Source organism: Xenopus laevis, chromosome 8L (assembly GCF_017654675.1).
Source record: "Xenopus laevis strain J_2021 chromosome 8L, Xenopus_laevis_v10.1, whole genome shotgun sequence".
Classification (NCBI taxonomy): Eukaryota; Metazoa; Chordata; class Amphibia; order Anura; family Pipidae; genus Xenopus; species Xenopus laevis.
In genome coordinates, this window is record NC_054385.1 from 95,369,168 (window position 1) to 95,440,680 (window position 71,513).

General features: G+C 37.5%; 3 protein-coding genes across 3 annotated transcripts in view; all 3 read left to right on the top strand.

Moving 5' to 3' along the window:
- The window catches only part of LOC108698887 (myosin-4), a 14,129-nt gene extending 12,713 nt beyond the window's left edge, over positions 1 to 1,416 (top strand). Inside the window, exons 35-40 of the mRNA XM_018230745.2 lie at positions 1 to 48; positions 133 to 303; positions 393 to 497; positions 586 to 681; positions 1,093 to 1,227; positions 1,319 to 1,416. The exon at positions 1 to 48 is cut by the window's left edge and continues 78 nt beyond it. Of these exons, the coding sequence (XP_018086234.1) occupies positions 1 to 48; positions 133 to 303; positions 393 to 497; positions 586 to 681; positions 1,093 to 1,227; positions 1,319 to 1,336 (573 nt within the window). The 3' untranslated portion in view covers positions 1,337 to 1,416. The remainder of the gene's footprint in view (positions 49 to 132; positions 304 to 392; positions 498 to 585; positions 682 to 1,092; positions 1,228 to 1,318) is intronic.
- Positions 1,417 to 19,495: 18,079 nt separating this feature from the next.
- Positions 19,496 to 33,404, top strand: myh8.L (myosin, heavy chain 8, skeletal muscle, perinatal L homeolog). The gene is made up of 39 exons (XM_018230747.2): positions 19,496 to 19,536; positions 20,919 to 21,131; positions 21,229 to 21,372; positions 21,844 to 22,000; positions 22,199 to 22,226; positions 22,325 to 22,439; positions 22,970 to 23,062; positions 23,144 to 23,207; positions 23,296 to 23,394; positions 23,916 to 24,019; positions 24,099 to 24,237; positions 24,345 to 24,463; positions 24,542 to 24,691; positions 24,780 to 24,950; positions 25,037 to 25,343; positions 25,426 to 25,493; positions 25,610 to 25,697; positions 25,801 to 25,918; positions 26,452 to 26,575; positions 26,755 to 26,891; positions 26,971 to 27,226; positions 27,321 to 27,563; positions 27,646 to 27,822; positions 28,044 to 28,189; positions 28,273 to 28,363; positions 28,505 to 28,894; positions 29,074 to 29,200; positions 29,684 to 29,802; positions 29,898 to 30,094; positions 30,179 to 30,362; positions 30,580 to 30,745; positions 30,868 to 30,992; positions 31,207 to 31,515; positions 31,766 to 31,969; positions 32,063 to 32,188; positions 32,273 to 32,443; positions 32,533 to 32,637; positions 32,725 to 32,820; positions 33,246 to 33,404. Exons 2-39 carry the CDS (start codon positions 20,931 to 20,933, stop codon positions 33,402 to 33,404), a joined length of 5,817 nt encoding a protein of 1,938 aa, XP_018086236.2. The 5' UTR covers positions 19,496 to 19,536; positions 20,919 to 20,930.
- Positions 33,405 to 61,816: 28,412 nt separating this feature from the next.
- The window catches only part of LOC108698976 (myosin-4), a 12,959-nt gene continuing 3,262 nt past the window's right edge, over positions 61,817 to 71,513 (top strand). Inside the window, exons 1-29 of the mRNA XM_041573118.1 lie at positions 61,817 to 62,023; positions 62,121 to 62,264; positions 62,778 to 62,934; positions 63,175 to 63,202; positions 63,301 to 63,415; positions 63,987 to 64,079; positions 64,161 to 64,224; positions 64,313 to 64,411; positions 64,909 to 65,012; positions 65,092 to 65,230; positions 65,338 to 65,456; positions 65,535 to 65,684; positions 65,773 to 65,943; positions 66,030 to 66,336; positions 66,419 to 66,486; positions 66,612 to 66,699; positions 66,803 to 66,920; positions 67,417 to 67,540; positions 67,721 to 67,857; positions 68,169 to 68,424; positions 68,519 to 68,761; positions 68,844 to 69,020; positions 69,225 to 69,370; positions 69,454 to 69,544; positions 69,686 to 70,075; positions 70,255 to 70,381; positions 70,865 to 70,983; positions 71,079 to 71,275; positions 71,363 to 71,513. The exon at positions 71,363 to 71,513 is cut by the window's right edge and continues 33 nt beyond it. Of these exons, the coding sequence (XP_041429052.1) occupies positions 61,823 to 62,023; positions 62,121 to 62,264; positions 62,778 to 62,934; positions 63,175 to 63,202; positions 63,301 to 63,415; positions 63,987 to 64,079; positions 64,161 to 64,224; positions 64,313 to 64,411; positions 64,909 to 65,012; positions 65,092 to 65,230; positions 65,338 to 65,456; positions 65,535 to 65,684; positions 65,773 to 65,943; positions 66,030 to 66,336; positions 66,419 to 66,486; positions 66,612 to 66,699; positions 66,803 to 66,920; positions 67,417 to 67,540; positions 67,721 to 67,857; positions 68,169 to 68,424; positions 68,519 to 68,761; positions 68,844 to 69,020; positions 69,225 to 69,370; positions 69,454 to 69,544; positions 69,686 to 70,075; positions 70,255 to 70,381; positions 70,865 to 70,983; positions 71,079 to 71,275; positions 71,363 to 71,513 (4,323 nt within the window). The 5' untranslated portion in view covers positions 61,817 to 61,822. The remainder of the gene's footprint in view (positions 62,024 to 62,120; positions 62,265 to 62,777; positions 62,935 to 63,174; positions 63,203 to 63,300; positions 63,416 to 63,986; positions 64,080 to 64,160; positions 64,225 to 64,312; positions 64,412 to 64,908; positions 65,013 to 65,091; positions 65,231 to 65,337; positions 65,457 to 65,534; positions 65,685 to 65,772; positions 65,944 to 66,029; positions 66,337 to 66,418; positions 66,487 to 66,611; positions 66,700 to 66,802; positions 66,921 to 67,416; positions 67,541 to 67,720; positions 67,858 to 68,168; positions 68,425 to 68,518; positions 68,762 to 68,843; positions 69,021 to 69,224; positions 69,371 to 69,453; positions 69,545 to 69,685; positions 70,076 to 70,254; positions 70,382 to 70,864; positions 70,984 to 71,078; positions 71,276 to 71,362) is intronic.

Below are 71,513 nucleotides of genomic sequence, written 5' to 3' on the forward strand. Positions count from 1 at the left end.
CAAGAATCCAGAAATGCTGAAGAGAAGGCAAAGAAGGCCATAACAGATGTATGTAATTTTTGTCTTCCAACTACTGGTAATAACAGCTGTTGGTGCACTAGACAATTCATTATTTGGCCATTTATCTGACAGGCTGCCCTGATGGCAGAAGAACTGAAGAAGGAACAGGACACCAGTGCTCACTTAGAAAGGATGAAGAAGAACCTTGAACAGACTGTGAAGGACCTGCAAAATCGCCTGGATGAAGCTGAACAATTGGCAATGAAGGGTGGCAAGAAGCAGCTCCAGAAACTGGAATCCAGGGTATGTGCCACAATCTGTAATGTACCACAATATACCAATATACATATAAAAAAAACTTTTCTGATGCATATATATTGTACTATTGGCAGGTACGGGAACTGGAGAATGAAGTGGAGAATGAACAGAAACGTGGTGTTGATGCTGTGAAAGGCGTCCGTAAATATGAGAGGAGAGTGAAGGAACTCACATACCAGGTTATATGATCTCAGGTTTCTATTAATGTGATAGTATTGCAGACCTACACAGTTTATTATATGATAAGCTTGATCCTCTTTTTTGCAGACTGAGGAAGATAAGAAGAACCTTCTGAGACTGCAGGACCTGGTGGACAAACTTCAGTCTAAAGTTAAAGCCTACAAGAGGCAGGCTGAGGAAGCTGTAAGTAATCATTCAGTAGCATTTGTTCATAGAAATATTATTAATTCATTTTTTATTAAATGTATCTGAATAAAGATGAAAATGTCCTCTTGTAACATTTACCATCAACGATAACATGTACTTTTTTTTGTAGGTTAAGCAAAGAATATTGCTTGAACTTCATTGACTCCTGATCCTTATTTTGATGTCTACATTTCTATTTACATTTTTATCTCTACGTTTGAGTAAATATGCTTGATAGATCTTTACAAAGTTCATCCAGCAAAAAGCAATATCCTATATAATTTCAATAAATATGTATAATAACTCAGCCCAAGCATTCCCTAAGAGAATGCTATTCTGAATCAGCAATGAGGAATGATTTGATTCAATAGATACCAACAGCCTCATTAATCCTGATTCTTCTTTCAGGAGGAACAAGCCAACACCCAATTGAGCCGCTTCCGTAAGGTTCAGCACGAGCTTGAAGAGGCAGAGGAAAGAGCCGATATTGCAGAGTCCCAAGTGAATAAGATCAGGACCAAGAGCCGCGATATTGGAGGCAAGGTACTGAATTCCTCAAGAAGATGAACCTCTTTTTGTGACATTAGCGATTGTCTAAATGATTTCTTAATATGTGTTTCTTATCTGTTCACAGAAAGAGTCTGAAGAGTGAAAACATAGAAGACTTAGGAATGTGAAAATTTCATTTTTTCCATTCCCAAATCAAATGAATTTTAAATAAACTAATTAAAACCTACAAAAACTGCTGCTTTGTGCCTTTTGTTTAGACTTGTGTAACAAATGTTTTGAAAAATACAGTTCTACAGTTGAACAACACATTGAAAAGAAAATCACATATATTTGCTTATTTGTTCAATGGTAATTAGTTTGTTACCTGTGTTAGGATGAACAGTTCCAAAGAATACAATTCTATAGCAAGGACACCGACATTTTGACATGTGGGGTCTAATTTCAGTCAAGTTATTACATCAGGGACTGCAAGCTATTACATTCTACTGAAAGGAAAAGTGTGGTATTTAAACAATCATTTCTCATTGTCTTTGAAATCTAAATCATTGGGAGTACCAAGAAGCATGGTATAATGGAGTTGTGAGTGGATGATGCTAGGCTACTATGATATATTAGTCACCAGCTTACAGTCTAATCCTAACCTAATTTTTTGTTAGTAATGGCAGCTAGAACAAAGGAAAAGTAATTTTATTAATTTGTTTTTCAAACACTTTAATGTATGAAATAAAAGTACAAGGAAAGCATACAATCCATAGGGGTATTCACTTGCAAGGCATCCTTCTGTGAACCCAGTAACTAACCTGTTTTACCCAGCCACCATTATTCTGCAAAAAACTGCCAGACAAATGAATATACATTGTACAGATGGAGAGATAATGTACATCTACCGAATAAAGATTATGTAGTTAGAGTATTTTTTCTCAGATGCCACAACAATGTCTCAGTGGAGGCTGGGAAACAGGTAGACACACGTGTTTGGCAAACAGAATGTGCTTTTATACAAGTGGCAAGTGGCTTTTAGAATTTCTCACTGTGAGAGGGTGTTTGGGAAACACCACTGTCTTAGAGGAAAGGGCACATAAAAGAGTGTGTTAAAACTGCATTGTATGTGCTGCAAAGGAATATTCGGCTCAGGTAGGGTTAATATTCCCCCTCAGCCAGGTAATTAAGTGGCAGCTGAGAGAGAGTGGAGGGAAGTGAGGGGCTGTGAGAGACAGAGCTGGGCAGAAGGAGCTTTGCTGCCAGTAAGAGAGTTCCAGAGCTTGGAGCCTAAATCCCTTCTGGGGAAAGAAAGAGGAAAGGACTGGCAGAGGCTGGTGTGTCTGAGTCCCAGGAGGGTAAGCCAGCAGGGCAGAGTGTGAAGCCCAAATACTTCAAAGTGCAAGAGGGTGAGAATTTCCCTTGATGGTGAGCGACCAGAGGGGGGAAAACCCTGGAATGTATTTGCTGAACTGTATCCTCCATGTTCTATAGCGAAGTTGTTGATCTGTAACCTGAACATTTTTTCTGTTGCCTTTTCATTGGGAATGCCCAGTGCTTAATAAAGCTGTGTTTTTTTTTGTCTGAAGCCTTGGTGTCCCTGTCTCTTAGCTAAAAATCCTATATTACCTGCCTACCAAATGCTAATTCCCTCGCAAAAGTGCATGTGCAGGCCAGTGGCATGTCACATCACCAAACAGACATATTGACACACCATCATATTCAGTACTCCCGGGGAGATCACTGGTATATACTGGGCATGTGCTGGTCCTTGTTGTGTCCATGCTGACATCACTGAGTTTTACTGGCTTAGCATTTTCATTGTTGAGCAAACACTTCAGCAATGACATGGTTTGCATTTTAATTACATGGACATAAATGCTGGTGTTTTGCTCTGACACAGATATTATGAAATGCATTATTGGAATATTTATATATATATATATATATATATATATATATATATATATATATATATATATATATATATATATATAGATATAGATATATTACACAAAAACCATTAATATCTTGTAAATTATATCCCTATAAATGGTGAGTTCTGATGTCATCAGTTATAAACGGTGAGTTCTGATGTTATTTCTGTCACATGACTCACTGAAACTTGTGTATTATAATAAATAAAGTACCCCCTGTTGCAAAATATGAGGATATTACAAGTTACCTCGGCCTTTGGCCTCGTGTTTTTATATGGTCATGAAACTCCTTGTTAACTTATACTATCCTTGTATTTTAAAAGAGGGGGTACTTTATTTACTATATAATCTACAGTCTGGTCATTTCCCTATGGGACCAGACTGTAAATTATATCCTTATAAACGGTGTGTTCTGACATCAGAATGCGCCGTTTATAACAGGGGCCCCAGGCCGCCGAATTTGACGCAGCACGTTCGAAGTTGACGCTGCACCTCTGAAACGGACTCGACCTCGTGCTTTTATATGGTCACATAACTCCTCAGTGACTTATAATATCTTTATAAATTACAGTAGGGGTACATTATCCACTATATAACACTATGGCAAAATTGTCAACATGACTACACCCTCAAAAGCATTGTTATGTTCAAATGAATGACTCAATCACTGATGACTCCAACAGAGATGAATGAACAAGACAGAGTTTATTAAAAAGTGTATAATGTAAAAGAAATGACATGGCAGCTATTTGAATTGGTATAGAAAATATTTTTTTTTTAAATCACATTCCTATTTTTAATTCAGCTAACAGATTCTTTTGTTCATCTGCTCTATTTATTTAGTACACAATGCAGCATCACTGTGGAACTGAGAAATCGCTCCTTATGACAAAGGTTTAGAGAAAAATCCCCAGGAGTAGCTATATCATGTATTTATCACAATAAAGTAGTTTAATGAGTGTGCCTTCCACATAGAGCAACAAACTATAGGGCTTATTAGCTACAGTATTGTAAAGTTTAATGCAACATTTAATCCCAAAATCCCAGCCCATCACAACCCACCAAGCACAAAAATTCCTGTTAGTGCCTCAATATGTAATTTTTGACCGGTTGGGGGGAAACTGACAGAAGTGTAATGTGTAACTCTGGAGTACCTTAGAGAACCAGTAACTGCCTTGCTTTTTGGGGGGAGACAAATTGCTTAACAAAACCCCTAATAAAAACCCCTACTCCCTACCCTCCATAGTCCCCCCTCCCTGCTCCCCCACGCACAGGAGTTAACACAATACCCCTAAACTGATAATTACCCCTTGTTGCAGAGTAAGCGCAGTGGAGCTCATGGGGGTCATCTTTAGCCGCTGCAGTAATCTCAGTAAGAAAGCTCCGTATCGGTGCATGCTCAGTTGGAGCATTTTCTCAGTTCACTACAACTGCGCATGCACCGAAAGTGACAAAAATTACCGAAGTGCCGGAAGAAGACCCGAAGATTACTGAAGTGGCTAAAGATGGTGTAAGGAACTTACCCTGGTGGTCTAGCGGCAGCGGGGTCCACGCCGCGTCCTCGGCGTGGACACCCGCTGTGCTGCTTTCTTCCTGTGCCGGCTCCCTAGCGCGCGCGCATGCGCACTCTGATTTAAAGGCGCAGGCGCGCTGACGTAATGACGTCAGCGCGAGAGGCGCGAAATTCAAAAGTATAAGAGGGGAATCTGGGTTTTAGCAAATTGCCCGTTGTAGGTTCAAATTAGCTTGTTCCTGGGTGCTATTACTTTATTCCTGATATCTCTGCCGTGTTTGACCCTTGCCTGCCTGATTTACTACGCTGATCTCTCTAATCCTGACCCTGCTAGCCTGTGACTATTCTGACATCTCCAATCCTGACCTCTGCCTGTCCATTGACCATTCTACGTTTTCTCCATCCTGATTTTGGCCTGTCTGACTTCTCTACTGCTTGGGCTGGCCCGGCCTGCCTGTTCCTGTGGCTTCCTATCTTCTAACATCCTTGTAAGACAGTCGTGCCCCATTGCCTGCCAGAACTTATGCTTTGCACCTCTCGTTAAGTCCAGGTGGCATCTGAGTACGCCGAGGGCTCCTCCCGAGGCCAAAGGCAGTCACTTAACTGGTGAACCAGGGTGCTTGGCATCTGTTCTGGTGTAGGGTGCCGACCGTGAAAGATGGCCTCCGTGAGGTCCGCTGCGCTGACTCTGCAACAAGGTGTAATTACCAGTTTAGGGTTATTGACTTGTGTTCTCCTTTAAAGGGGAATTGTGAAAAAATTTAATGTAAGTTTAATTATTCTACAAGAAAAAAACATTTTAAATCTAATCAATTAAAAATTCTGTATTGTTTCCGAAATAAGTGTCCCTCTCCTTGCATCTGTTTCTCTTCCTTCTCTCTGCATGCAGGAGTTGACAGTTAGAGTCAATATATCTTATAGGGGAGCTCCCTTTCCAGCAGAAGTGTTAGAGCTCACTCAAATAACTTGTCCCAGCACAAACAGTGGCAAGGAAATACTATATTTAGACAAACATCTGTCTACGTTGCAGTAAATGTATATGTTTCAACTCACATACACGTTCAACTTAAGAACAAACCTACAGTCCCTATCTAGTACATAACTTGGGGACTGCCTGTACTAAAGACTTTGTCACACAGATTTTTTTAATAGCCCACAACAGCTAAATTCATTTTTAACAGTGACAATTCCCCTTTAATAAAAGTTCTTGGGAAAGGGATTTTGTTTAAGTTGTGGTCTTACCTGGCAGCAGATGAGCATTCAAATTATATTAATGATTCAGCCTTTAGATGATTAGCCACTTCTGGTTTTATTACAGGAATGGGATCTGTTATCAGGAAATCTAATCAGAAATGACCGAATTACAGGAAGGTCATCTCCCTTAGAATCCATATCAATCAAATAATTAAAATTTTTAAAAAATATTTTCTTTCCGTGTAATAATAAAACAGTACCAACTGAGATGCAATATAATTATTCCTTATTGGAGGCAAAACAATCCCATTATAAGAAGGTCAGCTTTACTGATAGCCAGGCTAGTATTAACACATTGACACATTTATCAAAGCTAATATAGGTTTCAATTTGTCTACGGGTATTTGTGCTCATTACAGCTCAGAAGCAGCACTGTGCAGTTATACCATCCAAATACTCACTTCTTCATGTGGGTCACATGTGGGATGAAAGGACCAGGACAATCATTTTCCATGCTAGAATGATTAATAAATATGTATATATTTAACAATATACTGCAACAGCAAGGTGGTTGGTAACTGCTTTTTTAACAAATATAAAATGCAGGGCCGGAACTAGGGGTAGGCAGAGTAGGCACCCGCCTAGGGTGCAGTCATAGGGGGGGCGCATTTTTAAAGGAAAGACATTTTTTTTTTCGTTTTTTTTATTTTTTATTTGTTTAAGTTTGAAGGTTTGCTGTCCAATGCCCCAGCAGAGTTCTGCTCTGCTTCCCACCTCCTTCTTACTTGCCCTGGATCTGATTGCGCCTCAGCCTGCCCTCTCTCCCTCCTGCTCCAGTTCGTAAAGAAGAGACAGTGAGTTCTTCTCTAACGCGATGCAGAAGTGGTCCGGATGCGCATCCATGCGCTGTAGTAAGCGGTGTGCCACGTGATGACGTCACGCCGCACAGGGTGCTGTGCTGTCTGGCCTGGCGCATTGGACAGAGCCCTCAGCCAGGTAGTAGTCAGTTGGTGCGGCATTTGTTCTGAAACTGGCGGTTGGTGACTGGTGTTATTGGATAACAGTCAGTGAGCACTGAGCAGAGAGGTACAGACTGATCTGGGCTGGGGCAATTTTGGTGTTGCTGCTGACTTAGGGGGCACAGACTTAGGGGGCAATGCATTGTTTGTTGGCACTTGGCAAAACAGGTACAGATTGGGGAGGGCAATGCATTGGTGGCACAGACTTGGGAGGGCAATGCATTGGTGGCACAGATTTGGGGGGCATGTATTTGTGACACAGACTTGGGGGGCATGTATTTGTGACACAGACTTGGGGGCAATGCATTGGTGGCACAACAGGTATGGATGTGGGGGCAATATTTTGGGTGCTGCTGGCTATCATAGGTGCAGATTGGGGGCAATATTGGGTGATGCTGGCTTATTAAAAAAACTGTAAGTGATTAGGTGCGAAATGGTCCTACAGAACAGGAAGGGGGGGCGCTGATTGAAGTCCTTGCCTAGGGTGCCAAACTACCTTGGCCCGGCTCTGATAAAATGTATAAAAACCTAAGGAATAGGGTCATTACTTAGTTCCACTCTCCCTCCCAGTTTAAAAGATAACTATGGATGATGGCTTTTCATTGTCTCTGACATACATATACATGTATGGGATCCATTAACTGGAAACCCGTTATCCAAAAAGCTCAAAATTATGGGAAGGTCTACTCCCATAGACTCCATTATAAGCAAAACATTCTGATTTTTAAAAAAATTTCTCTGTAATAATAAAACAGTACCTTGTACAGGATCCAAACTAATAATCTTTATTTGGGGCTGAGCAATCCTATTGGGTTTAAATAATTCTTAAATAATGTTTTCATTTAAATATTCTCTGGGGCCTCATTTCTTTTAGCTTGTAAGGGGGCCCTGGCGCCAATGTTTTGTTTTTTTTAAATTACTCTTTGGAGCCCCAATATTTTTTTAACTTGTAAGGGGAGCCCTGGCACCAATGTTCTTTTTAAAACTTTTATGGGGGGCCCTGGTGCCAATGTTTTTTTTAACTTATAGGGGGCCCTGGTCACCAATTATTTTTTTTCACTTGTAGGGGGCCCTGACCAACAATTTTTTTTAAAAAACTTTAATGGGGGTCGCTGGCACCAATGTTTTTTTTTAAACAAAATGTACTCTTTGGGGCACCAATTTTTTTTATTACCTGTAAGGGGGGGCACTGGTGCCAATGTTTTTTTTTTTTAATTACTCTTTGGAGCCCCAATATTTTTTTAACTTGTAAGGGGAGCCCTGGCACCAATGTTCTTTTTAAAACTTTTATGGGGGGCCCTGGTGCCAATGTTTTTTTTAACTTATAGGGGGCCCTGGTCACCAATTTTTTTTTTTCACTTGTAGGGGGCCCTAACCAACAATTATTTTTAAAAAACTTTAATGGGGGGTCCCTGGCACCAATGTTTTTTTTTAAACAAAATGTACTCTTTGGGGCACCAATTTTATTTTACTTGTAAGGGGGGCCCTGGTGCCAATGTTTTTTTTTAAAATTACTCTTTGGGGCTCCAATATTTTTTTCACCTGTAAGGGGGACCCTGGCACCAATGTTTTATTTTTTTAAAACTTTTATGGGAGCCCTGGCGCCAATGTTTTTTTTTTTACTTATAAGGGGGCCCTGTGTGTGTGGGGGGTAACATTTTTTAGTGCTAATGTCTGTGTGGTCTTTTAACTGTGGCGGATCTGGGGTGGGCCTTGGGGGCTAGGGTGAACGGGACCCAGGAGACCCCAAAAATGTTTTTGTATGGTGCTCCGTGATTTCTAATGGTGGCCCTGATTTAAGAAGTGTTCATTTTGCTGTACAGTTCTTTGGAGTTTGTTTGTATTTCAATGTTGTAAAGAATGGACTAAAAGGAGAGGACACATTTAACTTTCCAAAGTGGTAATCTTAGCAAAGTTTTATTAATGGGCCATCAAAATAAATGAACATACTCTGCATGCAACTGGAAAAGACTAATGACTGTTTTAATTTGCTTCTAGTGTTGTTGAGTGAATATGACATCCCAATTTTGCTTTCCTTCAAGGCAGGGATCCCAGGGGTACTATAAAAGGAACAACTACTGTGACTATTATACCTGTTCCAAACCATTGGTTACAAAGGTAAATTTCCAGTAAATATAAGCTAGGAAGCATGTGACTAAATTAATGCTATAAATTCATAGAGTGGCAAAAATGCAGCCTCTAGAACACACCAAAATAAATATTGTATACCAATTTTCATAGCAAATATTCTCCCTTGCAAAAAGGGCGAAGTGGCTAACGCTAGTGAAAATTAGCCAGCATGAAGTCATTTCGTTACTTCGCCATTTTACTAACGGGTGCTGACATAAATTCGCTAGCAAAGTGGACCTACTCTAGTGCTACTTCGCACTCTTACGCCAGGGGAAGTTGCGCTATGGCAAAGGGATGTAACTACGCTAATTAACTAACTTGCACATTTTAATGAACGTTACCTCTTGTGCCGGACTTGCCTTCACCACCTCAGACCAGGCGAAGTGCAATAGAGTAGATAGGGCTTGCTTCAAAAAAAATTGAAATTTTTTCTAAGTCCCAAAAAACACTGGCGTCTTTTACTTTTTTAAGGGTGATTGGCTAAAAAAGATCGTAAATTTTTTTGAGGGTACCCTCCTTCCCCCCTACATTTCCTAACATATGGCGCCTAAACTATACAGTGGGCACATGTATAGGGCCAAATAACAACTCTATTTTATGAAGCTTTCCCAGGCTTGTGTAGTGTAATGTATTTGCTGCTACATATACGTCTATTGTACTTACTTGTAACTTGCCGCCGTATGCAAATTATGCATCGCTAGCGTAACTTTGCTTGCCGAACTAACGCTAGTGCAACTTCGCTACCTTTCGCCTCCCTGAGCGCAACTTCAGGTTTTAGTGAATTAGCAGCGACCTGGCGAAACTTTGCCTGGCGAAGTGCGGCAAAGCCAACACTAGTGCAACTTCGAAGGTAAGTAAATTTGCCCCATAGACTCTCCTAATTCAATTCCAGATTTGTATATGGAACCAGATGCAATTCAATAAGAAAAACTTCTCTCACTGTTTATCACTTAATAACACTACTAAAGTCTAGTGATGGGCAAATTTATTCACCAGGCGCAAATTTGTGGTGAATTTGTCCGTTTCGCCGCCGGTGAATAAAGTTGTTAATTCGCAAAGTTTTTTTGATGCCGGCACCCATTTAGACACCCATTGACAAGCAAAATGGGACAAATTTGCCCATCACTACTAAAGTCTATAGGAACTGAAACTGAATTAGAATTTTTCACATGATAAATACAATCTATTAAAAATTCTGCATTGTTTCTGAAATAATCAATTTTATATTCACTATTCCTCTCTCAGCATCTGTTTCTCTTCATTATGTTTCCATGCAGAAGTTGGGTGAGATGAAAGATCCAATATATCTTATAGGGGGGCTTCCTTTACTAGCAGATGGATTAGAGCTCACTCAAATAAATGATTCCAGTACAAAAAAAATTAACAAAATAACTTTTGCACAAATCCTGCATGTAGAGGTGATTTTAACAGATTGAGCTCTAATACATCTTCTAGGCAAAAGAAGCCCCCTATAAGATATATTGGATCATTCATCTGACCCCCAACTCCTGAATGAAGAGAGCATTTTTTGAGATTTTGATACCTTAATTAGTCTGTGACTACAACGAGTTTGGAAGCTGCTAAGCGAGTGTTGCACGTGAATTAAGTGTTAAGCAATGTTAAAAACCTTAAAAGGCATTTGGTTTAAAACCAAAAAGGTATTTGTACGGAATTGCACTTGGGAGACTGTAAGTACCTGTAGGGGCCCATAGGGGGTTAATCTGCCCCTATGGCTTTAAGGCCCCACCCTTTGCTCAGTGTTATTGGCCAAGAGGTGATATGACAACTTCCTGCCACACTGCACTATAGTGTGTGTAAGGAGTGGCCTCTTCCTCTTTGGCTGCTGGATGCTGATCCAGCTGGGTGTGCCCAGGGGAGCCTGAGTGCAACAAGGCCCAGAAAGTCATGTGTCCAAGTCGGGAACCAGGCAATCCCGTGAATGAGGAATAGAAAGTGGCAGATGAGCTCCCAGTACTAGTACGCTGTAAGATAGTCAGGGTTGAGCTAAAAAGAGCAGTTCTGAGCTCCAACATAGGAGTGACAGTTTGGAGGTATCTCTCCTAGGCCATAGTGCCTGTAGCATAGGAATCCCAGCGGAGAGGGAATCAGGAGAGATGATTGCCCTGAGGTTTGATCCAGAGACCACTAGTGGAATATGTTGCAGAGGTGTGTCTGTATAGTCTGCATCTACCTTGGAAGTTCTGTGTGAGCGGGGTTTGCATCATAAGAAGCTGCTGGCGCCCAATCATTTTTTGTATGCACAGTAGTCTGGGTGTTGTAGTTTCACTACACTTTAGACGGAATGCTTCCACTAAGCGAAGGCCCGGATCCTGCAGAGAGAGTCCAAATATAACCCATGCTCCTATCTTAGCTGGACATTAACTATCTGTGGACTAGATAGCCCAGATTAGCGTTACATACCCAATAATGATTTTAAAAACTAGGTGTAAAGTTGAGGGCAAGGACTGCCATGGTAATTTTTGAGAGATATTACCTGTGCCATGAGCAACATTAAGAAGACAGTGGGAGCTTAGAGAGATTAATGCGTGGCTGAGAGATTGGTGTAGGGAGGAGGGTTTTTGGTTTTTGGCTGATTTCTCAATAGCCTCTCTTTGCTAGGGAATGTTTTAGGATGGAAGGCAACAGTTCAGGACATAGACAAAAAGTGTAGTCAGGCAGGCCGGACCCATACAGGCGGAGTTCAGACAAGGGTCAATATCGGTAGAGTTCAGAATAGTCAGGCAGGCAAGGGTCAAAACTGGAATCAAACAGACAGAATTCGCACACAGATACTAAACAAGTTAGACCTAACAATAGGCAATCATTACCAGCCCAAAGCCCCTTTAAATATTAAAAATTTGCGCAAAAATGCAATGATGTCATGACACCAGGCCCGGACTGACCATCTGACTGTTCGGGCATTTGCCCGTGGGGCCGCTCTATATTTTGTGTAAGTGGGCTGCTCCTGATCGATCTGGCGGGCTCTAGGACCACTACTCCATCCTATCTCCCGCTGTGGCTCCGCCCTCCCACTCCTCTCTGTGCTCATGCAGCTGCTGCTGCCTCTGCCGTGCTGCGTGTGTTCCAGCAAGCTATGGGGCAAATTCACTAAGATGCAAAGCGCCGAACGCTAGCGTTAATTCGCTAGCGTTTGGCATTTTCGCTACTGCGCAAATTCACTAACGAACGCTGGCGTAGTTTCGCTAGTGTTACTTCGCAACCTTACGCCAGGCGAAGTTTCGCTAGCGACGAAACTACGCAAATTCACTAAGTTGCGCAGTGTACTGAACGCTACCTTTTACGCTAGACTTCCTTCGCCACCTCAGACCTGGCAAAGCGCAATAGAGTAGATAGGGATTGTTTAAAAAGAAGTCAATTTTTTTTCTAAGTCCCAAAAAAACGCTGGCGTGTTTTCTACATGATGTCTGATAGGCTGAAAAAGATCGAAATTTTTTTGGGGCTCCCCTTCCTCCCCCCTACATTTCCTGACTCATGGCAACTTACCTAGACAGTGGGCACATGTGTAGGGCAAAATAAAATTTTTATTTGCTGATTTGAAGGTTTTCTAGGCATTTGTAGTGCAGATACGCGTTCCTCCATTGAAATTTGGCCTGGAGGAACGCGTATCTGGCGCAACTTCGTATCTTAGTGAATTTTCCCCTATGTTCCTTAGCTGCAGGCCCGGACTGGAAATCTATGGGTTCTGGCAAATGCCAGAGGGGCTGCTATAAGGTCCCATTGAAAGTTAGTATTCAGTGGGCTGGTGGGGGCTGTTTGGGCCTTTGTGTGGGCTGATCGGGCCTCTCTGTACCTGAAACACCAGGGCCTATTTTAATTCTCAGTCCATACCTGCTTAGCTGGTATGTACTTTTAACATTTCCCCCTGCAGATGTGCCGTATATCAGCCATGTAGATAAATATGTATAAGTCAGCTTGCAGATTTGCTGGAGGTGCATAATCACAAGTGCTCTAAACCTGTTACAGATGTTTTTATGTCCCTTTCCTGCTTGCTACAAAATGAAAACCATCTCAGTTCTATTACAGAATAAGTCTATTTTTAATATAGAACTTTTTATGCTACATATAAAATTTGATAAATGAATTTTGCACATGATTTTATATTTATTGTGTGATGAAATAAAAAACCTCAATTAATTTAAATCGATTTACTCCAATAATGATTTAATTGATTTAATATTGTATTTCATTAAGAATAAATTTACAAGAGTGCGACATAAGGGACCATTTTTCGTTTCAACCTATTACAAAATTAGGTTTCCTTCTTTACACTTTTCCTTTTTTTTTTTTTACAAAATGTGATAGCATGACTTGCATCTTAGCTGCAGGGTTCAGCAGAACATGTTGGTTTTCTGTCATCTGACATGCAGACTCGTGTGGCAGGAGATATGGCCGGAAACTGCTTCATATAAGAACCAAGTGCAAGTACCAAGTGCAAGCATCAGACACAGTTTGTTCCATTTGTAAATTAGCGTTTCAACTGGAAACAGGGTACTCTGAGAATTACTCATGTATAATAAGAGATAATGTACCCCCTACTGTAAATGATAATGATATTAGAAGTCACTGAGGGGTTCTGTGACCATATAAAGGAACAAGGCTGCAGGCTGACGTATACAGGGAACTCTGAGTATCACTCATAGTTACATAGTTAACTTGGGTTGAAAAAAGACAAAGTCCATCAAGTTCAACCCCTCCAAATGAAAACCCAGCATCCATACATACACCCCTCCCTACTTTTAATTAAATTCTATATACCCATACCTATACTAACTATAGAGCTTAGTATCACAATAGCCTTTGATATTATGTCTGTCCAAAAAATCATCCAAGCCATTCTTAAAGGCGTTAACTGAATCAGCCATCACAACATCACCCGGCAGTGCATTCCACAACCTCACTGTCCTGACTGTGAAGAACCCCCTACGTTCTTCACAGTCATGTATTACAAGGGATAATGTACCCCCTACTGTAAATTATAAGGATATTAGAAGTCACTGAGGGGTTGTTCTGTGACCATATAAAGGCACAAGGCTGCAGAATCTTTAACATATTTTATATGAATTACAGTTGTGAGAAAGGCAGCACTTAATGCACATAATTTTTTGCAGTTTGACCCCAATACATGACCCCCATATCAACTTTACCATAAGCATTATGCATTCAGTCATGTAGTGTTCTCCTGGAATCTGTCAGATTCAGTGGCAGTGAAATTTATAGAATTTAAGCTGACAATGGTTTCCCCCTAAACACCCATATAAAACATAAATTTCCTACAAATAACATTTATGCTGACATTGCTTTTGGAGACAGTATCGAGTGGTTTCAACCAAGGACATGAAGATAGTGTTCTGGGTACTTGATTTCTGATTCTGCCCAACTCCAAACCTTGTTCCCTTTACTCGTTTCTCTTTTTAGCATGTACGCATTTTGAGCAGGGCCCTCCTTTCCTCTTGTATCAGTAGTATTTTTGTATAGAATCTGTATATTTAATGTATTGAATATCTATACCTTTTTATTGTACAGTGCTATAGACAGTGCTGGTGCTTTACAAATACATGTTAAAGTGATATGGACACTAAAAAGACTCTTCAAAATATTAACATACATTAAGGGGGTTATTTGCTAAAATCCAAAGTTATCTCATATTTTATTTTAAAAAAAAAAAACACGACAAACTGTCATGCCTGATTTTAGCTTATTTATTAATAAAAAAAACTTGATTTAATCGGATTGAAGAAATATTTGATAAAATGGAACAAAAGCCCGAATTGCTTAAATTTTTTGGCCTTTTTGCTCGAATTGCTTCAATTTTTCTGGTTTTCGACAGGTCTGAGATGGCAAATTTCATAGCATTGAAGTATAATAAATCTCAAAAAATTCAGGGTTTCTTTACCTCTAAAAATTTGAGGTTTTTTTAGTAAAAAAAAACTTGAATTTTTTGAATTTTTGAGATTTTAATAAATAACGGGGTGCTCCACCAATGAGGCGAGTTGAGGCTGTCGCCTCAGGCAGCAGCGCCCCACTAGGTACCAGGGGCAACAAAAATGCTGCTCCTGGTACTTTAATAGAGAATTTCCGGGGGAGGGGGGCGGAGGGGCCAGTATCGCCCCTGCTAAAAGTTACCTATAGGTCATGTTGATCATTTTAACGGATAGGTCTGGTCTGCTTTTTTTTCACTTAAAATTCCTAAATCTGAATGTTTTGCCAACCTGACCGTCCCTTCTCAACCTTAACCCAGGGCTTCCATCACCATACAACTAGGTGTTCATTACATTAACCTCTACGGAGGACCCTAGCTGAGGGACATTGATCAATATCTATATATATATGGGAAGGATTTCACACATACTTGTTAGATCAGTGCTAGTGTGTCTAAATGTAATGATCTTGTATTTTCTGTGTATATCATGCTGAAGCAGGGACCTTAGTAGGCCCAAAAGCTTGTATTTTTTAATCTACCCATTTAGCCATAAAAAGTATCACCTACTATCTTCCGGTTTTCCTTCTCAATCTGTCAGCATTTCTAATGCTAATGGAGTACTGCTGCAGAAATATAGCAGCCCTCTCGTAGAGGAACATGAGGGATCACATAGGTAATGTAAAAGCATCAGGCAAATATTTTCAAGTCAAGATTATAAATAGTATGCAATGACAATGTTATCATAGATAAAAAAAAAAATTATTTCTGGTGTCAGTGTCTCTTTAAGAAGTGTTTGGCCATAAAATGTAATTAAAAATACAAGTATTGTGAGTGAACTGATGTGTATTAAAGGCATCTATTTAGAAAATCTAAATAGCAACAAGTTGCTAAATCTTTAAAAAATGGTAGAATTGGCCATTGACCTCAATACCGTGCAAATGAGCTTAAGGACAGGACATCAACATTATAACTCATGCCTTCAAGAAGAAATCAACAGAATGGCCCCTGAACAATGGGAGATAAGACCGACAAAACTTGTCCTACACTGGCTGATATAAGCTGCCACTCAGTCTTTCCAGACTAAGTGGGAGGCCTGCCCAAATGATATCTGGCTGAATATTTACCACATATCTAATAGGCAAATGAGAAACCCCCACTGTGAGGACCTTCTAGGAATGTTGATGTGGTCCTAGTCTGACATATCTACTTAGGCCTATAGTTTGATCCAGCTGGCCAAATCAGGCTTAAATATGCTAATTATTTTACATTTGCAAATTACGTCCACCCTCGGACTGTTATAGTGACATTTCTTCTTTAAATTTGTTTTGCAGATATCCTGCCTACATTTCTAGCTGTTTGGCATGGGGCAGATCTAATGCTTATTAAGAGGTAAGTAAGTATAGGTGGATAGAGAAAAAAAACAAATTATATTAACAATAAAACAAAGAACTGAACCAGTTTATTTTCACACATAAAACAACTCCACTTAAACCTTTATCTACAGCTTTAACATCAGGGATACAAGTTGCTGCTAATGCAACACTGGAGGCCTCCATAGCAAGAAAATGCCAACCAGTTTGGTGCTTGAACAAAGCTGTGGACACTGACAATTGCATGGTACGGAGGACTCCAGCACTGAATGGATTAAGGCAGATTAAAAGAACACATCAACATTTAATCAGTTATCAGTCCAAAAGATGCAATATACTAATGATAAAGAGCGATTTTATATTTTGCATCTTCAGCACATTCCAAACACAATTATTTTCCATTAGTCTTCAAAAACACATTATCCAAAATGTGCCCGTAGTTAGGCTAAAACCTGAAGTGATTGCACTCTTTCAGAAAGGTATGAAATAATGTTTTCATGATTTATTTAGGACACAAACATACAGTACAAACTCGGGTGGAGACAGATAATTCAATGCCTGACACTCAAAAAGCAGGAAACAAAAGCTAACCCTTTAAAAGTAATGGGGAAAAAAAGAAAATACTTAATACCTTATATTTCTTTTTAAATTTTTGAATACAAAGCATTGTAGTAAAACTGTGAAGAACTGAATAGGTGAAGCCAAGTTAGCAAGTGTGCTTTATATTTGCCTGGATATATCTGGAGAATCATTATGGAGCTTTCTCTTTAAACAAGTGAACTTAATATGCATCTACTGTTATAAGGAGAGCAACTATAGTTTTGATAAGTGGACTTAAATCAAATTAAAAAGAAAACCCCCAAATGAAAAACAAAGAAAAATCCCAGACACACCCGTTTACAAAGCCTATATGGGAAAATATAAAATTCACATTTTAAAAAAATGTAGTTAACAAAAACACCCATTCTTACAATACAGTAGTAAGGCAATATCAATTCTGAAGTACTACAAAATGTAACAAATGCTGCCACAAGAATGATGGGAGTGGGTGTAAAAAAAGAATTACATTTGCGGAAAAATCTGAGACAAAAAGAGAGAATTCATGGGACACTAAAGATTTTGAGGCTAGTTCCAAAACATACAACTTTGAAACCCTGTACTGCGAGGCCCTAAGGAGTGAAACATTTTAACCACAGCGAGACAGTGGAACAAAAATGTAGCTGCAGTATTCAAAGGGCAACTTGCTCCCCACCAGATGCTGCTGAACGTCAACTCCCAGAATGCCACTAGAAGATGCAGATCAACACCATCCTGAGAGTTTTGCAGTAATACACAACCTCTACTACTGAAGTTACGTTTGCAGTTGCCAACAGTTTTCTAAGCAGGGTTATAAGAGGAAAGCTGCAGCATGTGACCCCTGTGGTGAAGTTTTGGGCATGTTTTTACAATGATTATTCACAATGCTGAGCACCAGGAATAAGGTGACAGTTTATATATAGCAGAAAACTCAGTGACACATCAGTTTCCTTTACTAACAGCATAGCTGTTAATGTGAAATGTAGTTTAGGAGGCAAAATATTTTTGCATTACTAAAACTCATCAATATCGTTAAAAAGAATGCAAATATAATATTTTAATCTTACAGAAACCCCCTTTGTAATTTGTAGTTGGAATGTTTATTTTATACATTGTTATTTCAGTTAGTACCACAGTGCAGTGTACAATGTACAGTTTTCAGACACAAGTCACTGTATATTTCACCCACATAGTTTTTACCCCTGGGTGGCAGGTTGCGGCCACCAAAAATGTGGGATGTAGAAAAAACATAAGCTATTGCCCGTGTTTTGGGAATCACATGCAAGTTGTGTCTGGCATAATAGGAGTGACGATGGCTTCACTTCTGGAGAACAAATGCTCACTCTGTCTATAACGACACAGTGTGTGATTGGCTTTGTGTACCATTCACCTGAGCATGCTGGACGGGTACATTGGCTCACAGCATTAGAGCAGGAAAGTGCAAGGAGCATTTTTATAAATGGTATCAACTGGTGCACAACTTTAAATCCATGTTTGCATGACACCTGCGGTCTTAAAGGAAGCTTATAAAATTAAAATTGAGAGCATATTTATTAATCAGCAGTTTTCACAAAGGGTGCAAAAGAAACAGTGAAGCTCCCTCCTGCGCAAAATGTAAAACACGTCTTTGCACCATTATTTTGTACCACTTTGGACGTGCCAATATCAGATGAAATTATCATGCCAATATCATTTAAATCTCCTATAAAAATGGATGTTTACATACATATACAGTGTCAATTTTCTGTTATGTGCTTTTAAACAAGCCTTTAAAAATATGGCACGTATTGTAAGATTTTATTTATTCATCCAAGAAGCATGAAGTAGTAGTAATTATACAAAAAACAGATTTAGGACTGTGATTGACATATTTTGTTTGCTAGAAAAACTTTTATAAAATAGGATATCAGAAACTAAAAAGAGAAAAACAGCAGTTGTAAATTAGCCAGCTACTGAGGCTATTTCCCATACTCACAGAGTCCTGCCTATTACACAGGATCTATTTTGACAACATTGATTTTGTTTGAATTTTAGATTCCTGAGCTCAGTGAAACCCAACCCCACAGCAAGTAGTAGGCTACACATAGGAACAGTTGCTTTGAACATCTCTGGGTATTTGTGTGTGTTATTTTTACTCAAGATGAAGAAGCAACTTTGGGTCTTGGTTCACCATTATGGAAACATGGAAACCTCTTCCTTAGGTGGAAAACTGCTGAGCTCACATTGTTTGCAACACTATATAAACCAGCCCTGGTTCCTCCAGCAGATTGCTCTGTCTCTGGTAAGTACAGCTGCCTACTAGATGTAAAGCTCTAGCTGATGGGTTTAAGGGTCTAGCAAGTCATTTCTACTGTGTGTAACTGACTTTATAGCTTAGTGTTGGATAGATAATACAGACAGTGCTTTGGCAATCCTTTAACCACTTAAATACAATTTGTGGGTAACTTTTATATCCAGCATTTCAGCCTAGCCCCTTTACCCTTTTGATTTCCTTTTGAGACCTCACATAAGTTTTTCTTCAGAACTGGATTAGCTCAGAGTATGGTAGAATACCTATAATCACATGCCTGAAGGCTATAGAAATGCTTACTGATAATCAGGTTCACTAATATGACTCTCTCTCTCTCTCTTGTATTTTTATAGGGGGACTTAACTTTTTTCTTATCTTCATCTGGACTGAAAGGTAAGTGAAAATTGAATTTAGTTAAAAGCATTGTTTTTTGTCCATCATAGAAAAGTAGAACTTTCAATTGCTTTACATTTATTTTTGTAAGCATTAATGGTAAAATAATGCAGAAAGAAGTTCACTTTTAATTCTAAGAAATTACAATTTAAAGTAGTCTTGCATTTTATGTAACATTGTATGAATCTCTTCACTTTGGAGTTTCAGCTACAGGATGCCAGTTTTAGGTCCAATTGAGCCTCCTAGTAACCAGGGAGTGGTTGGAAAGACCAACTGCAGGAGGAACAGGAGAGGGCTTGAACAGAAAGCTAGTTAGATAACAAAACAATAAAATCAATGAATGAAATAGCTAGTATCTGTATGTACCTTATACAATTTGAGATAGATAATTCATCTGCCTCTAAAAAAACAGTTCATATGTCCAGTTCAAAAGCTCACTTCCTCATTAAAACTAAAAAAATGTATATATTATATATCAGCTTTAAAAGCCCCTAAAAAGGCCACTCACTCTCAAAAAAGGGGACTCACTCTTAAGAGCAACTATAACTTTTCCATACTGATGAATGTAGAATGGTGCAGTGGGGCTGGCAGGGCAGGTCCCTCTTCATTATGATCTTCCCATACTCTGTGTTGGCAGTTATAGTACAGAGGATCTGAAGCAGTGCAAGATGGTGCTCTCCAACCCAACTGGACTACTCTGTAATGTTCATCTATCAAAGTAATAGCTGCTATTTGGTGGGATTTCTGTGGTGCAGTTCAGGAGGGGAAGGGAGGCCTGGGGAGGGGTCTGGGGTTCCATTCAGACTTTTCTTCTCATTTAAATAATATATTGAAGTAAATAAGCATAACTTCAGCATTATGTTTCTGTGTAAATAAAAGTTGTATAATTGTATGTGCAGTGAGAGAAAATAGTGTTAATATACTGATACTATATTATATATAATGCATAGTGTATAAACAGCCACATGCATATACATGTCCCTATACATTCCACAAAGTGATGTATTTGTGCATATAAATAAGCCTCTGTGTTTTATCAAGCATAGAACTTGCCTTTGCATAAATGTCTTCTTTCTCCAAGACCGAATAGTGTAAATATTATGCCGCAGTCGTAACACTGCCTTCCTGGTTTTCTTGTGTGCCTTCTAAATTATCCATCATTGCAAGCTACCACATCCCCACCCAACATTTACTCATGTGTACTAATATTTTATACAGTTATAATCCACCATGCACGACTTCCTTAGTTTTAGTTCATTATATAGCACTGCATTGCCCACTAACTGCTTTATTTTACAGTACAGAAAGAGCAGAATGTGTACTTGTAGCCACAGTAAAAATATTTATAATATTAATACTATAAACTAAATTCTATATCCTAGAAACCAGCAATCATGGGTGATGGAGAGATGTCCATCTTCGGCGAGGCCGCACAATTTCTCAGAAAAAGTGATAAGGAACGTTTGGAGGCACAGAGCAAGCCTTTTGATGCCAAGAACACTGTATTCGTAGACGATGCAAAGGAACTTTATGTCAAAGGTTTGGTTACAGCCAGGGAAGATGGCAAAGTAACTGTGAAGACTGATGATGGAAGAGTAAGTAGAACTTTACAGTTCTGTTGTTCAGCAAAGTATTGTCAATCCCACCTGTTTTCAAGATACATTTCAACCCTTTTCATTCCTTCCATTACAGACAGTAACTGTCAAAGAAAGCCAAATTTACCCCCAGAACCCTCCCAAGTATGATAAAATAGAAGACATGGCTATGATGACCCATTTGAATGAGGCTTCTGTCCTGTATAACCTCAAAGAGCGTTATGCTGCATGGATGATCTACGTAAGTCATAGAGACAGAGCATGTTGCAGTGATAGGGCTCCACCTTGAAATATATTCTATATATAACTATTAATAACTGTACAGACGAAAATGGCAGCGAACAATGTAACAATGTCTTTACTAATTTATTGGTAAAATAATTAAATTTTCTGGTTTCTAGGGAACTGAAACTTCTTTTATTCTGATCAAAAATTCCCATTCACAGCCCCCGTAGTCATTAGTGTAACAGTGGTAATCATACAATTTTTGTCACTGCATGCTGACTTAATATTTATTTGTATAACCAAAACATTTTGTAATGTACAAAGGTGCTAAATGTCCACAAGTCCTTCTGTACTAAGTTCAATGAATCATATGAAGTTACATATGAGTATTTATATTTCAAACATAACATTCAACAAATATCTATATAGTTATAGTTACTAATTGGCATAAAGAGCTAACACTTCATTTACTTGTATATCATTTCAGACCTATTCTGGCCTTTTCTGCGCCACTGTAAACCCCTACAAGTGGCTGCCAGTGTACAACCCTGAGGTTGTTGCTGGTTACAGAGGGAAAAAGCGTATGGAAACCCCCCCTCACATTTTCTCCCTTTCTGATAACGCCTATCAAGCCATGTTAACAGGTACCAACTTTATTACATTATATTTAGATATCTGCTATTGTCAACCATGGTATTCCCAGATTACTACTGATTAGGATGATGGGAGTTTTACTTAAATAGTTAAGCAAGAGCAGGAGGGCTGGAAGGTGACTGTATCTAGAGAGAGAGAGAGAGATAAACCAATAGCTAAAAACTAAAATGGCAGTAATCTATTTGCAGATCGTGAAAACCAGTCTGTCCTTATTACGTAAGTAATCACATCTTTATAATAATCATTTGTAATGCTTGCAGCTATTAAAACATATCTAGATAATTAATTAAAGTTTAATTAACTCTTGCCTCCAGTGGAGAATCCGGTGCAGGAAAGACTGTGAACACCAAGCGTGTCATCCAGTATTTTGCAACAATTGCAGCACTTGGAGACGCTGGAAAGAAGAAGGAACTCTCCAACAGCTTGCAGGTAATACTATGATACCATTTCCAGATACGGTTCTTTCAGTAAAGGGTGACATTAGGTAGCTTTAAGCACCAATTATTTCAGTTTATTGGCCCTTTTAAATATAAGGGTACAGCATTTTCGTTTATCCATTTCATCCATTTAAAACATGAAATCATATTTCTAGCCTTAGTTAAATCACTCACTAATACAGGTGATGCTATACTCTTGCTGGCAGCGTAAACATGATTTAAGCTTTGACATATATCTCTTTAAGAACCTTAATGTGTTCCTGTATTTTTCTGGAACTTTGTATCTCTTAGCAAACACGGGCAATGCTATTAGTCCTGTCCCTATCTGCCCTTACTTATTAAAAGCAATTACAATCAACCTTAAATCATATATTTAAGCACTATTTTGTTAAAAATTGCCCCAATCTTCATGTATACAATTGCTATCTAACTACAAGATTTCAAACACACAGAATAGAAAAAGTGAACAAACAGAACTGCAATTTATTTTATAACTACATATCTACCTTATTGTCACTTTAGGGAAACCTGGAAGATCAAATCATTCAGGCCAACCCTCTGCTGGAAGCCTTTGGTAATGCCAAGACTGTGAGAAATGACAACTCCTCTCGTTTTGTAAGTTGGGTGCCCGTATCTGTCTCATTGTAATTCTTTATGATTATTTATTTTTATTCTAAACTGAGCTGTAACTTCTAGGGTAAATTCATCAGAATCCATTTTGGAACAACAGGAAAACTGTCTTCAGCTGATATTGAAACATGTAAGAATGATGTGCCTGTTAGTTTGTCTTCCTTTTCTCCATTCTTGTTACACAGCAATCATTCATATCTCAATATCTCAATCTGCAGATCTGCTGGAAAAGTCCAGAGTTACATTCCAGCTTTCAGCAGAGAGAAGTTATCACATCTTCTATCAGATCTTAACAAATAAGAAGCCAGAACTTGTTGGTAAGTATATTGTGTGAAATAGATGACTTACAACTCATAAAAAAATCACAAGATTACAATTAATACAAATCAGTTACATTCAATGTTTTATTAATTAAGTAAATTAACATAATCTGCATTGTTCTTTGGCCATGGAAATCTTAGCCCTACACTGAAAAACAAGTAAAGGAAGTCACAAAATGATAGCAAAATAGCAGGAGAAATAGGAAAAAGGCAAAGGAAAGTTGATAAAAAAAAGAGTGGCTGCATAGAGCAGAAAGGGGGACGGAGGGTGAAAATGAAATAGATAACGTATGGGCTGAACAAGAAGTTCAAGATAATATACAGTATGGGATGATAACAAAAAACAAAGGGTAATAGCAGTATGAAATGAAAAAGGTGGAAGCTATTATCTGAAATAATTGTGAGTTTGCTGGATATAGGGTTTATCTTTCTGAATGACAGATTTCTTCATAATAGATCCCATAACTGCATTATGCTAGTACTGATGTGTATAGTAACAAAGGCTTTTACTTTCACAGAGATGCTTCTGGTCACCACCAACCCATATGACTTCCCATCCATCAGTCAGGGTGAGATTGTTGTGAAGAGTATTAATGATGAAGATGAATTGATGGCCACAGATGTAAGAAAATAAAAAAGTGTAAGAATAACATTAGACATTGCAACTTACTGAAATCAATCACACATTAATTTACTTGCAGAGTGCCATTGATATCTTGGGTTTCAATCAAGAAGAAAAGCTTGGCATCTACAAAATGACTGGTGCTGTCATGCATTATGGCAACTTGAAATTTAAGCAAAAGCAAAGGGAAGAGCAGGCTGAGCCTGATAGCGTTGAGGGTATGTCAACTATTTTCTGCTTATATAGTCAATAACTATTGACTTCTTTGCTGCCTTGTTTCAATGGACATATTACTAAAATAATTGATTGTATTTTAATTTTGTAGTGGCTGACAAAATTGCTTATCTGATGGGCCTCAACTCTGCTGATTTGCTCAAGGCTTTGTGTTACCCAAGAGTCAAGGTCGGCAATGAATTTGTCACCAAAGGACAGACTGTACCACAGGTAATATTCTGAAAAAATGATAGAAGCAATTGTGATCTTATGGACTTTATGCTCTAATGAGTATTTTCTTTCATTTAGGTCTATAACTCTGTAGGTGCCCTGAGCAAGTCTGTTTTTGAAAAACTGTTCTTGTGGATGGTCACTCGTATTAACCAACAGCTGGATACTAAGCAACCAAGACAATTCTTCATTGGTGTGCTGGATATTGCTGGGTTCGAAATCTTTGATGTAGGCAATATTTTTTGGTTGTATAAATTATTATATATCCTATAAGGTCATAGCATCAATTATTTTAACTGTGCTCTGCTATTTCCAGTTTAACAGCTTGGAGCAGCTCTGCATCAACTTTACCAATGAAAAACTGCAACAGTTTTTCAATCACCACATGTTCGTCCTGGAGCAGGAGGAATACAAGAAGGAAGGAATTGATTGGGAGTTTATCGACTTTGGTATGGATTTGGCTGCCTGCATTGAGCTTATTGAGAAGGTTGGTCAGATTAATCACTCACTTTAGACTGCTAGAAAATAAATCCTGTATTCTAACTTACTCTTTTTAATAACTATATTCTTTAGCCACTGGGTATCTTCTCCATCCTTGAAGAGCAGTGCATGTTCCCCAAGTCCACTGACAATTCTTTCAAGGACAAACTATATGAACAACATCTGGGCAAATGCAAGAACTTTGAGAAGCCCAAGCCTGGCAAAGGAAAGGCAGAAGCTCACTTCTCTCTTGTGCATTATGCTGGGACTGTGGATTACAACATCTCTGGCTGGCTTGAAAAGAACAAGGACCCACTGAACGAGTCAGTTATCCAACTCTTCCAGAAGTCTTCTGTTAAACTGCTGTCCATGCTCTACTCTACCTTTGCTGCAGCTGACGGTAAAGAAAAATCTTTTTCATAATAATTACAGTTTTGAGATTGTGGTTATGGTGGGCTTTAATACTGTTATTGTAATTGTAGATGCTGGTGGTAAAGGTGGAAAGAAAAAGAAGGGATCCGCTTTCCAGACTGTGTCTGGTCTCTTCAGGGTTAGTATGATTTTGTCCAAAAATTATCTGTATGTATGAGATAATCATAGCATGAGCTAAGTAAAAGTATGGATTTGTTTTAAATATCTAAGTGTTTTCATTGTTTTACACTTCAGGAAAATCTGGGCAAACTTATGTCAAACTTGAGAAGCACTCACCCTCACTTTGTGCGTTGTTTGATTCCCAATGAATCCAAGACTCCTGGTAAAGTTTAACTCTACAACATATACTTTTAGGAAATGTAAAAAAATGTACTTGCTGATCTCATTGTGCATAACCAAATTATGTAAACATTCTTTATTACTAGGTATCATGGACAACCATCTCCTTATCCACCAGCTGAGATGTAATGGTGTGCTGGAAGGTATTAGAATCTGCAGGAAAGGATTTCCAAGCAGAATCCTCTATGGTGATTTCAAACAACGGTAAATGGTTTAATATCATCATAGATAATATAATTTAAAATAAGAGAGTTTGTTTAAATACATTAATAGCACTCACAACTGCTTGCAGCATTCCTCTCCTCCTCCATTTTCAAAGTGAAATTTAAATAACTATACAAGGCAAATCACTGTAGTGAGAAAAAGTTACAAAAATAACTTCCTGCTTCCTCAGACAATTTTCAATTTTTATACCACAATATATATATATATATATATATATATATATATATATATATATATATATATATATATATATATATATATATATTTCTAATAAGTAAACTATAGAGTATATTTCAATATCAACTATAACAATCCTATGTTTTTTTTTTAGTCCAGGTTGTAAATATCAGTTGAATTCACAAACAATTCTACTTTTTAGATATTTGGTTATTGATGCATAATTATTTTTGATAAAACAGCATGGGATCTATCCTTTAAGTAATTTTTGTTTTCTAGGTTTAAACTGAATGTAATAATATAAATATTAATATATGAATTGTGTTTAATTGTAGTTACAAAGTTCTGAATGCCAGTGCCATTCCAGAAGGGCAATTTATTGACAACAAGAAGGCTTGTGAGAAGCTTCTAGGCTCAATTGATATCGACCACACTCAGTATAAACTTGGACACACCAAGGTACGACAATTTGCATAAAATGTGTGATAAAATTACATGAGGAAAATTAATAGTGTAAAATCTAATCTGTTATAAATACATAAATGAGATTGAGCTTTTTTTATGGCATAGTGACACTGAATTTAAGATTATGGCTAAACATATTCTTGAAACTATTCATATATATGTCTTTGTTAAAGGTATTTTTCAAAGCTGGTCTTTTGGGTACTCTGGAGGAAATGAGAGATGAAAAGTTAGCTCAACTTATCACTTGCACCCAAGCTCTTTGCAGAGGATTTTTGATGAGGGTTGAGTTCAAGAAAATGATGGAAAGAAGGTAAGGAGAATTTTACATTTTAGAAAATAAAAAATAAAATAAATTAAAAATTGTAACATTTTACTTATGTCACAAACAGGGAGGCCATATATGTCATCCAGTACAATTTGAGGTCATTCATGAATGTCAAACACTGGCCATGGATGAAACTGTACTTCAAAATCAAGCCTCTCCTGCAGAGTGCTGAGACTGAGAAAGAGATGGCAAACATGAAGGAAGAATTTGAGAAGACCAAGGAAGCACTGGTAAAAGCAGAAGCAAAGAAAAAAGAACTGGAGGAGAAAATGGTTTCCCTGCTCCAGGAAAAGAATGATCTAGTCCTGCAGGTTCAATCGGTAAGATGATACACTATACAGAGAATGTCCCACAAATATCTTACCTCCTTATCTATTATTCTAGTGTAAAGATATCTGATTTATATTCAAACAGGAAGGTGAAACCTTGGCCGATTCTGAGGAGAGATGTGAAGGGCTCATCAAAAGCAAAATTCAGCTGGAGTCTAAACTAAAGGAATTAACAGAAAGACTTGAAGATGAAGAAGAAAGCAATGCAGAACTAACAGCAAAGAAGAGGAAACTGGAGGATGAATGTTCTGAGCTTAAGAAAGACATTGATGACCTTGAACTTACGTTGGCCAAAGTAGAAAAGGAGAAGCATGCCACAGAAAACAAGGTAGGAAATTTGTCTTATGCCTACAATATTTTTAGTGTTATTTATAAACAATGTTGCAATAAATGGTCACCTTTGGTCTTAGGTCAAAAACCTTACTGAAGAAATGGCAGCTCTCGATGAGAACATTTCCAAACTGTCCAAAGAAAAGAAGGCCCTTCAAGAGGCTCACCAACAAACACTTGATGACCTGCAAGCTGAAGAGGACAAAGTCAGTTCTCTTTCAAAAGCAAAGACAAAGCTAGAACAGCAAGTTGATGATGTAAGTATAACTTTAGTATAACTTTCTTCCCCAAGACACTTTGAATTTTCTAAACACTAGAACTAAAAACCTGCCTGAAATGTTTAAAAAATGATATATATATCTATATCTATCTATATCTATATCTATATCTATCTATATATATATATATATATATATATATATATATATATATATATATATATATATATATACACTTAATATCATGCAATTTCAAACAGCTGGAAGGTTCCCTGGAACAAGAGAAGAAACTTCGTCTTGACTTTGAGAGAGCCAAGAGAAAGCTTGAAGGAGATCTGAAACTGACCCAGGAAACTGTTATGGACCTTGAGAATGATAAACAACAAACTGAAGAAAAACTTAAAAAGTAAATATGTGCCTTTAAAATGTATGGAAAGAAAGTGCTCCACTAGCAACAATACACTCATACAAATGTTTTCTCAAACACAGGAAAGACTTTGAAATAAGCCAGCTGCAAGGAAAGATAGAAGATGAACAGTCCCTGGGCATTCAGTTGCAGAAAAAGATCAAGGAACTGCAGGTACACTTTTCCAAAATATATTATGTGATGCTCTAAACAATCTTATATTTTGTGTATGGTAACTCATTTACTGCAGGAAGCGAATATCAGACATATCTCCATAGTCCTTCAAAACCATATTTATATGATTTCAATTTACAGGCTAGAATTGAAGAACTTGAGGAAGAAATTGAAGCTGAACGTGCAGCTCGTGCAAAGGTAGAGAAACAAAGGGCTGATCTTTCCAGAGAACTTGAGGAGATCAGTGAGAGACTTGAAGAAGCTGGAGGTGCAACATCTGCTCAGATTGAGATGAACAAAAAACGTGAAGCTGAGTTCCAGAAACTGAGACGTGACCTGGAGGAGGCAACCCTTCAGCATGAAGCCACTGCTGGTGCCCTGCGCAAAAAACACGCTGATAGTGTAGCTGAGCTTGGGGAGCAAATTGATAACCTGCAGCGGGTTAAACAAAAGCTTGAGAAAGAAAAGAGTGAACTGAAGATGGAGACTGATGATCTTGCCAGCAACTTGGAAAATGTATCCAAATCAAAGGTAGAAATAATGTTTACAAGTTATACAAATACTTTTCCATTCGTTGCCATCCCTCTCTGAAGTGAATGCTGTGCTATATGAAAAGCATGATCCAGATAACAGAATATATTGTGCTCCATTTGTATCACTCTTTTAACTTTTAAAAATGAGTACCACAACTTTGATTTTGTTCCCTGAAGGCTAATCTTGAAAAGGTTAACCGTGTCCTTGAGGACCAACTTAGTGAAGTGAAGGCAAAGGATGATGAGCACCAGCGTCTCCTCAATGACCTCACTACCCAAAAGGCTCGCTTGCAGACTGAGACTGGTAAGTATAAGTAGGAGAAATATAAAATATATACGTTAAAGTATACTATCGCTAAAAAGTCATATATATTGAATGGTATATTTTAATGTTGCTTTATCATCAAAATTTTAGAAAAATGATACTGAACAAATGGATGTATAACAGGTAAAAAGAGCCCTGTGCTCTTTGGTGTTTGCATCAGAACCAAATCTCTGTGCCTTCTGTATGTACAGAAAGATGGTATGATGGCAGGTTTAGCTTTCCCCATCTTCTCTATGCATCAGCATTATTCATATGCTTTACTTTGGAGCTCTGTATCTTGTACCAAATTGAAATAACAAATAACACAAGGATGAAGAGCACAAGATAATTTTATGCCCATCAGCACAAATAGTGCCCCTGCATTTCTTATACAAAAAATAAACATATAAAAATATCTTACACCTGCAACTTATAAAAGAGTAATCTCACTAAGCTGTACAATGAACTGCCATTGACATTTAGGTGAGCTCTCCCGTCAGCTTGAAGAGAGGGAATCTCTTATTTCTCAGCTCTCAAGAGGAAAGCAGGGATTTACTCAGCAAGTTGAAGAACTGAAGAGGCAACTTGAAGAGGAAACAAAGGTAATAGTATTGTGGTTTAAATAATTAACTAATAAAAGTTCTGCTGTTCCCATTATTACAGCCAGATTTAAAACTGTTTTATAAACATATTTCAGGCGAAAAATGCCCTTGCTCATGCGCTACAATCATCCCGTCATGACTGTGACTTGCTTCGAGAACAATTTGAGGAAGAGCAGGAGGCCAAGGCTGAACTTCAGCGCTCACTGTCCAAAGCCAATGGTGAAGTTTCACAATGGAGGACCAAATATGAAACTGATGCAATTCAGCGTACTGAGGAGCTTGAAGAAGCCAAGTATGTTCATACCAAATTACCACAATGACAGAAAGATATAGATTCCAAATTGTCTTAAATTTTTTTAAATTCATCTGTTGTCAGGAAGAAACTTGCTCAGCGTTTACAAGATGCTGAGGAGCAAGTTGAGGCAGTGAATTCCAAATGTGCCTCCTTGGAGAAGACTAAGCAGAGACTGCAAGCTGAAGTGGAGGACTTGATGGTTGATGTCGAAAGAGCAAATGGTGCAGCAACTGCTCTTGATAAGAAGCAGAGAAACTTTGATAAGGTACATCACAAACTATACTTCTATGGTCATTATTGAATTCAGAGATACAGTCAGTCTTATTTTTATTTGTATATTTATTACCTGTTTTAAACTTTTAAATATACTTGGTTATAGTTTTTAAACAAGTTTCAAGAAAGGCTCTTTTTTTATCCAGTATGGTAATAATATTTTGACTATGAGATGCATATACAGAGTTTGTTATGGTTGCAATAAATAGGTCCTGGTGGAATGGAAACAGAAGTATGAAGAGGGCCAGGCTGAATTGGAAGCAGCTCTGAAGGAATCTCGCAGCCTGAGCACTGAGATTTTCAAGATGAAGAATGCTTATGAGGAATCTCTGGAGCATGTCGAAACTCTGAAACGTGAAAACAAGAACCTTCAACGTATGTTTATTTTATATAAGGCAGTTCCACTGAACTTAGCAGAGTTGTAGTCTGAACTTAAACTAATTTTCTAGTGCTGAAAAAAACTACAGAATCAATTAAAATGATTATTTCTATTCCAGAGGAGATTTCAGATCTGACAGAACAGATTGGTGAAAGTGGAAAATCAGTTATTGAATTGGAGAAGGTCAAGAAGCAGGTGGAGCAAGAAAAGAATGATCTCCAGGCTGCTCTGGAAGAAGCAGAGGTATAGATCAGAAGTGAAGTACATCAGACTAGAGATGAATAATGTTCAAAAGAAAATAATCGCAATGAAGGACAATATCATGTATTATTATGGCTTAAATGTATAGAATGGAAAGATATGGAACTTTGTCAGCTTGAAAAGCTTATTTGATTTTAATTTAAGATTTTTAGCTGTTCTAACATCTTTCATAAACCAAAATATTTATTTCTTAAAGGGTTCTCTGGAACATGAAGAAGCCAAGATTCTACGCGTCCAGCTTGAACTGAACCAGGTGAAATCTGAAGTGGACAGGAAAATTGCAGAGAAGGATGAGGAAATTGAACAATTAAAGAGAAACAGCCAGAGGGCTGTCGACACCATGCAGAGCACACTGGACTCTGAAATCAGGAGCAGAAATGATGCGTTGAGACTGAAGAAGAAGATGGAAGGTGATCTGAATGAGCTTGAGATCCAGCTGGGTCACGCCAACCGTCAAGCTTCTGAAGCACAGAAACAGCTCAGGAACGTCCAGGCCCAGTTCAAGGTATTCAATAGAGAACCTATCCAATGATATAAAAGGAATTAGCTTGCATTTACCAAATGAATGTCATGATTATACTGTTGCTTTATTTTAGCAAAATGTATTCATACCATAAACATTTTACAATTTTTATTGTATATGTTGCCATGTTCTTATGACTTGTATTCATTAGAGACACTGTAGCCATTGTACAACCCGATATTTTTATTACAGTTAATGCTCTGAATTTCACCCTCTTTTGTTTGTCTAACAGGAGTCCCAGCTCCAGTTGGATGATGCAGTTAGGGGACAGGAGGACCTGAAGGAACAGGTTGCTGTAATTGAGCGCAGAAATAACTTGTTTCAAGCTGAAATTGAAGAAAACAGGGCTGCTCTGGAACAGACAGAAAGATCTCGTAAGATTGCAGAACAGGAGCTCCTAGATGCAAGTGAACGTCTTCAGCTGTTTCATTCACAGGTGAAATGATTTGCCCCTAGCATATTTTTAAATACTATTAAGAAAATGTGATTTAAATCAAATTTTAATATAATACCCCTTGTTGATTTTCAGAACACAAGTCTCATTAACAGCAAGAAGAAACTTGAAAGTGACATCAGTCAGCTACAGAATGAGGCTGAGGAAGCTGTCCAAGAATCCAGAAATGCTGAAGAGAAGGCAAAGAAGGCCATAACAGATGTATGTAATTTTTGTCTTCCAACTACTGGTAATAACAGCTGTTGGTGCACTAGACAATTCATTATTTGGCCATTTATCTAATAGGCTGCCCTGATGGCAGAAGAACTGAAGAAGGAACAGGACACCAGTGCTCACTTAGAAAGGATGAAGAAGAACCTTGAACAGACTGTGAAGGACCTGCAAAATCGCCTGGATGAAGCTGAACAACTGGCAATGAAGGGTGGCAAGAAGCAGCTCCAGAAACTGGAATCCAGGGTATGTGCCACAATCTGTAATGTACCACAATATACCAATATACATATAAAAAAAACTTTTCTGATGCATATATATTGTACTATTGGCAGGTACGGGAACTGGAGAATGAAGTGGAGAATGAACAGAAACGTGGTGTTGATGCTGTGAAAGGCGTCCGTAAATATGAGAGGAGAGTGAAGGAACTCACATACCAGGTTAAATGATCTCAGGTTTCTATTAATATGACAGTATTGCAGACCTATACAGTTTATTATATGATAAGCTTGATCCTCTTTTTGCAGACTGAGGAAGATAAGAAGAACCTTCTGAGACTGCAGGACCTGGTGGACAAACTTCAGTCTAAAGTTAAAGCCTACAAGAGGCAGGCTGAGGAAGCTGTAAGTAATCATCTAGTAGCATTTGTTCCATAGAAATATTATTAATTAATTTTTTATTAAACATATCTGAATAAAGATGGAAACGTCCTGCATTGCTAGCTCTTGTAACATTTACCATCAACGATAACATGTATTTTTTTGTTGTAGGTTAAGCAAAGAATATTGCTTGAACTTCATTGACTCTTTATCCTTAATTTGATGTTTACATTTCTATTTACATCTTTACCGCTAAGTTTGAGTAAATATGCTTGATAGATCTCTACAAAGTTCATCCAGCAAAAAGCTATTTCCTATATAATTTCAATGTATATATATAATAACTCAGCTCAAGCATTCCCTAAGAGAATGCTATTCTAAATCAGCAATGAGGAATGATTTGATTCAATAGATACCAACACCCTCATTAATCCTGATTCTTCTTTCAGGAGGAACAAGCCAACACCCAATTGAGCCGCTTCCGTAAGGTTCAGCACGAGCTTGAAGAAGCAGAGGAAAGAGCAGATATTGCAGAGTCCCAAGTGAATAAGATCAGGACCAAGAGCCGCGATATTGGAGGCAAGGTACTGAATTCCTCAAGAAGATGAACCTCTTTTTGTGACATTAGCGATTGTCTAAATGATTTCTTAATATGTGTTTCTTATCTTTTCACAGAAAGAGTCTGAAGAGTGAAAACATAGAAGACGTAGGAATGTGAAAATCTCATTTTTTCCATTCCCAATAAAGTTTATCAAATGAATCTTAAATAAACTAATTGAAACGTACAAAAATTGCTGCTTTGTGCCTTTTGTTTAGACTTGTGTAACAAATGTTTTGAAAAACACAGTTCTACAGTTGAACAACACATTGAAAAGAAAATCACATATATTTGCTTATTTGTTTCAATGGTAATTAGTTTGTTACCTGTGTTAGGATGAACAGTTCCAAAGAATACAATTCTATAGCAAGGACGCCAACATTTTGACATGTGGGGTCTAATTTCAGTGAAGTTATTACATCAGGGACTGCAAGCTATTACATTCTACTGAAAGGAAAAGTGTGGTATTTAAACAATCATTTCTCATTGTCTTTGAAATCTAAATCATGGGGAGTACCAAGAAGCATGGTATAATGGAGTTGTGAGTGGATGGTGCTAGGCTACTGTGATATATTAGTCACCAGCTTACAGTCTAACCCTAACCTAACTGTTAGTAATGGCAGCTAGAACAAAGGAAAAGTAATTTTCTTAATTTGTTTTTCAAACGATTTCATCTATGAAATAAAAGTACAAGGAAAGCAAACAATCCATAGGGGTATTCACTTGCAAGGCATCCTTCTGTGAACCCAGTAACTAACCTGTTTTACCCAGCCACCATTATTCTGCAAAAAACTGCCAGACAAATAAATATACATTGCACAGGTGGATAGATCAAGTGCATCAACTGAATAAAGAATATGTAGTTAGAGAATTTTTTATCAGATGCCACAACAATGTCTCAGTGGAGGCTGGGAAACAGGTAGACACACAAGTGTTTGGCAAACAGAAAGAAACTTTATTGCAGCAAAACAATATGGAAAGAACAGCAGCACAGGATGTGTTAACTGAAGGCACTTGAATAAAAGCACAGTCAGGCAACAAGGCAAGGCTAAGGGAAATTACTTGCACTGGCAGGGTTAATAGAGCAGACAGGCTTACTGGCAAGGAAGGATAAGCAATGGTTCAGTATACAGGGTAGTTAGCACAGTACAAAGTCCAGAGTCCAGGCAAGGTTCAGGGCTGATAGCATTCAGACAGACAGTGACAGTCCCAGGATTAGGAATAGTAACAGGAGCTGCCTACTTTGCCAGTAAACAAGCTTGCTTGTCTATTAACCCTGCCTGGGCCAGTATTTTCCCTCAGCCTTGTTACCTGACTGTGCTTTTATACAAGTGGCAAGTGGCTTTTAGAATTTATCACCAAGACATATTGACACACCATCACATTCAGTACTCCCTGGGAGATCACTGGTATCTACTGGGCATGTGCTGGTCCTTGTTGTGTCCATGCTGACATCACTGAGTTGTACTGGCTTAGCATTTTTTATTGTTGAGCAAACACTGCAGCAATGACATGGTTTTCATTTGAATTACATGGACATAAATGCTGGTGTTTTGCTCAGACAGTTATTATGAAATGCATTATTGTAATATTTATATATATGAGTCCAAACAACAGTCTTTCTGGGGTCTGGGGGACCCAGAAAGACTGTTGTTTGGACTCAATGCACAAAAACCCGTAAGGGAAATGTGAGTGTGAATTTTAATTGTTTTTAATTATGTTTTAAATAAACGGTGTTACACTATCATCGATTTGTATTCCTGCTTGGGAACTCGGAAGGAGTGGTGAGCGCTGAAGGAGGAACCCGAAAGAGATTCATGTTAAATACATCATACCACGGCAGTGGTTTGTAAGTAGGCATTTTATACAGAAGGTGGAGGCATCTGCATCTTTGGAATATATTTTATTTCACAGGAAAAGCACTTTTCTTTTCTTCTGTCCACCTGTAGTGCCACTTTATACCCTCGTTAATAGTCATTTAAAAAAGAAGGGGAAAACACATCCACTTAACATCCAGTGCACGCACGGGGTGATATTCCACATTTGTGAACATATTGCGCTATGTCTGTTTTTTATTTCTGTTGCCACAGGCGCTGATCACTTCTTATACATATCCCTTCTGGGGGTATATATATGCTAGATTTTGGATTCATATACAGTTGAGAGACTGTGGAGGGGTCGGCAAGAAATATTCTAAGAGACTGACATTTTTTATTGGGCTGCATTTTGTAAGCTATATATTGTTTTTACAGTTATTATTAGAATATGTATATATATATATATATATATATATATATATATATATATATATATATATATATATAATACTATATCAAAATTGTTGCAGCCATAACTCAACATGACTACACCCTAAAAAGCATTGTTATGTGCAAATGAATGACTCAATCACAATGATAAGTGGCTTCATGGTGCACTGATTGATGAAAACTCCAGCAGAGATGAATGAACAAGACAGAGTTCATTAAAAAGTGTATAATGTAAAAGAAATGACATGGCAGCTATTTGAATTAGTATAGAAAATATTTTTTAAAAACAATCACATTCCTATTTTTAATTCAGCTAACACATTCTTTTGTTCATCTGCTCTATTTATTTAGTACACAATGCAGCATCACTGTGGAACTGAGAAATCGCTCCTTATGACAAAGGTTTAGAGAAAAATCCCCAGGAGTAGCTATATCATGTTTTTATCACAATAAAGTAGTTTAATGAGTGTGCCTTCCACATAGAGCAACAAACTATAGGGCTTATTAACTACAGTATTGTACAGTTTAATGCAACATTTAATCCCAAAATCCCAGGCCATCACAACCCACCAAGCACAAAAATTCCTGTTAGTGCCTCACTATGTAATTTTTGACCGGTTAGGGGGATACTGACAGAAGTATAAATGTGTAACCCTGGAGTACCTTAGAGAACCAGTAACTGCCTTGCTTTTTGGGGGGGAGACAAATTGCTTAACTAAAACCCTGTCTAATAAAAAAAAACCTACTCCCGCCCCTTCATAGTCCCCCCTCCCTGCTCCCCCACGCATAGGAGTTAACACAAGTAAATACCCCTAAACCGATAATTAGCCCTTGTTGCAGAGTCAGCACGGCGGAGCTCATGGGGGGTCATCTTTAGCCGCTGCAGTAATCTCAGTAAGAAAGCTCCGTATCGGTGCATGCACAGTTGGAGCATTTTCTCAGTTCACTACAACTGCGCATGCACCGAAAGTGACAAAAATTACCAAAGTGCCGGAAGAAGACCCGAAGACTAATGAAGCGGCTAAAGATGGCCTCCGTGAGGTCCGCTGACTCTGCAACAAGGTGTAATTCCTGGCTTAGGGGTATTAATTTGTGTTCTCCTTTAAAAGGGAATTGTGAAAAAATTTAATGTACGGTAAGCTTAATTATACTAAAAGAAAAAAACATTTTAATACTAATCAATTAAAAAATCTGTATTGTTTCTGAAATAAGTGTCCCTCTCCTCGCAGCTGTTTATCTTCCTTCTCTCTGCATGCAGGAGTTGACAGTTAGAGTCAATATATCTTATAGGGGAGCTCCCTTTCCAGCAGAAGTGTTAGAGCTCACTCAAATAACTTGACCCAGCACAAACAGTGGCAAGGAAATACTATATTTAGACAAACATCTGTCTACGTTGCAGTAAATGTATATGTTTCAACTTATATACAAATTCAACTTAAGAACAAACCAACAGTCCTTATCTTGTACATAACTTGGGGACTGCCTGTACTAAAGACTATATGTCACACAGATTTTTTTAATAGCCCACAACAGCTAAATTCATTTTTAACAGTGACAATTCCCCTTTAATAAAAGTTCTTGGGAAAGGGATTTTGTATAAGGAGTGGTCTTATCTGGCAGCAGATAAGCACTCAAATTATATTAATGATTCAGCCTTTAGATGATTAGGCCACTTCTGGTTTTATTACAGGAATGGGATCTGTTATCAGGAAATCTATTCAGAAATGACCGAATTACAGGAAGGTCATCTCCCTTAGAATCCATTTCAATCAAATAATTAAAATTTAAAAAAAATATTTTCTTTCTGTGTAATAATAAAACAGTACCAACTGAGATGCAATATAATTATTCCTTATTGGAGGCAAAACAATCCCATTATAAGAAGGTCAGCCTTACTGATAGCCAGGCTAGTATTAACACATTGACACATTTATCAAAGCTAATATAGGTTTCAATTTGTCTATGGGTATTTGTGCTCAGTACAGCTCAGCAGCAGCACTGTGCAGTTATATCATCCAAATACTCACTTCTTCATGTGGGTCACATGTGGGATGAAAGGACAATCATTTTCCATGCTAGAATGATTAACAAATATGTGTATATTTAACAATATATTGCAACAGCAATGTTTTACTGAGTGGTTGATAACTGCTTTTTTAAAAATGATAAAATTTATAAAAAAATCTAAGGAATAGGGCCATTACTTAGTTCCACTCTCCCTCCCAGTTTAAAAGATAACTATGGGCGATGGCGTTTCATTGTCTCTGACATACATATACATGTATGGGATCCATTAACTGGAAACCCGTTATCCCAAAAGCTCTAAATTATGGGAAGGTCTACTCACATAGACTCCATTATAAGCAAAACATTCTGATTTTTAAAAAAAATTCTCTGTAATAAAATAACAGCACCTTGTACATGATCCAAACTAATAATCTTTACTGGGGGCTGAGCAATCCTATTGGGTTTAAATAATTCTTAAATCATTTTTTCATTTTAATATTCTCTGGGCCCCATTTTTTTTAGCTTGTAAGGGGGGCCCTGGTGCCAATGATTTTTTTTTTAATTACTCTTTGGGGCCCTGGTGCCAATGTTTTTTTTAAAAATTACTCTTTGGAGCCCCAATTTTTTTTTTTAATAAATATTTTATTACATTTTTTTCAAACAAAAGACAGAAAAAGAAAAGTAAATTACAGGAAAACGAAAGTGGCATTCACAATATTTCCTATACATAACAACCTCAAAAAAAAAAAAAAAATCCCTTTGGCAACCAGGGTTTTTGTATTATGGTTTACAACCTTTGTCTTTTTAGCAGTGGTCCTAATTATTCAGTTATCGTAATTCCAGTATACTTCTTTAAATACGTAATGCTAAGTTGAGTGTTGCATCTTTTTCATATATTAACCATGGAAGCCAAGTTTTTTCATATGTTTCCATATCATTTAATATTATATGACCCAGTTTCTCGTTGGCTGCTATCTGAATTATTTTCGTTTTGAGAGATGCTATAGATATATCTGTCTTTTTCCAGTTACTGGAAACATTTATCCTAGCTGCCATAAGTATATGTTGACACAATCTATATGTTATTTTAGGCATCTTTTTTGGTCTCATTCCTAACAGCATAACAAAAGGATCCTTAATAAATCTAGAACCTATCACTTTTGATAACAGGTGGACTACCTTATCCCAGTATTTAGATACAACCTTACATTCCCACCATATGTGGGCCATGGTTCCCCTTTCAGTACACCCCCGGAAACATCTCGGATCACATGAGGGATAAATTCTATGCAATCTAGCTGGAACCAAATACGCTCTATGTAGCAATTTTAACGATGTCTCCATGGCGTATTTATTCGCCATCAAGTTGCAATTTGACCACTGTTGAGTTGAAAGTTGGTCACTAAAATCTTTTTCCCACTCGAGCATATAGGGAAGCTTCTTATTGTTCGGGACCAGTCGATTTAGTTTTTTATATACAAGGCTAAGTATCCCGGAAGCCAATGGTGTTTGTTTACACACTGCTACAAAACTAGACAAAGTAAGTGTTCCCCTTAAAGGAAAACTATACCCCCCAAACAATGTAGGTCTCTATAAAAAGATATTGCATAAAACAACTCATATGTAAAATCCTGCTTCATGTAAATAAACCATTTTCATAATAATATACTTTTCTAGTAGTATGTGCCATTGGGTAATCATAAATAGAAAATTGCCATTTTAAAAAATAAGGGCCGCCCCCTGGGATCGTAGGATTCACTGTACTCACAAACATACCAACAAACCATACATGTTAGGTCACATGAGCCAATTAACAGACAGAGTTGTGTCTTTTGCTTCCACACTTCTTCCTGTTACAGTTAGAGTTAGAGTATTTCTGGTCAGGTGATCTCTGAGGCAGCACACAGACCATCACGAAATGGTGGCTCAAGGCAAGAGATGTAAAAGGGCAATATTTACTTAAATATATATTCCAGTTTGGTTAGATTCTTTAATATGTCACTTAATATGATATGAACTATCTGTTGCTTAAGTGTTCATTTTGGGGGTATAGTTTTCCTTTAATGCAGTCTGCTTTTTTACATAATGTAATACTTGTGAAGCTCTAAATAGTTCTTGCGGAGGAAGTTGATATGTATCTACAAGTTGTATTATAGAGAGACATTTTCCTCTTCTAATTAGAGAATCTAGCGTAGTAATTCCCTTATTGATCCACCACCCAAACTGTTGCTGTGAAAGTCCTGGAATAAATTCTCTATTGTTTAAAAAAGAACTGAGCAGTGAAGGGGATGAAATAAGATCATTCTTTTTTGCAAGCATTCGCCAAAGATCTAACATATCAACTGTGATAGGGGATGCCTCATTGAAGTTCTGAAATGGTATTTTTGCTAACCATAATACTTGCTGTAAGCTATATGGGTACAATAGATTATTTTCTATTTGGACCCATATAGGGGCCAATGATCCTGCATGTACTGAAGTCCATTGTGCCAGTCTGGCCGCCTGGTAGTATCTTATAACGTTTGGAACCGAAAGGCCTCCATTTTTTTTATGTAGATACAAAATATTACTCGAAATTCGTGGGCGTTTATTCTGCCATATGAAATTGTTTATGTGAGATTGGAATTTCTTCAAGTCTGCTATAAGAATCTTAATCGGCAGAGTGCGAAATAAATAAACAATTTTTGGTATTATCACCATTTTAACACAATGTATCCTCCCTATCCATGATATATGATGTTTACCCCATTGCAACAAATTTTGTATTAATGATTTAAACATCATAGGGAAGTTGGCTTATAGTTCAGAGAGCTTAGTTGTAAGATTAACGCCCAAATAGCGTAGGTATGTACTTTGTGTTTTAAATCCAAAATTCAATTCTATTAATTTTATTGTGTGGCTAGGAATATTACATGGAAGCATTTCAGATTTATCCTGATTGATCTTTAGCCCTGATATCTTTTCAAATCTTGTAGTCATGTTCAATAAATTGGGCAATGATGTTAAGGGGTTTGTTAAGTGTACCAACAAGTCGTCGGCAAACAAAAACAATTTATATTCATTCCCCTTTATAGTGATGCCTATCTACATTACTTTTAATGGCTCTCGCCAAAGGTTCCATAGCGAGGGCAAACAAAGCTGGTGAAAGTGGACAGCCCTGTCTAGTCCCTCGTTGGATAACAATAGGGTCTAAACTGGTCGTAGAGGGTAAATTCAACCTAGCTGTCGGCACATTATAATATGCTTTTAATGTATTTATAATTTTAGGGCCACACTCCAACCTTTCCAAGAGCCCAAACAGATATTGCCAGTCCAGTGTCTCAAAAGCCTTCTCAATATCTAATGTTAAAAGGCATACAGGTTTTTTCAGCTTGTCTGCCCTCGCTATCAGATTCAATACTTTTCGAATATTATCGGGCACCTGTCGCGTAGGCATAAATCCTATCTGGTCTTTATGAATTATTGCGGTTGAAATTTTATTTAAACGGGCTGCCAGAATTGTTGCCAAAATTTTAATATCTACATTAAGTAGTGATATCGAAAGTTTTTTACAGATAGTAGATCTTTGTTAGGTTTCGGTATGACCGATATTCTAGCCTCGTTCATTTCTGCTGGAATATCATTCCCCTCACATATATGTTGGTATAATTTACATAGGTGCGGGGTAATTTGCTCTTGAAATTTGCTAAAATATAATGAAAAGCCATCAGGTCCAGGCGATTTCCCTATTTTCAACTTTTTAATGGTATTTTTTATTTCTAATTCTGTAATCTCTGCGTTCAAAATATGCCTCATCTCATTGGAGGTGGGGCATATTCCTTTAAATATTTATCGATCGTGTTTCGTTTTCTTTCACCTTTTATAGAATAAAGATATTGATAGTAATCCATGAACATTTTAGCAATTTTATCAGGGTTGGATGAGATCTGCCCATCTGCTTGCCGTATTTTATAGACTAATTTTTTACCCTGTCCCGCTTTTAACATATTAGCCAACATTTTATCTGGTTTATTAGCATATTTATAGAATTTGAACTTAGTCCTTCGTATTGGTCTTTCGGCCTTTTCAATTTGGCATACTTTCAACTTTTCTCTCGTTTCCTCAATATACTTTCTGTTCCGGGCCGAGGGATGCCTTCTATTTATCTGTTCCAAAGATGCAAGTTCTGTCTCTATATTTAACTGAGTCTGTAATCTTTCTTTTTTCTTTCTAGAGGCGTATTTAATTAAACAACCCCTAATAAAGGCCTTATATGTCACCCATATCCATGCAGGTGATGTATCGGATTTACAATTTTCCCTAAAGAACATCTCAGATTCTTGCTTAATTAGATTTATACACTCAGGCTCCGCTAGTAGGCCTTCATTTAGCCTCCAGGGTGGATGTATTATTGAAGGAGCCTGCAGCTCTAATACTGACATCACTAAATTGTGATCCGACCAGGCACATTGTATGTGTTTTGAATCTCTAAGTGCATTAGCATTAATAGATTTAACTATAATGTAGTCAATTCTAGAATGACTATTGTGCAGGTGTGAAAAAAAGTGTAGTCTCTTTTATTCCCATTTATTTCCCTCCACGTGTCTAATAGTTTATAATTTTGTAGAGCTTGATTAACTCTCTGTGTTATTCCTTTATAGTGTGTAGAAGCCGTGGATGTTGATCTATCCAGTGCGTAATTAAAAGGGAGATTAAAATCGCCCGCCCAAATCACCTATCTGGTAGGGGGCAGGGTAATTGTTTAAGCATAGATTCGAAAAATAATAATGGGGAATCAACTGGTGCATACGTGGATAATATAATATATGTCTGGTCGTATAGAGTGCCCTGTATCACAATATAGTGACCATTACTATCTATAGTAGTTTTAGTAACTACAAATGGGAAAGTGTTGTTAAAAAATATCGCTACACCCCCATGTTTACTTCCTGCCGAGGCAAGGAAGTGGGTAGAATATTTTTTATGGAAAAAACGAGGGTATGAATTTTTTGTAAAATTGCAAACATATTATATCCGGTAGTAGTCTGTGGTACATTTGAAATGCCATTCTACGTTTAGTTGGGGAATTAAACCCCTTCACGTTATGTGAGAAAACCTTAATAGACATTCAAATGGTTAAACCTGGCAAATCTTTTTGATCTCCACAACTCTTCTTGCAAATCTGACATACATTTCCCATATACCCTGGTTGCCAAGAAAAAAAAAACAAGAAAAAAAAAACAATCATAAAACAAACCAAATCAAAAACCATTACATACCACAATACAATATCACATACAATTTTTGGTTCATGACCATATTTGAGTACTATTTGGCTGTAGTTTCCCATCCCACAATACTGAAACTCACAGCCTGAATACTCCTAGCAGGGCGCAAAAATCCCGTTACCACACTGTTTCGGCTTAAACTGACGGGAGATTCACTCCTCCAACAGGTAAGGAGGGGAGAAGAAAAAAGAGGGAAGAAAAAAAAAAAACTTTTATTACATTTCCCTTTTCAAGGCCTTTACCCTACTAATAGATAAAGTTACTATTAAGGTTTGTCTCTTTAAAATTTAAACTTATATGCAGTTTGTTTTAAATCGTAGGGTACCAATTGGATAATTATATGAATATAGAGACTTAAAAAAAAGAAAAAAAAAAAAAAAGAAGAAACACCCCCTGGGACCACTTGATAGATTTTGCTTGTTTATCTAGTATGGCGTACATTATATTGTACTAGCAACCGTTTGGCCCCCGTAATAATATTTTAACCCTACCTAAAGTTGGGTATTCCATAGTAAGCCTAGCTGTGCAAATATAGCTCTGTTGGATTTCTATTATTAGTTCAACAGGGCCCCTTAGGGGGGAAGAAAAGAAAAAGAAAAAAAAATCAATTATCTTGCTCACCCCCTAAACTTATTAAAGGGATACTGTCATGGGAAAAAAATTTTTTTTCAAAATGAATCAGTTAATAGTGCTGCTCCAGCAGAATTCTGCACTGAAATCCATTTCTCAAAAGAGCAAACAGATTTTTTTATATTCAATTTTGAAATCTGACATGGGGCTAGACATTTTGTCAATTTCCCAGCTGCCCCATGTCATGTGACTTGTGCTCTGATAAACTTCAATCACTCTTTACTGCTGTACTGCAAGTTGGAGTGATTATCACCCCCTCCCTTTTCCCCCCAGCAGCCAAACAAAAGAACAATGGTAACCAGATAACAGCTCCCTAACACAAGATAACAGCTGCCTGGTAGATCTAAGAACAACACTCAATCATAAAAACCCATGTCCCACTGAGACTCCTTCAGTTACATTGAGAAGGAGAAACAGCAGCCTGCCAAAAAGCATTACTCTCCTGAAGTGCAGGCACAAGTCACATGACATGGGGCAGCTGGGAAATTGACAAAATGTCTAGCCCCGTGTCAGATTTCAAAATTGAATATAAAAAAATCTGTTTGCTCTTTTGAGAAATGGATTTCAGTGCAGAACTCTGCTGGAGCAGCACTATTAACTGATTCATTTTGAAAAAAAAATTTTTTCCCATGACAGTATCCCTTTAAGGAGCCTCAATTTTTTTTTAACTTGTAAGGGGGGCCCTGGCACCAATGTTCTTTTTAAAACTTTTATGGGGGGTCCTGGTGCCAATGTTTTTTTTTAACTTATAGGGGGCCCTGGTCACCAATTTTTTTTTAACTTGTAGGAGGCCCTGACCACCAAATTATTTTAAAAAAACTTTTATGGGGGGTCCCTGGCACCAATGTTTTTTTTTTAAAAAAAAAAACAAATTACTCTTTGGGGCCCCAATTTTTTCTACTTTTTAGGGGGGGAGCTGGTGCCAATGTTTTTTTTTTAATTACTCTTTGGGGAACTTGTAAGGGGGGCCCTGGCACCAATGTTTTTTCAAAAAAACTTTTATGGGGCCCTGGTGCCAATGTTTTTTTTTACTTATAAGGGGCCCCTGTGTGTGTGGGGGGGTAACATTTTTTAGTGCTGTCTGTATGGTCTTTTAACTGTGGCAGATCTGGGGTGGGCCTTGGGACCTAGGGTGAGCGGGACCCAGGGGGCTCCCAAAAATTTTTTTGTATGGGGCCCCGTGATTTCTAATGGAGACCCTGATTTCAGAAGTGTTCATTTTGCTGTACAGTTCTTTGGAGTTTGTTTGTATTTCAATGTTGTAAAGAATGGACTAAAAGAAGGGGACACATTTAACTGCAAAAATAAATAACTTTCCAAAGTGGTAATCTTACCATCAAAATAAATGAACATACTCTGCATGCAACTGGAAAAGACTAATGACTGTTTTAATTTGCTTCTAGTGTTGTTGAGTGAATATGACATCCCAATTTTGCTTTCCTTTAAGGCAGGGATCCCAGGGGTACTATAAAAGGAATGATTGCTGTTACTATTATACCTGTTCCAAACCATTGGTTACAAAGGTAAATTTCTAGTAAATATAAGCTAGGAAACATGTGACTAAATTAATGCTATAAATTCATAGAGTGGCAAAAATGCAGCCTCTAAAACACACCAAAATAAATATTGTATACAAATTTTCATAGCAACAATTCTCCCTTGCAAAAAGACATAGGGGCAAATTTACTAAAGGGCGAAGTGGCTAATGCTAGTGAAAATTCGCCAGCATGACGTCATTGCGTTACTTCGCAGATTTTCTACTGGGTGCTGATGTAAATTTGCTAGTGAAGTGGACCTACTCTAGTGCTACTTTGCACCCTTACGCCAGGCAAAGTTGCGCTATGGCGAAGGGACGTACAGTAACTACGCTAATTCACTAACTTGCGCATTTTACTGAACGTTACCTCTTGTGCCAGACTTGCCTTCACCACCTCAGATCAGGCAAAGTGCAATAGAGTAGATAGGGCTTGCTTCAAAAAAAAGTTGAATTTTTTTCGAAGTCCCAAAAAACACTGGCCTCTTACTTTTTTAAGGGTGATAGGCTGAAAAAGATCATAAATTTCTTTGGGGTACCCTCCTTCCCCCCTACATTTCCTAATATATGGCACCTAAACTATACAGTGGGCACATGTATAGGGCAAAATAACAATATTTTATATATATAAAAATATTCCTATTTTATTTTATGAAGCTTTCCCAGGCTTGTGTATTGTAATGTATTTGCTGCTGCATATACGTCTATTGTACTTTAACTTGCCGCCGTATGCAAATTAGGCATCGCTAGCGTAACTTTGCTTTGCTTGACGAACTAACGCTAGTGCAACTTCGCTACCTTTTGCCTCCCTGAGCGCAACTTTGGATTTTAGTGAATTAGCAGCGCCCTGGCGAAACTTTGCCTGGCGAAGTGCGGCAAAGCCAACGCTGACGCAACTTTGAAGGTAAGTAAATTTGCCACATAGACTCTCCTAATTCAATTCCAGATTTGTATATAGAACCAGATGCAATTCAATAAGAAAAACTACTCTCACTGTTTATCACTTAAAAACACTACTAAAGTCTAGTGATGGGCAAATTTATTCGCCAGGCGCAAATTTGCGGCAAATTTGTCAGTTTAGACAACCCTTTTTAGACACCCATTGACTTTAATTGTCGCCGGCGTCAAAATCTGTGTTTCGCGATTTTTGTGCCAGTTTTGCAAATTTCACTGGAAATTCGTGAAATTTGTGGCGAAGCGAAACGGGACAAATTTGCCCATCACTACTAAAGTCTATAGGAACTGAAACTGAATTAGAATTTTTCACATGATAAATACAATCTATTAAAAATTCTGCATTGTTTCTGAAATAATCAATTTTATATTCACGATTCCTCTCTCAAAATCTGTTTCTCTTCATTATTTTTCCATGCAGCAGTTGGGTCAGATGAATGATCCAATATATCTTATAGGGGGGCTTCCTTTACTAGCAGATGGATTAGAGTTCACTCAAATAACTGATTACAGTACAAAAAAAAATAACAAAATAACTTTTGCACAAATCCTACATGTAAAGAGACAGGATGTTGGTGATTTTAATAGATTGAGCTCTAATACATCTTCTAGGCAAAAGATTCCCCCTATAAGATATATTGGATCATTCATCTGACCCCCAACTCCTGAATGAAGAGAGCATTTTTTGAGATTTTGATACCTTAATAAGTCTGTGACTGTACAATGAGTGTGGGAGCTGCTAAGCGAGTGTTGCATGTGAATTACATGTTAAGCAATGTTAAAAACCTTAAAAGGCATTTGGTTTAAAACCAAAAAGGTATTTGTGAGGAATTGCACTTGGGAGACTGTAAGTACCTGTAGGGGCCCATAGGGGGTTAATCTGCCCCTATGGCTTTAAGGCCCTACCCTATGCTCAGTGTTATTGGCCAAGAGGTGATATGACAACTTCCTACCACACTGCACTATAGTGTGTGTAAGGAGTGGCCTCTTCCTCTTTGGCTGCTGGATGCTGATCCAGCTGGGTGTGCCCAGGAGAGCCTGGGTGCAGCAAGGCCCAGAAAGTCATGTGTCCAATTCGGGGACCAGGCAACCCCATGAACCCCAACATAGAAGTGACAGTTTAGAGGTACCTCTCCCAGGCCATATTGCCTGTAGTATAATGATCCCAGCGGAGAGGGAATCAGGAGAGATGATTGCCCTGAGGTTGATCCAGAGACCACTACTGGAATATGTTGCAGAGGTGTGTCTGTATAGTCTGCATCTACCTTGGAAGTTCTGTGTGAGCGGGGTTGTGAGTATATGCCTGCCAAGTCTGACCTAATGGAGTGTCAGCATGTGTAAAGCTGCATGTGATGTGACTGCGAACTTTTCCTCTGATCCATTGGATGTGGGTAAACCTGGGGACATTGTCTATGACTAATAAACAGTTCTTTGTTTGCATCATAAGAACCTGCTGGCGCCCAATTATTTTTTGTATACACAGTAGTCTGGGTTTTGTAGTTGCACTTTACCTTAGAGGGAATGCTTCCACTTAGTGAAGGCCTGAATCCTGCAGAGAGAGTCCAAATGTAACCCATGCTCCTATCTTAGCTGGACATTAACTATCTGTGGACTAGATAGCCCAGATTAGCGTTACATAACCAATAATGATTTTAAAAACTAGGTGTAAAGTTGAGGGCAAGGACTGCCAAGGTAATTTTTTGAGAGATATTACCTGTGCCATGAGCAACATTAAGAAGACAGTGGGAGCTTAGGGAGATTAATGCGTGGCTGAGAGATTGGTGTAGGGAGGAGGGTTTTTGGAGAACTAGGCTGATTTCTCAATAGCCTCTCTTTGCTAGGGAATGTTTTAGAATTGAAGGCAACAGATCAAGACATAGACAAAAAGTGTAGTCAGGCAGGCCGGGGCCCGTACAGGCAGAGTTCAAGCAAGGTCAAACAGGCAGTGATCCAAGAATAGTCAGGCAGGCAAGTGTCAATATCGGTAGAGTTACGAATAGTCAGGCAGGCAAGGGTCAAGATTAGCAGAGTTTAGAATAGTCAGGCAGGCAAGGGTCAATATCGATAGAGTTTAGAATAGTCAGGCAGGCAAGGATCAAAACTGGAATCAAACAGACAGAATTCGCACCCAGATACTAAACAAGTTAGACCTAACAACGGGCAATGATTACCGACCCAAAGCCCCTTTAAATATTCAAAATTTGTGCAAAAATGCAATGATGTCATGACACTCATAAAACCCAACGACTCATAAAACCCGGCAGTGCCCGCAGCACACCATAGGAGAACCGGCAATGGAAGAAGAAGGATCATCGAAGCTAGCTGGCATCCCTGCCAAAGGCGAGGTGGGCTTTGTCGCTGGCTCACTAGACCACCAGGGTGAGTCCTCACAGGTACAGAATTGAATATATTTTATCAGTGTAGTTGGGGTGAAAAATTCAAATACTGAAATTGATCAAGTTTTTGTGGGGAAAAACTCAAATTGATCGAGAAAAAAAACTTCATGAACATCTTCAAATGGTTCAAGGGACCTCTGACATTGACTTCTACATGACCTTAACAGGTTTTAGATGGTGTATTTTCAGATTCAAGCTTTTTTTTTTTTTACCCGAATAATACCCTCAAAAACGAAGTTGCATTTTTTGTGGAAAAAACAACTCAACCTTTAATAAATCTGCCCCAATATGTGTTACAAGTTCTCCCCTTTCTGATCAACTCAGCTAAATCTAACATTTGTATTACTTAAGGTAATGCCAGTCATTCCTATAATAAGTATATAATACACAAAAGCCATGAATATCCTGTAAATTATATCCTTATAAACGGTGACTAGTGATGTCATCAGTTATAAACGGTGAGTTCTGATGTCATTTCTGTCACATGACTCACTAAACTTTGAGTATTATAATAAATAAAGTACCCCCAGCTGTAAAATATGAGGATATTAGAATTTACCTCGGAGTTCCATGACCTTTATAAAAACACTTGGCCTTCGGCCTCGTGTTTTTATATGGTCATGGAACTCCTCGGTAACTTATAATATCCTTATATTTTACAATAGGGGGTACTTTATTCACTATATATTATAGTGCCTATATTTGATCCTATGCCGGTTTATAAATGGCAATCTCTAGCTTTTTCATCTAAAAGCTGAGGGTCATTTTTATCAAAATGTAGAGCTCTTTAGATTTTTTCTGCAGTCTTGGGAGGACAATTACTTCTTTTGCATCCATCTGTGTAGTGAACTTGCCATTTTATATATTCAGCATATGTAACTGCCTTCCACTTGTCCAGATGTTTCCCAGCATTTTTTAATATAAGCTTGGAAAAAACGCATCTACAGTTGGGGCTCCAATTCACCTCACAGATTTTCAGTTCTTCCACTTCCACTCCAGCAATCCCATTGTTTAGGAACCTTACTTTGTGCAATAATGTGCTGAAACAGGAAATAACCTTGCCCAAACTGTTGCTACTTAGTAGGAAGCATGGAAATTGCCAAGAATGCCATTGTACCAGTATTGTAACCTTAAGGTTTTCATCCAATGGAACAGGAAACCTAGCCCAAATAAGAAAAAACTGTCCTACAACTGTCCTATCAACTTTACCATAAGCATTATGCATTCAGGCATGTAGTGTTCTCCTGGAATCTGTCAGATTCAGTGGCAGTAAAATTTATAGAATTTAAGCTGACAATGGTTTGCCCCTAAACACCCATGAAAAAACATAAATTTCCTACAAATAACATTTATGCTGACATTGCTTCTGGAGACAGTATCGAGTGGTTTCAACCTCAACAAGAAGATAAAGTTCTGGGTACATGATTTCTGATTCTGCCCAACTCCAAACCTTGTTCCCTTTACTCGTTTCTCTTTTTTGCATGTAAGCATTTTGAGCAGGGCCCTCATTTCCTCTTGTATCAGTAGTATTTCTGTATGGAATCTATATAGTTAAAGTTTGAAATATTTTATTTGGTTTTCACAATAAACCATCAAAATCAATATGATAACAAATAGTATGCAGAATAAGAAGATTAAAACAATGACATATTAAACAGAATGTATAATTTACAATGAAGTAATATGTAAAATAAAATAGAAACTAACAAGAACCATCACTAACTAAGCCAGTGGATGCATAGACATTCTTAAAAGAAAAAGAAGAAAGAAAAAGCCCATTGTCTTGGGAATGTCAGATAACCCCCCCTATGAACATTTTACAATTGAAGAAACTGATATATTTGACTTCTAGTATTGGAGTTACATATAAGTCTAAATGATTCTTTGGAATTATTTCCTTTAGTTTTTACTAATAAAGCTTCCAGCCAACTAAGCTGGTTCATATAAGCCACTGTGTCTGTAATTGAGGGAGACTCATTTTGTAGCAACAGTTAAATAAAGCCTTTCTGGAGGCAGCCAAAAATAAAATTGTCAATATTTTATTTTCTTGGGACTTAAATTCTATATTAAAATTTGAAGAGAGCCTACTATCATCTAGAAGCAACAAAGCAAAACCTGGAGATAATTTAATTTTTATTTTCAAATTAATGTTTAGAAAACTGGTAACTTCCTTCCAAAATATACTGATCTTTAGACAAGTCCATAGATAGTGGAAAAGGGACACATTATACTATATATCATATATATATCACACTTGGGACAGTATGATACAGGACTAGAAAAGATACCTTTAGAAAAAATCTTCCCATAGCCTAAGTGAACTAACTTAAAATGTTGTATCCTCCAACTCTCTGCCAAAATTAATTTATTGTATTTACAAATAGACTTCACCAAATCTGAAGGGGATATTTGACATTGTAGAAACTCAGCCCATTTGTTGTACACTTTAAGTAATGGGTGTGGGTCTGACCCATAATCATTCCAGAATTCTTTAGACATAGAGTTAATAGAAATCAAAGAAGGAATCTCCAAAAACTCTCCCAAATCTTCAGCTAGCCTATGATCTGACAAAACAATGTTTCTATTATTACTTAACAAAGAAAGACCACATTGACAAGCTAAGTAATAATATCTATCAGATTCAAGAAGCCCATAGTCTTTTTTGAGTCTTGACCAAGATAACAGAGTCTCATTGGGTGGATCTAATAAATCTTTTACTAAGACTAATATTTTTTTCTTCAAAGAAAATAAAAAGGACTCAGACTTTTGAAAATCTGAGGGTTTAAGTAAGAGTTTAGCTGACATAAAAGGAGTTTCCGTATAACTGTAGCTATGTCGAGAGAATAAGTGTTTCCACACAAAAATAGAGTCCCGATAAAGGGGATTCTTCTTAAAATTGCTAGGAATACTACCCCATTTACTATGTAAAACAGATATAATATCAAAGTGAGTTTCATGAAAAATTTCAATTTCAGGATTTGTAAACTTATTACCTTGAGAGATCCACTCAATGAGATATCTAGTAAGGGCTGATAAATTGAAAGCTCTGAAATTAGGGAGATTTAAACCTCCAAGTTTAACTGGAACTCTCAACTTATGGAGAGCAATCTTTGCTTTTTTCCCATTCCATATAAACTTGATAAGAGCAGAATCAAGTTTCTTGATATCAGAATGTTTTATAAGCAAAGAGAGATTAATTAATGGGTATATCATCTTGGGGAATATCAATGATTTAAAAAATATCACTCGTCCCTTAAGATTAAGGGGAGCATTGGCCCATTTTTCACACATGGAGGAAACCTTATGACAAGCTGGAGTAATATTTAATGAATATAAATTATTTATGTCTGAAGGAATTATTAATCCTAAATATTTAATCTGATTTTTGGGGTATTTCAGGTGAAATTTTTTAAGTAAAGAGTTTGAAAAAGAACCATATATGTTCATCACTTCAGATTTATCCACATTAACCTTATAACCAGAAAAAGACTGGAAATCATGTCCCCTGCCAGAATAATATTATTAGCAGGAAGCGAAGAAATTTGTTTTTTAAGCCAAGTAAAATAGTCTTTTTTGGAACTATTTGGAGCATAAGCTGAACATAAGTGCCAAGTAACATCATTAATGAGTACTTCGGTGTGAATAAATCTTTAATTGACTTAATAACAGCAACATTCAATTTTCTATGAAATAATATAGCTACCCCACATTTTTTATTAACAGCCGGAGAGAAGGCTAGCTCACCTACCCAGTCTTTTTGCAACAAAGCATTCTCTGAACCATTAAGATGGGTCTCTTGTAGGAATGCTATGTCGCATTTGGTATTTTTCAAACTTTTAAGTATACTGCTCCTCTTTGAAAAGTGATTTAACCCATTTACATTCCAGGAGACAATGGATAAAGTATTTGTTTTAGGTGAGAACATCAATCTGAAGAATGAGTCCGGGCAGATTTAAATAGAACAATACTTAAATAGTCCACTGGTATAAACAAAGCAAAGCAAACAATATATCACAACGTTAGCATATTAAACTGAAAAAGTAACTTATAGAACTAAAATAACAAATCAAGTTTTATCACAATTCCTTTTATCCCTAAGGATGGAAAACTCAAACTCTCTCAATGAGATGAGTTAAACAGAGAGCACAACACCCGCCACAGGGTCATTTTGGAGAAATCCCTTTAAAAGTCAAGTGTCAGAAATCATGTCCTCTTCGCTGGAGTGAGGAGGATTACTTGTTCTAGGAGGCAGCGGAGATCTAGATCTGGACCTGGATTTGGTCTGAATTTAAGAAGGTATTGAGTCATTAGAGAATTTGCTGTGGCGAGGATTCTCATATCTCTTCCACCTTTGATCCTTGGGGGGAGAGCTGAATTTTGAGTTGGATTTTGTTTCTGTAACAAGGTTTCAAATGTTTTTCTTTTCCAGTTGAGAAATAAATGCAGATGCCTCTCTAGGATCACTGAAGATTCTAGCTCCAGAATTCAAAAAGTCTAGCAGGATACATCAATGAAAAATTGATAAGTTTGGGAAAATTCCCTTTGTTTTTGGGAAAGAAGCAACGAGTAATCTTGAAATATCAATATTTTATTTCCTTCCACTTCTAGTGTATGTAGTTTTCTATAGGCTTGAAATAGTCTGTTCTTGTCACAATAGTCCAAATATTTTACAATCACAGCCTTTGGTCTCATGGGATGTAACATTTTAGGAGGTCCAATTCTATGGAGTCTTTCTATCTTAAAATTGTAGCATTCTTGAGGGAGACCAAGCTTGAGAGGAATTTTTTAAGAGATCAGAGCATATAAAGAGTCATTCTGATAAGATTCTGGAATGTTAATAAATCTGAGATTGTTTCTCCTAGATCTATTTTCCAAATCATCAAGTTTTAACTTTAGCTCTTGAGTTTGTCTCTCTAAAGAGTCAATCCTGGATAGAGAATCAATTGTTTCTTCTTGAATTTGAGAAACTGCGTCGTCAATCTCTCCAAATCGCTTATCATGTGTAGCCAGTTTTCCTGAAATGTCAAATTCCTGTCACTAAAATTGAAACAATGTGACACAAAATAAGACTCAGCAAGTAGCTCTGACTAAGTAAGCTGATAACTCAGTGTCCCAGCAGGAAATCAGAGGCCACCATTTTGTTACAAATATGTTCCTTAGAACTTGCCACAACTGACTCAAAATGTAGTATATAACCAGTATGCAGCAGAGCCCCCGGTTAAGAGAACCGCAAGATCACAGGTGAATCTCGAAAACAGCGTGGGCTTGACAAATGCAATGGCAGAATCTGAGGTAACTAAAGAGCTCAGCACATCAGGAACACCTCAGCAGTCATAAGAAGCCAAACCACCAAAGACCTGCTTCCTCTCTGCTCCTCTGGCTCTCCTCACTCCGGGAACCAACACGAACAAATTTCAAATAAAGAGAACAGCTTCTATGTGCCGACTCTCGACCCTGGTAAGCAGGAGCTCTACCTCTGTGCTTCCATCACCTCAGGCGCCGAACAGGAAGTCTCGGAATCTGTATATTTAATGTATTTAATATCTATACATTTTTATTGTACAGTGCTGTAGACAGTGTTGGTGCTTTTACATGTTAAAGTGATATGCACACTAAAAAAGACTGTTCAAAATATTAACATACATTAAGGGGGTTATTTGCTAAAATCCGAAGTTATCTCATATTTTTTTTTTTTTTAAAAAACACGACCACTCTCCCATGCCTGATTTTAGCTTATTTATTAATAAAAAAAACTTGATTTAATTGGATCGAAAAAAAATTTAATAAAATGGAGCAAAAGCCCAAATTGCTTGAATTTTTTGGCCTTTTTGGTCCGAATTGCTTACAATTTTTCTGGCCTTTCTCATTGGATTGCTCTAATTTTTTGTGTTTCTGACCAAAAAGGTTGGATTTTTAGGCTTAACCCAGCAAAGACCACGAAAACGTCAAATTGAGATAGGTGCCTCTCCCATTGATTAATACAGGATCTGAGATGGCGAATTTCATAGCATCGGAGTATAATAAATCTCAAAAAATTCAGGGTTTCTGTACCTCTAAAAAATTTTTGTTTGTAAAATTTATTGAGATTTTAACATTTGGATTGTAATAAATAACCCTCTAAAAGTTACCTATATGTCATGATGATCATTTTCACGTAAAGGTCTGGTCTGCTTTTTTAAGTGTCACTTAAAATTCCTAAATCTGAATGTTTTGCCAACCTGACCGTCCCTTCTCAACCTTAACCCAGGGCTTCCATCACCATACAACTAGGTGTTCATTACATTAACCTCTACGGAGGACCCTAGCTGAGGGACATTGATTAATATCTATATGGGAAGGATTTCACACATACTTGTTTGATTGATAAGGTTTTTTTACTCAGTGCTAGTGTGTATAAATGTTATGATCTTGTAGTTTCTGTGTATATCATGCCTGAAGCAGGGACCTTTGTAGGCCCAAAAGCTTGTATTTTTTAATCCACCCACAAAAAGTATCACCTACTATCTTCCGGTTCTCCTTCTCAATCTGTCAGCATTTCTAATGCTAATGGAGTACTGCTGCAGAAATATAGCAGCCCTCTCGTAGAGGAACTTGAGGGATCAGATAGGTAATGTAAAAGCATCAGGCAAATACTTTAAAGTCAAGATTATAAATAGCATGCAATGACAATGTTATCATAGATAAAAAAAAATAATTTCTGGTGTCTCTTTTAGAAGTGTTTGGCCATAAAATGTAATTACAAATACAAGTATTATGAGTGAACTGATGTGCAATAAAGTCACCTATTTAGAAAATTGAAATAGCAACAGTTGCTAAATCTTTCAAAAATGGTAGAATCAGGCTTAAATATGCTAATTATTTTACATTTGCAAATTACGTCCACCCTCGGACTGTTATAGTGACATTTCTTCTTTAAATTTGTTTTGCAGATATCCTGCCTACATCTCTAGCTGTTTGGCATGGGGCAGATCTAATGCTTATTAAGAGGTGAGTAAGTATAGATGGAGAAAGAAAGACTGAACCTGTTTATTTTCACACATAAAACAACTCCACTTAAACCTTTATCTACAGCTTTAACATCAGGCATACAAGTTGCTGCTAATGCAACACTGCAGGCCTCCATAGCAAGAAAATGCCAACCAGTTTGGTGCTTGAACAAAGCCGTGACACTGACAATTGCATGGTACGGAGGACTCCAGCACTGAAAGGATTAAGGCAGATTAAAAGAACACATCCACACTTTTTCTGGTTTGTTGATTAATTGGGGTAAGTCCCACATATTTCCATTAGATGCCTCAGCCCCTCATCACCAAATGCCCAATCAACCCTTGTAATGGGTAGACAGCTTTCAGTATTTAGGCATTCGCTTTGTGAAAAAACAAACCCACTACTTAAATTGGTAGTCAAATGAAGGCATGGAGATCCCTTCCTCTGTCACCACCGGGCAGAATAGCTATTTGTAAAATGATTTTCCTTCCTCAACTTTTGTACATATGCACGAACTCCCCAATTTATATACCCAAAAAGATCTTTGCCCGCTTAGATTCTGAGACTAAAGCCTTTATTTGGGCAGGTAAGCGTAGTAGGCTGGCATACACTGTACTACAACTCCCCACTATGGAGGGAGGCCTAGCTCTACCTGAGTGGAGGTCCTACTATCTGGCCTCGCAATTACAACATTTTTTGCCATGGATTAGGGGGGATCTGACAGATGCTTCCTATAAAATATTACGCACTTGCTGGGGTAACGAGGCAGTACCTCTACTGATTTTTCTAGAAGCAGCAGAAAATTTTCCCCTCCTGCTCCCAATCATTAAAACGCTCCTCAAAATATGGCAGGTGTCACATACACTTATACAGTACCAGGGGATTTCACCCAATACCTCTCTGTGGGAAAATGAGCAGCTTCCACATCTGAACACTACCACATTACAGGAATACTGGCACCCGCAAGGTCTCAAATAATAGATGATTTGTTTATTGAGGGAGTATTCAAATCCTTTCCACAAATGCAGGCTGATTATGGGGTTACATCTAAGGCATGGTTGCAGTACTACCAGCTTAAACATGCGATCAAGGCGCAATGGCCAATCTCACCTGTTAAAATTGTTAAATCACCGGTTGAAAATATATTGGACTACCTGGTCACTATATGTAGAACTCATCCTTTGGCATGGATTTATTCCGTTATACTTAAGAATAAGAAGCACACGCTCAGTAATGCTAGGACTAAATGGGAAAGTACTGTTCCTGATCTGGAAGATGAGGATTGGGAGGAGGCACTGGAAGCCCCTAGGTTAGTGTTGTTCAATGTCAGGAGTAGATTCTCACAAATACTTATCTTACATCAGGCATACATTACCCCTACTCGTCTGTATAAAGCAAAATTAAGACCAGATGATTGCTGTCCGAAATGTCAATTGCCTGGTGCAATTTGCTGTGGACTTGCCCTACTGTAGCACTATTCTGGGTTCATGTTTGTGAAATTCTCACCAAAATCATTGTGCTGCAGGTTACTGCCACACCTCGATTATGCTTGCTGGGGATAGTATCACATCTTACTAAGTCACATTCTATGCTTATTCTGTTATTCTGTTAAAGGAAACACTGTTTCTTGCCCAAAAATGTATTGCTCTAAAATGGCTTGCAGGGGAACCCCCTATTATAGCAATGTGGAAAAATTTGGTACAGGAACACCTCACATTGGCTCAACTGGTGTACATGCAGAGGGAAAACCCGGGAAAATTTGAACTTGTATGGCAACCCTGGTTGGACTCTCCAATGTATAAGAATTGTAACCCCTAAAACGGCTAAAATGTAGCTTGTCCTTTGAAACCTTCTACTGCTTGAATTTGTAGTATTGTGATTTCTGTGCTTGTCAGACTGTTGGGAGGCATTCTAATGCTTATTGATATTACCCACGACTGCTTGATATGTACTTTTTTGGTTTTTTTATTGCTTTTTATTTCTGTATTTGACATGTTTGTTGAAAACAATAAAAATGATTTAAAAAAAAAAAAAACACATCCACATTTAATCAGTTATCAGTCCAAAAAGAAGCAATATACTAATGATAAAGAAGAGAGCAATTTTATTTTGCATCTTCAGCACATTCCAAACGCAATTATTTTCCATTAGACTTCAAAATTAGTCTTCAAAAACACATTATCCAAAATGTGCCCGTAGTTAGGCTAAAACCTGAAGTGATTGTACTCTTTCAGAAAGGTAAGAAATAATGTTTTCCTGATTTATTAAGGACACGAACATACAGTACAAACTCGATTGGTAACAGATAATTCAAGGCCTGACACTCAAAAAGCAGAAAACAAAAGTTAACTCTTTGAAAGGAATGGGAAAAAAGAAAAGACTTAATACCTTATAGGTCCTTTTAAATTTTTGAATACAAAGCATTGTAGTAAAACTTTGAAGAACTGAATAGGTGAAGCCAAGTTAGCAAGTGTGCTTTATATTTGCCTGGATATATCTGGAGAATCATTATGGAGCTTTCTCTTTAAACAAGTGAACTTAATATGCATCTACTGTTATAAGGAGAGCAACTTTAAAGATTTGACAAGTGGACTTAAATCACATTAAAAAGAAAAACCCAAAATGAAAAACAAAACAAAAAAAATCCCAGACACACCTTTTACAAAGCCTATATGGGAAAATATAAAATTCACATTTTAAAAAATGTAGTTAACAAAAATACCCATTCTAACAATACAGCAGCAAGGCAATATCAATTCTGAAGTACTACAAAATGTAACAAAAGCTGCCACAAGAATGATGGGAGTGGGTGTAAAAAAAGAATTACATTTGCGGAAAAATCTGAGACAAAAAGAGAGAATTCATGGGACACTAAAGATTTTGAGGCTAGTTCCAAAACATATACCTTTGAAACGCTGTACTGCGAGGCCCTAAGGAGTGAAACATTTTCATCACAGCGAGACAGTGGAACAAAAATGTAGCTGCAGTATTCAAAGGGCAACCTGCTCCCCACCAGATGCTGCTGAACGTCAACTCCCAGGATGCCACTAGAAGATGCAGATCAACACCATCCTGAGAGTTTTGCAGTAATACACAACCTCTACTACTGAAGTTACGTTTGCAGTTGCCAACAGTTTTCTAAGCAGAGTTATAAGAGGAAAGCTGCAGCATGTGACCCCTGTGGTGAAGTCGTGTGCATGTTTTTACAATGATTATTCACAATGCTGAGAACCAGGAACAAGGTGACAGTTTATATATAGCAGAAAACTCAGTGACACATCAGTTTCCTTTACTAACAGCATAGCTGTTAATGTGATATGTAGTTTAGGAGGCAAAATATTTTTGCATACTAAAACTCATCAATATCGTTAAAAAGAATGCAAATGTAATATTTTAATCTTACAGAAACCCCTTTTGCAATTTGTAGTTGTAATTATTATTTCAGTTAGTACCACAGTGCAGTGTACAATGTACAGTTTTCAGACACAAGTCACTGTATATTTCACCCACATCATTTTTAGCCCTGGGTGGCAGGTTGCGGCCACCACAAATGTGGGATGTAGAAAAAACATAAGCTATTGCCGGTGTTTTGGGAATCACATGCAAGTTGTGTCTGGCATAATAGGAGTGACGATGGCTTCACTTCTGGAGAACAAATGCTCACTCTGTCTATAACGACACAGTGTGTGATTGGCTTTGTGTACCATTCACCTGAGCATGGTGGACGGGTACATTGGCTCACAGCATTAGAGCAGGAAAGTGCAAGGAGCATGTTTATAAATGGTATCAACTGGTGCACAACTTTAAATCCATGTTTGCATGACACCTGCGGTCTTAAAGGAAGCTTATAAAATTAAAATTGAGAGCATATTTATTAATCAGCAGTTTTCACAAAGGGTGCAAAAGAAACAGTGAAGCTCCCTCCTGCGGAAAATGTATAACACGTCTTTGCACCATTATTTTGTACCACTTTGGACGTGCCAATATCAGATGAAATTATCATGCCAATATCATTTAAATCTCCTATAAAAATGGATGTTTACATACATATATAGTGTAAATTTTCTGTTAAGTGCTTTTAAACAAGCCTTTAAAAATAAGGCACGTATTGTAAGATTTTATTTATGTCATATTCATCCAAGAAGCATGAAGTAGTAGTAATTATACAATAAACAGATTTAGGACTGTGATTGACATATTTTGTTTGCTAGAAAAACTTTTATAAAATAGGATATCAGAAACTAAAAAGAGAAAAACAGCAGTTGTAAATTAGCCAGCTACTGAGGCTATTTCCCATACTCACAGAGTCCTGCCTATTACACAGGATCTATTTTGACAACACTGATTTTGTTTGAATTTTAGATTCCTGAGCTCAGTGAAACCCAACCCCACAGCAAGTAGTAGGCTACACATAGGAACAGTTGCTTTGAACATCTCTGGGTATTTGTGTGTGTTATTTTTACTCATGATGAAGAGGCAACTTTGGGTCTTGGTTCACCATTATGGTAATATGGAAACCTCTTCCTTAGGTGGAAAACTGCTGAGCTCACATTGTTTGCAACACTATATAAACCAGCCCTGGTTCCTCCAGCAGATTGCTCTGTCTCTGGTAAGTACAGCTGCCTACTAGATGTAAAGCTCTAGCTGATGGGTTTAAGGGTCTAGCAAGTTATTTCTACTGGGTGTAACTGACTTTAAAGCTTAGTTTTGGATAGATAATACAGACAGTGCTTTGTCAATCCTTTAAGCACTTAAATACAATTTGTGGGTAATTTTTATATCCAGCATTTCAGCCCCTTTACCCTTTTGATTTCCTTTTGAGACCTCACATAAGTTTTTCTTTATAACTGGATTAGCTCAGAGTATGGTAGATAGAATACCTATAATCACATGCCTGAAGGCTATAGAAATGCTTACTGAAATTCAGGTTCACTAATGTGACTCTCTCTCTCTCTCTCTTATTTTTATAGGGGGACTTAACTTTTTTTCTTATCTTCATCTGGACTGAAAGGTAAGTGAAAATTGCATTTAGTAAAAAGCATTGTTTTTTGTCCATCATAGAAAAGTAGAACTTTTCCATTGCTTTACATTTATTTTTGTAAGCATGAATGGTAAAATAATGCAGAAAGAAGTTCACTTTTAATTCTAAGAAAATACAATTTAAAGTAGTCTTGCATTTTATGTAACATTGTATGAATCTCTTCACTTTGGAGTTTCAGCTACAGGATGCCAGCTATAGGTCCAATTGAGCCTCCTAGTAACCATGCAGTGGTTGGAAAGACCAACTGCAGGAGGAACAGGAGAGGGCTTGAACAGAAAGCTAGTTAGATAACAAAACAATAAAATCAATGAATGAAATAGCTAGTATCTGTATGTAGCTTATACAATTTGAGATAGATAATTCATCTGCCTCTAAAAAAACAGTTCATATGTCCAGTTCAAAAGCTAACTTCGTCCTTTAGAAAACTAAAAAATGTATATATTATTTATCAGCTTTAAAAGCCCCTAAAAAGGCCACACAAACGGGACTCACTCTCAAGAGCAGCTAACACTTTCCCATACTGATGAATGTAGAATGGTGCAGTGGGGCTGGGAGGGCAGGTCCCTCTTCATTATGATCTTCCCATACACTGTGTTGGCAGTTATAGTACAGAGGACCTGAAGCAGTGCAAGATGGTGCTCTCCAACCCAACTGGTTACTCTGTAATGTTCATCTATGAAAGTAATAGCTGCTATTTGGTGGGATTTCGGTGGTGCAGTTCAGGCCTGGGGAGGGGTCTGGGGTTCCATTCAGACTTTTCTTCTCATTTAAATAATATATTGAAGTAAATGAGCATAACTTTAGCATTATGTTTCTGTGTAAATGAAAGTTGTATAATTGTATGTGCACTGAGAGAAAATAGTGTTAATATACTGATACTATATTATATATAATGCATAGTGTATAAAGAGCCACCTGCATATACATGTCCCTATACATTCCACAAAGTAATGTATTTGTGCATGTATATAACCCTCTGTGTTTTATCAAGCATAGAACTTGCCTTTGCATAAATGTCTTCTTTCTCCGAAGACCGAATAGTGTAAATATTATGCCGCAGTTGTAACACTGACTTCCTGGTTTTCTTGTGTACCTTCTAAATTATCCATCATTGCAAGCTACCACATCCCCACCCAACATTTACTCATGTGTATTACTATTTTATACAGTTATAATCCACCATGCACGACTTCCTTAGTTTTAGTTCATTATATAGCACTGCATTGCCCACTATCTGCTTTTTTTTTACAGTACAGAAAGAGCAGAATGGGTGTTTGTAGCCACAGTAAAATATTTATGATATTAATACTATAAACTAAATCCTATATCCTAGCAACCAGCAATCATGGGTGATGGAGAGATGTCCATTTTCGGCGAGGCCGCGCAATTTCTCAGAAAAAGTGATAAAGAACGTTTGGAGGCACAGAGCAAGCCTTTTGATGCCAAGAACACTGTATTTGTAGACGATGCAAAGGAACTTTATGTCAAAGGTTTGGTTACAGCCAGGGAAGATGGCAAAGTAACTGTGAAGACTGATGATGGAAGAGTAAGTAGAACTTTACAGTTCTGTTGTTCAGCAAAGTATTGTCATTCCCACCTGTTTTCAAGATACATTTCAACCCTTTTCATTCCTTCCATTACAGACAGTAACTGTCAAAGACAGCCAAATTTACCCCCAGAACCCTCCCAAGTATGATAAAATAGAAGACATGGCTATGATGACCCATTTGAATGAGGCTTCTGTCCTGTATAACCTCAAAGAGCGTTATGCTGCATGGATGATCTACGTAAGTCATAGAGACAGAGCATGTTGCAGTGATGGGGCTCCACCTTGAAATATAATAAAAATATTCTATATATAACTATTAATTACTGTACAGACAAAAACTGCAGCGAACAACATCTAATGTAACAATGTCTTTACTAATTTATTGGTAAAATAATGAAATTTTTTGGTTTCTAAGGAACTGAAACTTCTTTTATTCTGATCAAAAATTCCCATTTCACAGCCCCTGTTTATCTTTATTATTGTAACTTTCATAGTCATTAGTGTAACAGTGGTAATCATACAATTTTTGTCACTGCATGCTGACTTCATTTTTATTTGTATAACCAAAACATTTTGTAATGTACAAAGGTGCTAAATGTCCACAAGTCCTTCTGTACTACGTTCAATGAATCATATGAAGTTACATATGAGTATTTATATTTCAAACATAACCTTCAACAAATATCTATATAGTTATAGTTACTAATTGGCATAAAGAGCTAACACTTAATTTACTTGTATATCATTTCAGACCTATTCTGGTCTTTTCTGTGCCACTGTAAACCCCTACAAGTGGCTGCCAGTGTACAACCCTGAGGTTGTTGCCGGTTACAGAGGGAAAAAGCGTATGGAAACCCCCCCTCACATTTTCTCCCTTTCTGATAATGCCTATCAAGCCATGTTAACAGGTACCGACTTTATTACATTATATTTAGATATCCGCTATTGTCAACCATGGTATTCCCAGCTTACTACTGATTAGGATGATGGGAGTTTTACTTAAATAGTTAAGCAAGAGCAGGAGGGTGACTGTGTCTAGAGCGAGAGTGAGAGAGAGAGAGAGAGAGAGAGAGAGAGAGAGAGAGAGAGAGAGAGAGAGAGAATTAAACCAATAGCTAAAAACTAAAATATATGTAATCTATTTGCAGATCGTGAAAACCAGTCTGTCCTTATTACGTAAGTAATCACATCTTTAAACTAATCATTTGTAATGTTTGCAGCTATTAAAACATATCTAGATAATTAATTAAAGTTTAATTAACTCTTGTCTCCAGTGGAGAATCCGGTGCAGGAAAGACTGTGAACACCAAGCGTGTCATCCAGTATTTTGCAACAATTGCAGCACTTGGAGATGCTGGAAAGAAGAAGGAACTCTCCAACAGCTTGCAGGTAATACTATGATACCATTTCCAGATATGGTTCTTTCAGTAAAGGGTGACATTAGGTAGCTTTAAGCACCAATTATTTCAGTTTATTGGCCCTTTTAAATATAAGGGTACAGCATTTTCGTTTATCCATTTCATCCATTTAAAACATGAAATCATATTTCTAGCCTTAGTTAAAGCACTCACTAATACAGGTGATGCTATTCTCTTGCTGGCAGCGTAAACTTATCTGCAGTACAAAGAACTAAAAACATGATTTAAGCTCTGACTTATATCTCTTCAAGAACCTTAATGTGTTCCTGTATTTTTCTGGAACTTTGTATCTCTTAGCAAACATGGGCAATGCTATTAGTCCTGTCCTTATCTGCCCTTACTTATAAAAGCAATTACAATCTACCTTAAATCATATGTTTAAGCACCATTTTGTTGAGCATTGCCCCAATCACTTCCAAAGCAATCTTCATGTATACAACGACTATCTTACTACAAGATTTCAAACACACAGAATAGAAAAAGTGAACAAACAGAACTGCAATTTATTTTATAACTACATGTCTACCTTATTGTCGCTTTAGGGAAACCTGGAAGATCAAATCATTCAGGCCAACCCTCTGCTGGAAGCCTTTGGTAATGCCAAGACTGTGAGAAATGACAACTCCTCTCGTTTTGTAAGTTGGGTGCCCATATCTGTCTCATTGTAATTCTTTATGATTATTGACTTGTATTCTAATCTGAGCTGTAACTTCTAGGGTAAATTCATCAGAATCCATTTTGGAACAACAGGAAAACTGTCTTCAGCTGATATTGAAACATGTAAGAATGATATGCCTGTTAGTTTGTCTTCCTTTTCTCCATTCTTGTTACACAGCAATTATTCATATCTCAATATCTCAATGTGCAGATCTGCTGGAAAAGTCCAGAGTTACATTCCAGCTTTCAGCAGAGAGAAGTTATCACATCTTCTATCAGATCTTAACAAATAAGAAGCCAGAACTTGTTGGTAAGTATATTGTGTGACTTACTTACAACTCATAAAAAAGTCACAAGATTACAATTAATACAAATCAGTTACATTCAATGTTTAATTACTAAAGTAAATTAACGTAATCTGCATTCTTCTTTGGCCATGGAAATTTTTGCCCTACACTGAAAAACAAGTAGAGGAAGACACAAAATGATAGCAAAATAGCAGGAGAAATAGGAAAAAGGCAAAGGAAAGTTGATAAAAAAAAGAGTGGCTGCACAGAGCAGAAAGGGGGACAAGAAAGGGAGGGTGAAAATAACTGAACAAGAAGTTCAAGACAATATACAGAATGGGATGATAACAGAAAACAAAGGGTAACAGCAGTATGACATGAAAAAGGTGGAAACTATTATCTGAAATAATTGTGACTCAGAGTTTGCTGGATACAGGTTTTATCTTTCTGGATGACAGATCCCATAACTGCGTTATGCTAGCACTGATGTGTATAGTAACAAAGGCTTTTACTTTCACAGAGATGCTTTTGGTCACCACCAACCCATATGACTTCCCATCCATCAGTCAGGGTGAGATTGTTGTGAAGAGTATTAATGATGAAGATGAATTGATGGCCACAGATGTAAGAAAATAAAAAAGTGTAAGAATAACATTAGACATTGCAACTTACTGAAATCAATCACACATTAATTTACTTGCAGAGTGCCATTGATATCTTGGGTTTCAATCAAGAAGAAAAACTTGGCATCTACAAAATGACTGGTGCTGTCATGCATTATGGCAACTTGAAATTTAAGCAAAAGCAAAGGGAAGAGCAGGCTGAGCCTGATAGCGTTGAGGGTATGTCAACCATTTTCTGCTTATATAGTCAATAACTAATGACTTCTTTGCTGCCTTGTTTCAATGGACATATTACTAAAATACTTGATTGTATTTTCATTTTGTAGTGGCTGACAAAATTGCTTATCTGATGGGCCTCAACTCTGCTGATTTGCTCAAGGCTTTGTGTTACCCAAGAGTCAAGGTCGGCAATGAATTTGTCACCAAAGGACAGACTGTCCCACAGGTAATATTCTGATAAAATGATAGAAGCAATTGTGATCTTATGGACTTTATGCTCTAATGAGTATTTTCTTCCTTTTAGGTCTATAACTCTGTAGGTGCCCTGAGCAAGTCTGTTTTTGAAAAACTGTTCTTGTGGATGGTCACTCGTATTAACCAACAGCTGGATACTAAGCAACCAAGACAATTCTTCATTGGTGTGCTGGATATTGCTGGGTTCGAAATCTTTGATGTAGGCAATATTTTTTGGTTGTATAAATTATTATATATCCTATAAGGTCATAACATCAATTATTTTAACTGTGCTCTGCTATTTCTAGTTTAACAGCTTGGAGCAGCTCTGCATCAACTTTACCAATGAAAAACTGCAACAGTTTTTCAATCACCACATGTTCGTCCTGGAGCAGGAGGAATACAAGAAGGAAGGAATTGATTGGGAGTTTATCGACTTTGGTATGGATTTGGCTGCCTGCATTGAGCTTATTGAGAAGGTTGGTCAGATTAATCACTCACTTTAGACTGCTAGAAAATAAATCCTGTATTCTAACTTACTCTTTTTAATAACTATATTATTCAGCCACTGGGTATCTTCTCCATCCTTGAAGAGCAGTGCATGTTCCCCAAGTCCACTGACAATTCTTTCAAGGACAAACTATATGAACAACATCTGGGCAAATGCAAGAACTTTGAGAAGCCCAAGCCTGGCAAAGGAAAGGCAGAAGCTCACTTTTCTCTTGTGCATTATGCCGGGACTGTGGATTACAACATCTCTGGCTGGCTTGAAAAGAACAAGGACCCACTGAACGAGTCAGTTATCCAACTCTTCCAGAAGTCTTCTGTTAAACTGCTGTCCATGCTCTACTCTACCTTTGCTGCAGCTGATGGTAATGAAAAATCTTTTTCATAATAATTACAGTTTTGAGATTGTGGTTATGGTGGTCTTTAATACTGTTATTGTAATTGTAGATGCTGGTGGTAAAGGTGGAAAGAAAAAGAAGGGATCCGCTTTCCAGACTGTGTCTGGTCTCTTCAGGGTTAGTATGATTTTGTCCAATAATTATCTGTATGTATGAGATAATCATAGCATGAGCTAAGTAAAAGTATGGATTTGTTTTAAATATCTAAGTGTTTTTATTGTTTTATATTTTAAACACTTCAGGAAAATCTGGGCAAACTTATGTCAAACTTGAGAAGTACTCACCCTCACTTTGTGCGTTGTTTGATTCCCAATGAATCCAAGACTCCTGGTAAAGTTTAACTCTACAACATATACTTTTAGGAAATGTAAAAAAATGTACTTGCTGATCTCATTGTGCATAACCAAATTATATAAACATTCTTTATTACTAGGTATCATGGACAACCATCTCCTTATCCACCAGCTGAGATGTAATGGTGTGCTGGAAGGTATTAGAATCTGCAGGAAAGGATTTCCAAGCAGAATCCTCTATGGTGATTTCAAACAACGGTAAATGGTTTAATATCATCATAGATAATATAATTTAAAATAAGAGATTTCTTTTATATACATTAATAGCACTCACAACTGCTTGCAGCATTCCTCTCCTTCTCCATTTCAAAGTAAAATTTAAATAACTATTCAAGGCAAATCACTGTAGTGAGAAAAAGTTACAAAAGTCACTTCCTGCTTCCTCAGACTATTTTCAATTTTTATACCACAATATATATATATATATATATATATATATATATATATATATATATATATATATTTCTAATAAGTAAACTATAGAATATATTTCAATATTAACTATAACAATCCTTTTTTAGTCCAGGTTGTAAATATCAGTTGAATTCACAAACAATTCTATATTTGGTTATTGATGCATAATTATTTTTGATAAAACAGCGTGGGATCTATCCTTTAAGTCATTTTTGTTTTCTAGGTTTAAACTGAATGTAATAATATAAATATTAATATATGAATTGATGTTTAATTGTAGTTACAAAGTTCTGAATGCCAGTGCCATTCCAGAAGGGCAATTTATTGACAACAAGAAGGCTTGTGAGAAGCTTCTAGGCTCAATTGATATCGACCACACTCAGTATAAACTTGGACACACCAAGGTACGACAATTTGCATAAAATGTGTGATAAAATTACATGATGAAAAGTAATAGTGTAAAATCTGATCTGTTATAAATACATAAATGAGATTGATCTTTTTTTTATGGCATAGTGACACTGAATTTAAGATTATGGCTAAACATATTCTTGAAACTGTTCATATATATGTCTTTGTTAAAGGTATTTTTCAAAGCTGGTCTTTTGGGTACTCTGGAGGAAATGAGAGATGAAAAGTTAGCTCAACTTATCACTTGCACCCAAGCTCTTTGCAGAGGATTTTTGATGAGGGTTGAGTTCAAGAAAATGATGGAAAGAAGGTAAGGAGAATGTTACATTTTAAAAAATAAAAAATAAAATAAATTAAAAATAGTGATGGGCGAATTCGCGAATTCGCGAAACGGCGCGGGCTTCTCGTTTTCGACGCCGGTGCCCGTTTTTGACACCGGCGCCCGTTTTTTCGACGCCGGCGCCCGTTTTTGACCGAATTTTTTCCGCGAATTTTTGCAGGCGTTTCCCGAATTTATTCGCTGGCGGCAAATCGCGCAAATTCACCGCAAATTCACGCCTGGCGAATAAATTCGCCCATCAATAATTAAAAATTGTAACATTTTACTTATGTCACAAACAGGGAGGCCATATATGTCATCCAGTACAATTTGAGGTCGTTCATGAATGTCAAACACTGGCCATGGATGAAACTGTACTTCAAGATCAAGCCTCTCCTGCAGAGTGCTGAAACTGAGAAAGAGATGGCAAACATGAAGGAAGAATTTGAGAAGACCAAGGAAGCACTGGTAAAAGCAGAAGCAAAGAAAAAAGAACTGGAGGAGAAAATGGTTTCCCTGCTCCAGGAAAAGAATGATCTAGTCCTGCAGGTTCAATCGGTAAGATGATACACTATACAGAGAATGTCCCACACATATCTTACCTCCTTATCTATCATTCTAGTGTAATGATATCTGATTCATATTCAAACAGGAAGGTGAAACCTTGGCTGATTCTGAGGAGAGATGTGAAGGGCTCATCAAAAGCAAAATTCAGCTGGAGTCTAAACTAAAGGAATTAACAGAAAGACTTGAAGATGAAGAAGAAAGCAATGCAGAACTAACAGCAAAGAAGAGGAAACTGGAGGATGAATGTTCTGAGCTTAAGAAAGACATTGATGACCTTGAACTTACATTGGCCAAAGTAGAAAAGGAGAAACATGCCACAGAAAACAAGGTAGGAAATTTGTCTTATGCCTACAATATTTTTAGTGTTATTTATAAACAATGTTGCAATAAATGGTCACCTTTGGTCTTAGGTCAAAAACCTTACTGAAGAAATGGCAGCTCTCGATGAGAACATTTCCAAACTGTCCAAAGAAAAGAAGGCCCTTCAAGAGGCTCACCAACAAACACTTGATGACCTGCAAGCTGAAGAGGACAAAGTCAGTTCTCTTTCAAAAGCAAAGACAAAGCTAGAACAGCAAGTTGATGATGTAAGTATAACTTTAGTATAACTTTCTTCCCCAAGACACTTTGAATTTTCTAAACACTAGAACTAAAACCTGCCTGAAATGTTTAAAACATAATATATATATATATATATATATATATATATATATATATATATATATATATATATATATATATATATATGTACATATATATATATATTCTTAATATCATGCAATTTCAAACAGCTGGAAGGTTCCCTGGAACAAGAGAAGAAACTTCGTCTTGACTTTGAGAGAGCCAAGAGAAAGCTTGAAGGAGATCTGAAACTGACCCAGGAGACTGTTATGGACCTTGAGAATGATAAACAACAAACTGAAGAAAAACTTAAAAAGTAAATATGTGCCTTTAAAATGTATGGAAAGAAAGTGCTCCACTAGCAACAATACACTCATACAAATGTTTTCTCAAACACAGGAAAGACTTTGAAATAAGCCAGCTGCAAGGAAAGATAGAGGATGAACAGTCCCTGGGCATTCAGTTGCAGAAAAAGATCAAGGAACTGCAGGTACACTTTTCCAAAATATATTACGTGATGCTCTAAACAATCTTATATTTTGTGTATGGTAACTCATTTACTGCAGGAAGCGAATATCAGACATATCTCCGTAGTCCTTCAAAACCATATTTATATGATTTCAATTTACAGGCTAGAATTGAAGAACTTGAGGAAGAAATTGAAGCTGAACGTGCAGCTCGTGCAAAGGTAGAGAAACAAAGGGCTGATCTTTCCAGAGAACTTGAGGAGATCAGTGAGAGACTTGAAGAAGCTGGAGGTGCAACATCTGCTCAGATTGAGATGAACAAAAAACGTGAAGCTGAGTTCCAGAAACTGAGACGTGACCTGGAGGAGGCAACCCTTCAGCATGAAGCCACTGCTGGTGCCCTGCGCAAAAAACACGCTGATAGTGTAGCTGAGCTTGGGGAGCAAATTGATAACCTGCAGCGGGTTAAACAAAAGCTTGAGAAAGAAAAGAGTGAACTGAAGATGGAGACTGATGATCTTGCCAGCAACTTGGAAAATGTATCCAAATCAAAGGTAGAAATAATGTTTACAAGTTATACAAATACTTTTCCATTCGTTGCCATCCCTCTCTGAAGTGAATGCTGTGCTATATGAAAAGCATGATCCAGATAACAGAATATATTGTGCTCCATTTGTATCACTCTTTTAACTTTTAAAAATGAGTACCACAACTTTGATTTTGTTCCCTGAAGGCTAATCTTGAAAAGGTTAACCGTGTCCTTGAGGACCAACTTAGTGAAGTGAAGGCAAAGGATGATGAGCACCAGCGTCTCCTCAATGACCTCACTACTCAAAAGGCTCGCTTGCAGAGTGAGACTGGTAAGTATAAGTAGGAGAAATATAAAATATATACGTTAAAGTATACTATCGCTAAAAAGTCATATATATTGAATGGTATATTTAACTGTTGCTTTATCATCAAAATTTTAGAATAATGATACTGAACAAATGGATGTATAACAGGTAAAAAGAGCCCTGTGCTCTTTGGTGTTTGCATCAGAACCAAATCTCTGTGCCTTCTGTATGTACAGAAAGATGGTATGATGGCAGGTTTATCTTTCCCCATATTCTCTATACATCAGCATCATTCATATGCATTACTTTAGAGCTCTGCATCTTGTACCAAATTGAAATAACAAATAACACAAGGATGAAGAGCACAAGATAATTTTATGCCCATCAGCACAAATAGTGCCCCTGCATTTCTTATACAAAAAATAAACATATAAAAATATCTTACACCTGCAACTTATAAAAGAGTAATCTCACTAAGCTGTACAATGAACTGCCATTGACATTTAGGTGAGCTCTCCCGTCAGCTTGAAGAGAGGGAATCTCTTATTTCTCAGCTCTCAAGAGGAAAGCAGGGATTTACTCAGCAAGTTGAAGAACTGAAGAGGCAACTTGAAGAGGAAACAAAGGTAATAGTATTGTGGTTTAAATAATCAACTAATTAAAGTTCTGCTGTTCCCATTATCACAGCCAGATTTAAAACTGTTTTATAAACATATTTCAGGCGAAAAATGCCCTTGCTCATGCGCTACAATCATCCCGTCATGACTGTGACTTGCTTCGAGAACAATTTGAGGAAGAGCAGGAGGCCAAGGCTGAACTTCAGCGCTCACTGTCCAAAGCCAATGGTGAAGTTTCACAATGGAGGACCAAATATGAAACTGATGCAATTCAGCGTACTGAGGAGCTTGAAGAAGCCAAGTATGTTCATACCAAATTACCACAATGACAGAAAGATACAGATTCCAAATTGTCTTAATTTTTTTTTTTTAATTCATCTGTTGTCAGGAAGAAACTTGCTCAGCGTTTACAAGATGCTGAGGAGCAAGTTGAGGCAGTGAATTCCAAATGTGCCTCCTTGGAGAAGACTAAGCAGAGACTGCAAGCTGAAGTGGAGGACTTGATGGTTGATGTTGAAAGAGCAAATGGTGCAGCAACT

Coding starts and splice junctions, on each gene's coding strand:
- myh8.L (XM_018230747.2), top strand. CDS start 20,931: ATGGGTGATGGAGAGATGTCCATCTTCGGCGAGGCCGCACAATTTCTC. Junction 22,227..22,324: donor AACCAGTCTGTCCTTATTAC/GTAAGTAATCAC, acceptor TCTTGCCTCCAG/TGGAGAATCCGGTGCAGGAA. Junction 25,698..25,800: donor CAATGAATCCAAGACTCCTG/GTAAAGTTTAAC, acceptor CTTTATTACTAG/GTATCATGGACAACCATCTC.